Consider the following 72,089-nt stretch of genomic DNA (forward strand, 5'->3'; position numbering starts at 1 on the left):
AGTGGAAGGTGGAGAAGAATTTGAGATAAAAGAAATTTTGGATTCCCGTTTCAATAGAAGAAGACTCCAGTATCTTGTACGATGGAAGAACTATGGGCCCCAAGATGACACCTGGCTGGATACCTCCGATATACATGCCCCTAGACTGATTCGCAATTTCCACTCGAAATATCCAGAAAAAACAGTTCTAGAGGCCTTCCGGAGCCGGCCTTAAGGGGGGGGTACTGTAATGTTCTGGTACCTCTGGTACCCTTGTTCCATATTTCTCCTTTGCTAATTGCGTCCCATCTTGTGTAACAAGAGACGCATATACCTTTAAGACCGGATGACATCATTGCCGAGCGCCGCTATGAGCGGCTATTTCAATCGCCGGCTTTCTCTCACTCATCGCTCGTTCAAACCACATGTTCACCGCACCTTCTCCTGTGAAGTCGGAGCTGCTGACATTTCCTTTGCTGAACTGACGCCGGAACCTCGCCGCTTATCTGTATCTCGCTACGGGATCACCTCTCTATCTATGGACATTGTTACTACTAACCTATCTAAGTGATAAGTACCCCACAGGGGATTCCTTACTAACCAATCTCCTACTGTCATCTACTGCAATTACCAGGACTATCTATCTATCTATTCCATACCATCTGCATAGACTGTTAGCTCTTGGGACTACCTTCAACTATCCTTGCACTAGGCTACTCTGTCTAAGTATACTCCATCTGTGTCCTCTTACCATCTGCACTATACTAGACATCAGAACCTATCTGCTTTACCATCACCTGCAACTCTCCTAATATTACTCCTAGTAATCACCATACAACCTGTCTCTCATCTATACATTCTCATATGTCCTATCCCTCCACTAAAAACATCTGATTGAGTATATGTATATTGCATAACAGGCTGTACACCGTGATGAAGTCCTGAGAGTTGGATAGGTTTATTCAACAGTATCTCTACAAGGCTACTGAGTGTGATAATTCTGCAGCTGAAAATCCATCCATTAACAAAAACGCATGAACGTTACATACACTCACTACTTTACATTTTAGCAAAGTGTCATTTCTTCAGTGTTGTTACATGAAAAGATAAAATAAAATATTTACAATAGAATGTGAGGGGTGTACTCATTTTTGTGAGATACTGTAAATACCATAGTTTGCAGACTCTATAACTTTCACACAGATTAAATAATGTACACTGATTTGGGTTATTTTTACTAAAGAAAGTTAGCAGAATATATTTTAATCTAAATTTGTGAAGAAAAACTATTTAATTGCAGAAATTTATAACAGAAACTAAACTTTTTTCCCACATTTTCGCTATTATCAGGACAGTACAAAAAAACCCCATGACCCCTTTTTGAATAGTAGACAGTCCAAGGTATTTTATAACAGGCATGGTGAGTTTTTTTACACTGTAATTTTTTTGCCACAATTTTTTGGAAGAAATAATTAAATTTAAAAAATTCACAGAGTTGTCATTTTACCAAATCATTTTTTTCTTACACAGCACAGCACTTACAATAACACTCCAAAACACATTCTGCTACGCCTCACAAGTATGGCAATACCACATGTGTAAGACTTTTTTTTACAGTCTAACCGCATAGAGGCCAAAAATCTAAGGAGCAACTTCAGGCCTTATGGCCACATCTAATTTCCTGACTATCTATCACATTTTTGGAGGCCTTGGAGCACCAGGACAGTGGAAACACCCATAAAATGACCACATTTCAGAAAGCAAACACCCCAAGGTATTTTTTAGGAGGCATGGTGAGTTTTTTGAAGACTTCACTTTTTTGCTGCAAGTTTTTGGAAAGGCATACTTAGAATTACTCCCCAAAACACATTCTTCTACTCCTCTATAGTATGGCGATACCACATGTGTGAGACTTTTTTTTTACAGTCTAACCGCATAGAGACCAAAAATCTAAGGAGCAACTTCAGGCCTTATGGCCACATCTAATTTCCTGACTATCTATCACATTTTTGGAGGCCTTGGAGCACCAGAACAGTGGAAACAACCATAAAATGACCACATTTGGGAAAGCAAACACCCCAAGGTATTTTTTAGGAGGCATGGTGAGTTTTTTGAAGACTTCAATTTTTTGCTGCAAGTTTTTGGAAAGGCATACTTAGAATTACACCCCAAAACACATTCTTCTACTCCTCTCTAGTATGGCGATACCACATGTGTGAGACTTTTCAGTGTCTGGATTGATTATATAAAGGACATTGTGTATCACACAAATCAACCAATTGTATAAAAAACAATTTACTGTCTCTTTATGAGTGACCAGAGAATATAGCATCTATAGCAGGGGTCTTCAAACTATGGCCCTCCAGTTGTTCAGGAACTACAATTCCCATCATGCCTAGTCATGTCTGTGAATGTCAGTGTTTTACAATGCCTCATGGGATGTGTAGTTCCGCAACAGCTGGAGGGTCGTAGTTTGAGGATCCCTGATCTATAGCTATAGCAGTCTCTATTCCGATAAGCCAAGCCTAATAGTAGATAGCTGCCCTCAGGAATGCCATGTTCACTAGCCTGGAAGTACAGGAGGCTAAAGAAAGGAAGAACAAAAGAGTTCCTTTGGTTCCAGGAGTGCAGTTATCCACAAGGGATGGCTGGAACTGTTGTCTCTTAGAAAAGTAGTCAGCGGAATGTGCAGATGGGTCAGTTCAGGCTGCAGGCAGAGAGATGGTCAGTAAACAAAACAAAGGATTGGTCCAGGCAGCAGGCAGAAACGTGGTCAATATACATGTAGGCAGGTTGTAACATGGTGGTCTTAGTAAGTTAGTGGCTGGCCCAGGTCTGTGGAAAGGGTTAAGTCATGTGAGCTTAATTCCCAGACTTTTTGGTCGCAGCCAACCCACCTGTGCTAAAAGAAGGGGAAAGGCTGGGGTTGAGAGCTGTCCTTGGTTGGTTCTGTTTCCACTCATGGCTCATGGTATCAGGGCTGCTGCGTCTTGTAGTACGTTGAAAGCACCAGAATTTTCAGAGGACATCCAAGTCATGTAGAATACCAAGATGGACTATTACCTCACAGAGGTATGACTGGCCAGCCACATAACTATTGTTAGATTAGGGACGAGGACGTCGCTCGTATTGAACTGTTATGTTGCAACTTTCTCAGTAAAGTTACATTAACCATTCTGAGCCTGGTCTGAGCCTGGTCTGAGGTAACTGAGCAAGACAAGGAAGAGGAGTGTAGTTGCTAAAGGTAACCAAGCACAAGTTCAAGACACTAAGAAAACAGTTGTTTGGCTTGGTATCTGGTCAGGAGAGGACTGGGAAGGGGGGCAGGGTGGCAATCGCCCCCCGGGCCACTCTGATATCAGGCAAAAAGGCCGCACTCAGGGCTGGATTATTGTAGGGGCCAGACACTGTATACAGCTGCTGATCACCGCTACACAATATTATATTTGCAGGGCTGCGGTGTGAATGTGCAGAGTATGAGTTACCATATTGCATCATGTTTATCTTGCTTGTCTTTATAAAACCAGGTGGGCATGAATAGTGAGCTGATTCAATGATTGAATGGGCCACTTGACTGGACTTGCCCCCCAGGCCTAAGGCTGCCAGCCCTCCCCTGTATCTGGTAAGGTGACAGGCCCTCTGGTAGCGAGGGGATCTTTTTCTGGCTCCCTCTCTAGCGGTCGGTCTCCAATAGCAGCCGTAACCGAACACGCGTTATGGAGATCTATGGCCTGGTCAGGAGGTACAGGAAGGAAGGAGTTAAGAGCATGCATGAGGTCTGCGCTATGTGCTCGGCGAGACCCTATTCTGTTACTGGGAGTGAGGTAAGAGAAGTACACTAGACTGGTGGAGTGGACGCAGGCTCAGCACGTCCCTCCGAATGCAACATCTACCAAAATACAGTGTGGCAGTGATCAGGGACATTTTGAGTGGTGCAGAGGTGATAATGGACACTGTGAATGGGTGATGGTGATCAGGGACACTGACTGGTGTAGTGGGGGTTAGAGACACTGACTGATGTGGTGGTAATTAGGGAAACTGACTGGTAGCACTGGTCTGGTGACACTGTACTGCTGTGGCAGTGATCAGAGATAACGGCTGGCAGCACTGACATACAGTGATATCAGAGCAGCCAGCCATTGCTTATGCTCACCACCACAGCAGTATAATGTCACCATAGTGACAATGCAATTGCTCTGGCAACAATATGTAAAAAAAATATGATATATATATATATATATATATATATATATTTATATATATATATAGGGTTACTCCTGTAGGAGCTGCAGGATTACTGTCCAGGTCTTCACCACAAGCTTTTCCCCGCAGCCAGGCACACAGGCTCATTCGCTCATTCACACGTTTTTTCAGTGACCAGTCTAGGGGGGGGGGGGGGGGTTTATATTTAAAGAACTTGGATAGGGTTGAGGGAATTAGGTGGGATAATCCAAAAACAAAAACTATGTACAACTTGAGGACTTAGGTATTCTTCAGAACAAGCTATATTAAAGTTTGTGCTTGTTGCAAACACTAAACTTGAGCTTCAAGGTAGTAGTAATAATAGTTAACTTTGAATTCCTTCCTTGGAGCCACAAGAGCAGAGTACCTTTAAGTAGAAGTTTAGATGGACAAAGCTCTTCAGGACATCAGCCGGTTTCCCCTTTAACTAGACCCACAGCTGACTCTCTAGCACCAGAGGGGTGGCTAAAGTACAAAGGTCCTCAAGATCTCTCAAAGCGTCTGTACTCACACAAGGCCTAAGGAACAGCTGGTTGCCTCCTTCTAACCTCCAAGTGACACCTTACTCCAGTGATACCAGACCAGATCTTCAGCGGATAGCCCCCCTTAGTCAGCTCTTTTTAACTTCAGGATCTCAGCATCCATGCCCCCAGGTCGCCCACCTAAGGCCAAACGACAGCAGACATAGCAGCATTGCCTAGGAGGGTGGAGTGCCCTTCAGGCTGGACTAATCCTCTCCAGGAAAAGACCCTGATGTCAGTGTACTCACAGAATATATTCAGTCTTCCAATATGCCTTCAGAGCCTACCTCTCTGGGATAGCCCAGGGCTGTATCAAAAGTCATGCTGCCATCTGCATAGCTCCACACCTATCATCCAAAAACTTTTCAAGTTCCCTGGATACAGTCAGACAGACCACAATGTGACAACTCAATTTTCCTATCAAAACATAAACTAATTCTATTTACCAAGATCCTTGCACCTATCTAGGAGGGCGGTAGATAGATAGATAGATAGATAGATAGATAGATAGATAGATAGATAGATAGATAGATAGATAGATAGATAGATAGATAGATAGATAGATAGATAGATAGATAGATAGATAGATAGTTTTTTGTTCATATCTATCTATCTATCAGCGCAAACCTAATCCGTGATGTACATACACTGTAAACAAATAAATCACTGTGCGTGAAATAAATGTGCTAAATAGTGCATAAAATGTACAAAACCTATAAATCATCAATGTGCATAAAAGAATGACCGGCAGCATACACCCATCGTGTCCACTCTTCACAATAAAGTCAAAATAAATCAAAACGTGATGCCCCAGAAGTGCACAAAATTATTCATAAAGTGATGATATAATAAATGAATAAAGTCCACATATACAATCCAATATGATCGTGCTCAAATCCAATTATGAATGTGTATAAGTGTCCAAGTGTCCAAATTAAAAACTTCAATCCCGTGAAAAATAAACACCGGTATGTGAAATCCCTCCACCTGAAAGATTGGCCTCTCACCTCAATATGAGACCCAAACGGGCCAGCATAAGCCTATATGAGAGTAATGGACTCCTGGGATGACTCTCCAGTCTCTCACCTCCGGAGGTTGCGGGACATATAGTAAAAGATAAAGGCAAAATCTAGTGCTCTCTGCTTGTAAACGTGTAGGCTTTATTAAATGGATGAAAGCAACTCACATGATATGGGCACTCAGCCGTGCCTGCTAGTATGGCAATTGGTAGTGTAATCCACCCGAGAGACGATCGGCGTCAACCACGCAAGCTCCGCCCCCTAAACGCGTTACGTCAGAGCGTAGGGCTCCGTTGACTACCGTGGTTGACGCCGATCGTCTCTCGGGTGGATTACACTACCAATTGCCATACTAGCAGGCACGGCTGAGTGCCCATATCATGTGAGTTGCTTTCATCTATTTAATAAAGCCTACACGTTTACAAGCAGAGAGCACTAGATTTTGCCTTTATCTTTTACTATATGTCCCGCGACCTCCGGAGGTGAGAGACTGGAGAGTCATCCCAGGAGTCCATTACTCTCATATAGGCTTATGCTGGCCCGTTTGGGTCTCATATTGAAGTGAGAGGCCAATCTTTCAGGTGGAGGGATTTCACATACCGGTGTTTATTTTTCACAGGATTGAAGTTTTTAATTTGGACACTTGGACACTTATACACATTCACAATTGGATTTGAGCACGATCCTATTGGATTGTATATGTGGACTTTATTCATTTATTATATCATCACTTTATGAATAATTTTGTGCACTTCTGGGGCATCACATTTTGAGATAGATAGATAGATAGATAGATAGATAGATAGATAGATAGATAGATAGATAGATAGATAGATAGATAGATAGATAGATAGATAGATAGATAGATAGATAGATAGATAGATAGATACATACATACATACATACATACATCTACAGTTTCTCACAAAAGTGAGTACACCTGAGTAAATGGGAAGCAGCATTGAATATTTCTATCTCTGACCGACACTGGTCAAATGCTTGTACTTTAGTTCACAAATGCTCTATCAGCACACGTTTTCAGAAAAAAAGGCCTATAAGCTTCTTATCCATTGGTATTTCACTCCAGACAGACTTCACGGATGGTTTCCTCAAGCCTCTAACTCGTGCTGGAGATGTGGCCAGTCTCCAGGCACGTTGTTTCACATTTGGTGGCAGTGTCCCAGGATTTCTGGCTGTTGGACTCAGATCTGGGACCTGATCCGAGAGATTACCAACACCTCTTTATCACTTACTCCTGAGTGCTGCCTATCGCATATTACTGATCTTCAACCTCACTCCTACAAGAAATCATTAGTACGCTACTTACTCAATGCAGCTAAATCCCTAATACCCAAACATTGGAAATCCACTTCATCTCCGACTGTCAATGAGTGGTTGTTAGCCGTGAATGACATCTACAACAAGGAAGAGTCTATCGCGGTAGCGACTGATAGGCTGACGAACTTACACAGGCAACCAAAAAAGTCCTGGCGCTGGTCCTCCGTACAACCACCTATGGGAGTACTGGAGCCATAACCCACAACAGTGTAGTGATGGAGGCAATGACAGGAAAAATACTTTGAAATAAATGCCGCATGCAGTGCTGCCAAATCCCTTAGCACAGGATGAGTTGCATGAAATGGAAGAACTGGAAGGAGGGATGGCGCATAGCGATGTTACGTGGGACTAATACCTCTGGATAAGGAACAGTCAGTACATAATGACGATTGAAAAGTTTATTGGAAGTAATCAATAAAATCCACAAACCAACCACCGGTCAACTGGTCCTCGGCATCACATGAGGGTGCCGCTCGGTCTAATGGAATGCCACTTGGCCAAATCCTGGGAGGGACAGGGAGTGGATCCCGAAGGATAACATAGACAGAGAAGGAAGTCCGCCCGGCGTGTGTGTCGGCCGTTGCACACAAACGTCGGACATGAGAGGCCTGTTCTGAGTGGAACCTGTCCTGTTAAACCGCTGTATGGTCTTGGTCACCGTGCTGCAGCTCAGTTTCAGGGTCTTGGCAATCTACCTATAGCCTAGGCCATCTTTATGTAGAGCAACAATTTTTTTTTCAGATCCTCAGACAGTTCTTTGCCATGAGGTGCCATGTTGAACTTCCAGTGACCAGTATGAGAGAGTGAGAGCAATACCATCAAATTTAACACACCTACTCCCCATTCACACCTGAGACCTTGTAACACTAATGAGTCGCATGATAGTGGGGAGGAAAAATGGCTAACTGAGCCTGTGACGGGAGTCACTTTGGTTGGGGGGCCCGTGGAACACAGCTTACCTTAGAGAGGTTGGGAAATACCTCTCTCACCCCCTAGGCCCCTCTTATGTGTAAGTCACCCAGCCAGCAGTTTAGACATTAACCACTTTAAGACCGGAAGGATTTGCCGCCCTAATGACCAGGCCCTACCGTATTTTGCGATTTGGCACTGCTTTACTTTAACAGACAATTGCGCGGTCGTGCGACGCTGTACTCAAATAAAATTGATGTCCTTTTTTTCCCACAAATAGAGCTTTCTTTTGGTGGTATTTGATCACCTGTTCAAATTTTATTTTTTTTGCGCTACAAAAAAAAAGAGCGACAATTTTGAAAAAAAAACAATATTTTTCACATTCTGCTATATGACATTCTCAAAAAAAAAATTTAAAAATAAAACTTTTTTAACATTTTAGGCCAATTTGTTTTCTGCTACATATTTTTGGTAAAAAAAAAATAAAAATTGCAATAAGTGTATTTTGATTGGCTTGTGCAAAAGTTATCATGTCTACTAACTACGGGAAAGATATATGTAATTTTTATTGTTTTTTTTGTTTACTAGTAAAAAGTGATTTGCGATTTTTTGCGGGACTGTGATATTGTGGCGGACATATCGGACCCCTAACTGACATTTTTGACACTTTTGGGGGGACCAGTGACATTACTACAATAATCTGTGCTAATAATATGCACTGTTACTGTAATAATGACACTGGCAGGGAAGGGGTTAACATTATGGGTGATCATCATATTAAATGTGAGCCTTGGAGAGTGATTCTAACTGTGGGGGGCGTGGCTTGTGAAATGACCATAGAGACCTGTGATCCTATATAGAAGAATCACATGAGCTCTGTGATCATTTCAGGGAGAAGAATGGTCAGCTGTGTGTACAACAGCTGACCGTCCTTCTACCTCAGCGGGGAGTGATCGCGGGTGTCAGGTGGCAATCGCAGCTGCCTGACCCATGCATCGGCTTCCCCGCTGCTGATTGGGGGCGGGAGAGCCCTGCCGGCGGCGCGCGCTCGCCCCCTAGCTTCCCGCTGGCGACCGACGTAGGTCTATGTTGGTTTGCGTAGGAGAGCCACCCTGCTGCAGTAAAAAGGAGGCGGGTGGTCCGGAAGGAGTTAATGGCTGTGTGTTGAGTTATTTTGAGGGGACAGCAAATTTACAGTCTGTCACAGTAACTGTCACAGTCGGTTCACACTGATCCGTCTCGAAGTCGCCCCGACTTCGGGTGACTAATTAAGTCGTCTGTGCACCGCAACTTCGGTGCGGCTTGCAACGACTTCACATAATGGAAATCAATGCAAGTCGCTCCGCATAAAAAAGGTGCAGGAACCTTTTTCTAAGTTGGAGCGACTTGAGTCGCTCCTATTAGAACGGTTCCATTGCACAGCATGGGCCGCTACTTGTCAACCGGCACTTATACAAGGTGTACAATCACTACTTTACATTGTAGCAAAGTGTCATTTCTTCAGTGTTGTCACATGAAAAGATAGGATAAAATATTTACAAAACATGTGAGGGGTGTACTCACTTTTTTGAGATACTGTATACATATATATATATATATATATATATATATAGATATACAGTACACTATATTACCAAAAGTATTGGGACACCTGCCTTTACACGCACATGAACTTTAATGGCATCCCAGTCTTAGTCCGTTGACTAATATTGAGTTGGCCTAACCATTGCATCTATAACATCTTCAATTCTTCTGGGAAGGCTGTCCACAAGGTTTAGGAGTGTGTCTATGGGAATGTTTGACCATAGAAGGGCATTTATGGGGTCAGGCACTGATGTTGGATGGGAAGGCCTGGCTCCCAGTTTCTGCTCTTATTTATCCCAGAGGTGTTCTATCATGTTGTGCTCAGAACTCTGTGCAGGCCAGTCAAGTTCCTCCACCCCAAACTCGCTCATCCATGTCTTTAAGGGACCTTGTTTTGTGCACTGGTGCGCAGTCATGTTGGAACAGGAAGGGGCCATCCCTAAATTGTTCCCACAAAGTTGGGAGCATGAAATTGTTTAAAAATGTCTTGTTATGCTGACGCCTTAAGAGTTCCCTTCACTGGAACTAAAGGACCATGCCCAACCCCTGAAAAATAACTCCACACCACCTTGTGCACAGTCTTCCCAGAAGAGTTGAAGCTGTTATAGCTACAAAGGGTGGGCCAACTCAATATTGAACCCTACGGACTAAGACTGAGATGTCAGTAAAGTTCATGTGTCCCAATACTTTTGGTAATATAGTGTGTGTGTGTGTGTATATATATATATATACAGTATATATACTGAAGCACTTCACTATTCTCTCCTCTTTTAACTTGTTTGTTTAGTGTGGTGATTGCACTGTCAAGCGATAGCTGTTCTGTTTTTTTTTTCTTTTGTGTTTGTTCTTGTTAGTTGATATCCATATATATTGTATTTCAATAGCGCTCTCAATAGAGATCTATCTTTTATCTGCTTACCTTGTAGACTCTATAACAAAAAAAGCCCCTTTGCTACAGTTTGGGTAATTGTTTATATGCATCATACCGCCACATGGCAGATTTCTCTGTAACCTTACATATGTTGTGTAATGGAACCACCGACCCACACTGTGTTTGTGGACTTCCGTCAGTATACGGCTTCCTTGCAGTCATGAACATATATACCAGATTTTCCCAGCCGCCCTCATACAAAGCTAGCCAACAACTTTGTACTGGAATCACACTTTATTGAACAGTCACACAGAATTTATATACAGCATGGGCACATCCCCCTCCTGATCAAATTACCACACACAGGTCAGGGTTTGCCTGATTACATTATCATATGCAGATGAAACTGTATACAGAAAAAGAACTAACCCGAACTAATTATCTAGCCATCTGGACAGAACAATATGGGCTCATTAACATTTAACAATGGAACAGGCAGACTTAACACAATACACATCCCACCTCAAAACAGACAATAGGACAAGACTGCCAATGACAGTCTGTCCGTCTCCTACATTGAAGTCCATGGAATACACATCTACGTATTTCTATGATTATTTAGGAGTCACAGACTTCATGGCAACAGTCTATAGATCTCACAGTGTAAAGTGGGATTAAATCTTCATATTTCTCGAGAGATATTGCTGACAAATATTACTGTCCCACTTGAAGCAATCCAAACCATTAAGTATCTGTCTTTCACTCCCAGTGATGGTGAGTACCGTCACATGTTGCAATAATTATATGTTATCTTTAGAAAAAACTGAGCAAGTATAAGAACTCAAATGCCAATACCTACCCACTCAGCGCTTGTGGAGTCAACTAATGTTAGTGATATATATATATATACTGACAATACTCACTAACAAATCAATATGCAGCAGCTGCTATAATTGATACAAAATAAAACAGGGTGTGTATATAACACTGGAAGGTCCCACGTACACACTAGCAGCGCTTAAGGGTTACTCTCCATGAGCCATACGTTAGACCAAAGATATCACCAAATCAAAAATTGGCACTGCACATGTGCAATAATCCCAAATGGTTGTAATATCTTGGCCACTTCACATATATATATATATATATATACACATAATAGTCCCAAATAAGTGTGATGAAATCCTCTTCAGTGTTTCAAAACGTAAGCGCAGATGGTAAACATCTCCACCACACCTCTGTGAGCCTCTTAGGTAGTGAAAACGTACCCTTATGACATATGTCTGGAGCTTTCTGTAATCATATGAACCTGGCTCTCCACATCGGTCTGCTTGCACACACCCCGATCAAAAACCTCAGTTGACGTCCGTGATGACGAACTGCGTCAGAGCGTGAGCACACGGTCACCTAGGCAACCCGCAAGCGTCCGACGTCACGCCCAGGAAACCCGGAAGTCCTGTGTGCTGGTACCAAGCCTCGGGCTGCTCGAGTAAACTACAGTGGTGGTAGAACGTACGGCTGCAAGGGTGTCTAAGCTCTTTACATGCTATGATTACAAGTGGAGAAAATGTGACTTTGTTTTTTATTGATTTGATGTAATAAAGTTCCTTTTATAAAACGGATCTTACTATGAGTTCCCCTTTATGATTATATGTGGCCACGGGTACTGAGAGATATCTGGAGGAGTGCTGGCTTTCCCCATCGGTCTGCTTGCACACACCCCGATCAAGAACCTCCTCTGCAAAGTCGCCAGCACTCCTCCAGATATCTCTCAGTACCCGTGGCCACATATAATCATAAAGGGGAACTCATAGTGTGATCCGTCTTATAAAAGGAACTTTATTACATCAAATCAATAAAACAAACTCACATTTTCTCCACTTGTAATCATGGCATGTAAAGAGCTTAGACACACCCTTGCAGCCGTACGTTCTACCGCCACTGTAGTTTCCTCTAGCAGCCCGAGGCTTGGTACCAGCACACAGGAGTTCCAGGTTTCCTGGGCGTGACGTCGGACGCTTGCGGGTTGCCTAGGTGACCGCGTGCTCTGACGCGTTTTGTCATCACGGACTTCAACTGAGGTTCTTAATCGGGGTGTGTGCAAGCAGACCGATGGGGAGAGCCAAGTTCATATGATTACAGAAAGCAGCGCCAGACATATGTCATAAGGGTACGTTTTCACTACCTAAGGGGCTCATGGAGGTGTGGTGGAGGTGTTTACCATCTGCGCTTAAGTTTTGAAATACTGAAGAGGATTTCATGACACTTTTTTGGGACTATTATGTTTATATATATATATATATATATATATATAATATATATATATATATATATATATATATTGTGAGGGATTAGCTCGGTGGCGGGTGTGGATGACCCCTTGGGGGGTGCGTTTTCCCAGAGAGGTAGCCGACAAGTGCTTGCAAACAAACAGTGTGGTTTATTAAATGGTGTTTTCTTCACCAGGCTGTATGCAGCAAAACATCCAAAATAAAATAAAACAGAAAATAAATCCTTGCCTCTGTGGGCGGCTACCTTCTCACAACTGGAACCTGCCTAAGTGTCTGTCTCCAACCTACCGTCGGGCAGACTTCCTTGTCCTCCAGCGGACACTCAATAGTCCTTTTATAATAGCTTCACAGGGCAACACAGTCCTTTGTTTCTTTCACATCAACAGTTCGTCTTCTCACCTTTGAGACGTATTCACCCTTGGTTACCGTCCCGGGCACACATCACTCCGGGGGGTCTTCTCCCAGGCCCACACATCCTGTCGGGAGGCACACGCTGACTGTCCTCCTGCTCCCAGCCCACATGGCTTCAGGACACAGCTTCTGGAGGCAGCAAACAATAGGAATTTCTCTGAACAAATTATAGAGCCTTAACTCCCTCATTCTGAACAGGTGAAGGCCTTTCAACTTCCTGCTGGCTAGCTCTGTAGCCAACACCCTAAATTAATTAATGGACTTTCTAAATCAGGTGGAAATGTATCTCCTTCCTGTGACTACATTCCCAGATTTAGCTGACTTCCTGTTACATACCCCCCCCCTCTTGTTTCAACCCTAGGGTTGGGACACAGATTTCCAGGCACGCATGTGTCAAGCACTGCTGACTCACTGATAAGCCTCCTATTATCCTCAAGCTTCCGGATGAAACTGTTTTGTCATCTTCATTGACGGATTTCTCATAAATGCCACACAGTTTGTCTCTCATCTCATATACACATTCTTCAACTGCATTTTTGGCATCATTTCGCTCCTTCTCGTTTCTGTCATCTTCATTGACAGCTTTCTCATAAATGTCAGACAGCTTGTCCCTCATAACCGTCTGTCCAATCCACCACGGAGGACCGTGATCCATAGGCAACTCAATTGGGCTAGTCTTAATGTCTTCAACATTCTTAAGACGCCTCTCTCTGCAATCCATAAATGTTTTCCACAAAACTTTGAGAACCTTTGCTTCACTAAGCTTTGTTCCAAGTAGGGACTCTTGACATCCCTCTGTGACTTGAGTTGCCTCTCCATACAGCTGTACACAATCATTGACTTTTTGTTGTAAAAGGGAATGATCTTCCTTCTTGAGCTTTGCTTGCTCTAAGATGCTGTGCAGAGGATTTTCCAATTGAGACAACAGGCTGTCACACATTTCTTCAAAGTGACCCCTGTTCCTTTTCCCAGAGATATCAATATCATTCAAACATTTCATATTCATAGGCAGATCTGAAGCATTTGCACTCATCAACTTCTTAAACTTTTCGCCCTCCTGAGCGAGTCGCAGTAAAGGCCTACTATTTGATTTGATATTCAGTTTATATTTCTTGCCAAACTCTTCACAGAAGTAGCCAACCAGAACATCATCAACTTTCCTTCCACCAACATAGGGGTCAAAGGCAACAACACAGTTGAACCCAGCGATCTGGGTGGTATCCATTATAGACCTCCTCTCTGCATCAGTGAAGAAGCATGGAACTGCAACACATTCTTTTACAGGTTTCTTCAATGCACTTTCTGCTGAACTATTTGACCGCTCAAGGTCACCTAGTTCTTTTTCTCTATCTGAATTCCACATGGAATGCATCTCAAGATCACGATCAAACTTCTGCCACCCGTCTTTCACCAGTTCCATTTTGGAAACACTCCCTGAAAGGCACTTATTCATTTGCTTCACGTTTTCACCAACAGCCTTAGTTTTCTCCACTAGGTTTTCAGCCTGAACTGAGAAATCACCACATTTCTTACTCAGCTCCTTTGTTTGCTGAAGCTCTAATGATACATTTTCCAATGCTTGAAGTTTTTGAAGGAACGGTTTATTCCAAAGGGGTGATTCAAGCCACATGTCATCACATTTCTGAGGCTCACTCAGGACAGACCCCAAAACACTGATCCTTTTAAAAACTGCATCAGGCACACTATCCCCTCTTTGGGACAGATCCTCTGTTGCCTGGAATTCCTCTTCCAGTTCCTGCAACGGAATCTTCATCTCTTCTACTTGCTGTTCTAAGGCTCGCTTAGACTTTTCTAGCTCCTGAACGCTTTTCACAACATCATCCTTGGAGCTGACCAAATCTTCCATTTCTGTACACAGCTGTTGGTTAACTCTTTCTAGTTCAACCTTACACTCTAGAGCTTCCTCCAAAGAGCGAGCCAAGAACAGGGCTTTGCTCTCGTTATCACGCACCTCCGTTTATGCACGGGCGCGTTCTTCTGCATATTTTGCAGACACAGTCTTCTCTTCACCAAGCATGTGATCAAACTTCTTTTTCACATCTTCAACACACTGTAATGAACCAACGCTTTCTTCCATGCGTTTTTTCATATCCGGTATCTGAGCTTGCAATGTTGCGACTTGCTCTGATAGGTTTTTCTTTGCTTCCGCCTCCTCTTTTAATTGTTCCAGGAAGCCATTTTTCTCATCTTCCATTTGTTTGAGCTTTGTGCTAAAACTCAGCCTTTGACACCTCTCTTCCTGTAAGAGTTCCTGCGTGTCTTGCAGCTGCGATTCCAAGATAGAAAAATCTTCCGCAATTTCTCTAGATTTTCTGTCTGCTTGAGAAAGCTGATTTGTAACATTGTCCAACTCAACCTGCAGTCGGTTTGCCTTCTCTGACAGCTTAGCACACAATCGGTCACCTTCTGACACCTTGACTTGCGATTCCAGAAGCTGTGCCTCTACTTTTTCCCTCTTATGTTCACAATCTCCTTTTCCCTGCATAAGAGCCTTCACCTCATTGGCTAGCATCTGGGAATAAGAATGTAATTCTGCCACACAGGCTTCTTTCTCCTTTAACTGCTGCTGGACACGTTGGGCTTCCCCTTTCCAACTTTCACAGTCCGCACGCCATTCATTTACCACATTGCTCAAAGTAGTGAGCTCATACACAGTACTCAGTAATTTAGCCTCTCTTTCACTTTTCTCGTTGTCGCTGAGAGATAATGTCGTTTTCAGAGCGACATTCTGTTCCTGCGACTCCTGCAGGTCTATTTTTGTAGCTCCCAAAGACTGAAGACTTTTTTCCAGCTGATTACGCAACTCCAACATATCAGCCATACTTTGCTTCTGCAAAGTCTGAATTTCACTTTCCTTTTCCATGAGGATGGTATCTTTCTCCATTATAGTCTCTCTGCGTTTTTGCAACTCGACCAAAAGAAGAGCAGTGGATTCTTCCCACTGTAACACATGAGACTTGAGTAGTTCATTCATTTCCTGCAAGTTTCTATGCTCCATTTTAAGCAATTCCAAGGCTTGTTCCTTTTCTTCCATTTTCCGTTGCAAGGCATCCAACTCAGCCCTGCACACATACTCGGTTTCCTCCAAACCGATGGCCTCCATTGGCTGCTGGCGTCTCTGTTTCCAGCCTGCCATGCTCTCTTGATGAGCCTTTTGTTGAGCTGCAAAGCTCTGCTGAAAATCCGCATTTGCCTGCTGTTGAGCTGCATTTGCTTGCTGTTGAGCTGCATTTGATATAATCAGATGTTTCAACATCTCCTCCATTTTGAGTTTACTTTTCATCTGAGCACACTGCGTCTCCATAGCAGTTTCATCAGTGTTGCTAGGGACAACAACCTTCCTCTTTAGGCATGGATGGGGCTGGTTCAGACGGCAACATCCCCTCCATCCATAGAATCCGGTCTCTCATTTCATCTATCTTTGCATTTTTCAGGCGTTTGGACCGCCCCATCTTCAATAACTCCACAAACAAATTTTTCACAGTCCAGCAAACAATTTTCAGACCACTGTCTCTTCAACACATGTAGTTTTTCTCTCTCTTGCAGGATCTCTTTTCCTGCGCACACAGTTTGTGCAGTCACTTGCACCAGACACAACAAAGTTCATCAAATAATTTTGAGACCGCTGTCTCTTTAAAACACTTTTTTTTTTTCTGTCAGGATCTTCTCTCCTGCACACATAGATTGTGCAATCTCATGCACCATATAAAGTTCATCAAACATTTGCACTTCCTTGCAGGGATCTTCGCTTCTGCCCACTGCATACCTCCACCATATGTGAGGGATTAGCTCGGTGGCGGGTGTGGATGACCCCTTGGGGGGTGCGTTTTCCCAGAGAGGTAGCCGACAAGTGCTTGCAAACAAACAGTGTGGTTTATTAAATGGTGTTTTCTTCACCAGGCTGTATGCAGCAAAACATCCAAAATAAAATAAAACAGAAAATAAATCCTTGCCTCTGTGGGCGGCTACCTTCTCACAACTGGAACCTGCCTAAGTGTCTGTCTCCAACCTACCGTCGGGCAGACTTCCTTGTCCTCCAGCGGACACTCAATAGTCCTTTTATAATAGCTTCACAGGGCAACACAGTCCTTTGTTTCTTTCACATCAACAGTTCGTCTTCTCACCTTTGAGACGTATTCACCCTTGGTTACCGTCCCGGGCACACATCACTCCGGGGGGTCTTCTCCCAGGCCCACACATCCTGTCGGGAGGCACACGCTGACTGTCCTCCTGCTCCCAGCCCACATGGCTTCAGGACACAGCTTCTGGAGGCAGCAAACAATAGGAATTTCTCTGAACAAATTATAGAGCCTTAACTCCCTCATTCTGAACAGGTGAAGGCCTTTCAACTTCCTGCTGGCTAGCTCTGTAGCCAACACCCTAAATTAATTAATGGACTTTCTAAATCAGGTGGAAATGTATCTCCTTCCTGTGACTACATTCCCAGATTTAGCTGACTTCCTGTTACAATATATATACATATATATATGTGAAGTGGCCAAGATATTATAACCATTTGGCATTATTGCACATGTGCAGTGCCGATTTTTGATTTTGATATCTTTGGTCTAACGTAGGGCACATGGAGAGTAACCCTTAAGCGCTGCTAGTGTGTACGTGGGAGCTTCCAGTGTTATATACACACCCTGTTTAATTATATGTTATCTGACTTTACTTTAAAAAAAAAAAAAAAAACTGTTAATGGAAAAAAAAAAAAAGCCCAACAGGCAATTGAAGGGGCAGATACAGCAAGCTGACAAAGCTGCTGTTATGTTTGGGGCAAATAAATATGAAATTCAAGCCCTTTCAGGCCTATAGTTGGCTGCGGGGTGAGAGCTGAAGGGGTTAACGTTGGGCAGGCACAGAAAACAAAGCATGCTGGACATTCTGATTTTATTTTCTAATACAATTGCAGCCTCAAAAACATGAAAAATATCTGCAGGTTGTATTTAGAGGTACATAGAGCTCCGCCATTAGAGACAGCGTTTTTTTCCACCCAGAAATCTTTATTTATATTATTAACATGTTACAATTTCTCAGGGCTGCTAAAGAAACACGGAGCTCTGCTTCCATCTTGTGGTCATTTTTCAGCAGTGCACTGTGGAGCAAAGACATTTATTACAGTAATAAATCCAAAGGCAAGCATTTATTATATCGCAGCTTACCAATTCTTAGATGTGATGGCTTCACTAGTTATCTTCTTCTTAGGTTTTATTTCCTTTATTTTCACCTAGTGATCTGGCCAGTACGTCTGTTGTTTTTCAAAAGAACAAGCTTTCCTGCAAATGTATCAATTTACAGTGATGAGACAAAACCATTTGCCACTGACAGGGGGGGCTTACAATGATCGGCTTTTAATTATACATGTAAAACCTTTATCCCAAAAGGAAAAAAATGTTGCTGTAATCTATATTAACCACTTTCCAACCGGGCCATAGCCGAAAGACGGCTACAGCGTGGTTTTCTAGTTCTGGGAGGGCGTACATGAACGTCCTCCCAGAATCGCGCTCCCGCGCGCCCCCTGGGCTGGGGCGCGCACACGGGAGTGTCCGTGCTCGCCGGGTCCCGGGGACCCGACGCATCACAGGTCGCGGTAAAGGGCCAATGAGAGCGGTCATCCAATGACGGAGCGATCACTTCACAACAAACCGGCGCATGTCCGGTTCATTTCTCTCCTCTCCTCGCACGCTGTACACAGCAATCGGTACAGCGTGCGAGGAGAGGAGAGAAACTGCAGCTGCACGCCTCTTTGCCTCATCTGTGCCCTGGATCAGTGCCTCCTCTGCCTCATCTGTGCCCTGGATCAGTGCCTCCTCTGCCTCATCTGTGCCCTGGATCAGTGCCTCCTCTTCCTCATCTGTACCCTGGATCAGTGCCTCCTCTGCCTTATCTGTGCCCTGGATCAGTGCCTCCTCTGTGCCCCATCAGTGCCTCCTCTGCCTCATCTGTTCCCTATCAGTGCCTCCTCTGCCTCATCTGTGCCCTATCAGTGCCTCATCTGTGCCCTATTAGTGCCTCATCTGTGCCCTATCAGTGCCTCATCTGTGCCCTATCAGTGCCTCATCTGTGCCCCATAAGTGCCTCATCCGTGCCCCATCAGTGCCTCATCCATGCCACCTCAGTGCTCATCCATGCCACATCCGTGCTCATCCGTGCCTCATCTGTGCCACATCCATGCCACATCTGTGCCTGCCCATGCCACCTCAGTGCTCATCCATGCCACATCCATGCTCATCCATCCCACGTCAGTGCTCATCCATGCCATGTCCGTGCTCATCCATGCCACACCCATGCCACGTCAGTGCTCATCCATGCCACATCAATGCCACGTCAGTGCTCATCCGTGCCATGTCAGTGCTCATCCATGCCTCATCCATGCCACGTCAGTGCTCATCCGGGCCACATCCATGCCACGTCAGTGCTCATCCATGTCACGTCAGTGCCACATCAATGCCACATCCATGCCTTGTCAGTGTTAATCTGTGCCACATCCATGCCACGTCAGGGTGCTCATCTGTGCCTCATCCATGCCATGTCAGGGCTAATCCATGCCACATCAGTGCTCATCAGTGCCACATCCATCCCACGTCAGTGCTCATCAGTGCCTCATCCGTGCCACATCAGTGCTCATCCGTACCACATCCATGCCACGTCAGTGCTCATCCGTGCTACATCCATGCCACATCAATGCCATGTCAGTGCTCATCCATGCCACATCCATGCCACGTCAGTGCTCATCCGTGCCACATCCATGCCACGTCAGTGCTCATCCATGCCACATCCGTGCCATGTCAGTGCTCATCTGTGCCACATCTATGCCATGTCAGGGTGCTCATCTGTGCCTCATCCATGCCACGTCAGTGCTCATCCATGCCACATCCATGCCACGTCAGGGCTAATCCATGCCACATCAGTGCTCCTCAGTGCCACATCCATCCCACGTCAGTGCTCATCAGTGCCACATCCATCCCACGTCAGTGCTCATCAGTGCCACATCCATGCCACGTCAGTGCTCATCAGTGCCACATCCATGCCATGTCAGTGCTCATCCGGGCCACATCCATGCCACATCAGTGCTCATCCGGGCCACATCAATGCCACATCAGTGCCACTACAATGCTTATCAGTGCCCTACAGAGCCTCACAAAATTGTAATGGGAAGTCAGGAAATGACGGTGCTCCCTGCTTGTTGGGCCTCTGTATGTGGTCAGGCTGTGGAAAAGTGTCACACATGTGGTATCGTCATACTCAGGAGGAGTGGCAGAATGTATTTTGGGGTGTCATTTTTTGCTATGTACATTGTATGTGTTAGAAACGTCTTATAAATGGACAACTTTGTGTAAAAAAAGCGTTTTGGTTTTCTTTCCACATTTTCCAAAAATTTGTGGAAAAAAATGACATGTTCAAAAGACTCATTATTTTTTTTTTGGTTTTTTTTTTAGAAAAAAGACTCATTATGCCTCCTAGATCATGTGTTGGGGTGTTTTCTTTCCAAAATGGGGTCATTTTATGGGGGGTTTTATTGTCCAGGTGCTCCAGGGCCTTCAAAAGTGTGATAGGTCGTCAGAAAATTATATGTGTAATTTTTGCTTCTAGAACGCCTGACGGTGTTCCTTGCATGTTAGGCCTCTGTATGTGGTCAGGCTGTGGAAAAGTCTCACACATGTGGTATCGCCATACTCAGGAGGAGTAGCAGAATGTGTTTTGGGGTGTAGTTGCCAGTATGCCTATACTGTGTGTGAAAAAATAACTTCGTAATATGACCATTTTGTGAAAAATATTTTTTTTTAAAAAAAATCTTCATTTTGCAAAGAATTGTGGGAAAAAATGACAACTTCAAAAAACTCACCATGCCCCTTACTAAATACCCTGGAATGTCTACTTTCCAAAAAGGGGTCATTTGAGGGGTATTTTTACTGTCCTGAATTGTTAGGGTCTCAAGAAATGAGATAGGCCATCAGTACTTTAGGTGTGATCAATTTTCAATGATTGGTACCATAGCTTGTAGACTCTATAGCCTTCACAAAGACCAAAAAATGTATACTTATTTGGGTTATTTTTACTAAAGATATGTAGCAGTATAAATTTTGGCCAAAACCTTTTGAAGAAAAATGACTAAATTTGCAAAATTTAAAACCGAAACGAAGAAAAATGAATTTTTTTACAAAATTTTCGGTCTTTTTTCATTTATAGCGCAAAAAAATAAAAAACCCAATTATGATTAAATACCACCAAAAGAAAGCTCTGTTTGTGTGAAAAAAAGGACGGAAATTTCATATGGGGACAGTGTTGCATGACTTAGTAATTGTCATTCAAAATGTGAGATCAATGAAAGCTGAAAATTGGTCTGGCCCAGTGGGCAAGTGGTTAATAAAAGCCATGTGTCTCTGCGTCCGCTTTCCCTGTGTCCGTGGAAATGCGCTACTGCGCATGTGCCGCATGGACAGCCTTTGGGACGCAGAGCCTGGCGCTGGGTGGGCGTGTATATGAGCGGATCCCCGCCCACCTTTCAACATCCGCCTCAGTATTGGAAGGAAACGTACCTATGTGGTGGAGAAGGCCGCGGCTGTGGTATGGAGAAGGCCGCGGCTTCTGTCTGATGTCTGGGGATCTGGATAGAGCCGCTAGAGGCCATGACCGGCCACACACACAATCCGCACACCGACCGAACTCACTGACAGCTCCGAGTCCGGGCAAAGAGCAGCAAGACTACAACTACGGAGAGCGGCCGGAGAGAAATCATTCCGCCTGAGGAAACCACCACCATCTACTGGCCAACTGTGAGTATTATAACTGGGAATTCACCTCACAGGGCTGAGGACAGAAATCACCTCATCATATATTGTGATATCCTACATACTATACACCCCAATATAATCACCTCATCATATACTATACACCCCAGTATCATCAGGTGATGATACTGGGGTGTATAGTATATGATGAGGTGATTATATTGGGGTGTATAGTATATGATGAGGTGATAATACTGGGGTGTATGTAGGATATCACAAGATGGCGGTGGTTTCCTCAGGCGGAGATGATTTGTCTCCGGCCGCTCTCCGTAGTTGTAGTCTTGCTGCTCTTTGCCCGGACTCGGAGCTGTCAGTGAGTTTGGTCGGTCGGTGTGCGGATTGTGTGTGTGGCCGGTCATGGCCTCTAGTGGCTCTATCCAGATCCCCTGGCGCCTTCTCCTTCTCCTGACCCATGACGGGGTGCTCCTGCCCGGCTACAGCATTCGGGTGAGTGTAGACTCTCCGGGGAATATGGATCTGGTCCGGAGCCGCCTGCTCAGAGGAACTTCCCTGAAGAGCACCATTATCGGGGGGTGACCCCCAACACCCGGGACCCGGCCTCCGACACAGAGGAGCTCCCCATCCTACACAGGTCAGTGTGACTTACTTCTGGGGCCCCTGACATGTTGCCCGCCCCCAGTCCCAACGGCTGTCCGTGGGGCACATGCGCAGTAGCGCAATCCCAATGTCACAGGTAAAGCGGACGCAGAGACACTTGCATATTATTAATATAGATTGATATCCTACATACACCCCAGTCGGGCAGCCGGCCAAAACTCTTGAAGTGGCAGGTGTGCGCGGGCACGCAGCGGGTACGCGCTCGCACGCGAGAGCCGCTCAGTCAGCTCTGCGCGTGTCTCGTTGCTAGGGCAACAGGGACGCTATGCGCAGAGCTGGCTACGTCATGCGGCTCTCGCGTTGTTAGAAAAAAAAAGAGATAAGCGAGAGCCGCTCAGTTAGCCATATGTTCTAGCGCCCGTTAATTTAACGGGCTTAATGTCTAGTTGCTTATAAATTGTTAGCTAGAGCGTGGCCTAAATTTGTTATTGCATCTAAATCTGCTAGTCCACCTAACACTCACCCCCCCCCCCCCCAGTCTGACAATGCTGCTATCCAAAGGGGCCCCCTGTGGTCCTTCATCCAGAGTGGGGGCGCGCTAATACAGGAGGTGTACATGGTGATCATATCCCCCTTATGTATTTATACATGGTGCAGAGGCGTAACTAGAAAATTCAGGGCCCCGGTGCAAGAAACCATGAAGGGCCCCCCAGACCCCTGGCCGGGGCTCTTCCCTTCAAGCCTGGGGCTCTTCCCACTGATCCTGGGGCCCTTTACTCTCATTGCGGGGCCCTTTATTACGGCCCCACTGTGGGATCCTTTCACAAGTTCTGCAGTGGGCCCCCTTCCTGCCATCTTGGGGCCTCCCCACGGTGGTGGAATGCCAGGGCCGGTGGCAAGTGTGACCTTTGTGATCCTGGAGGTTCACCCACTGGTGTCAGTAGTTTTTATTTTTTGGTATTTTAATTGTATTATTTTTTTATCATTTTATTTCATTTTTTTACAATGTGACTGACTATGACTCTGTCCATTCAAAAAAGGAAGGAGCTGGTAAATTACATATTTACCGACCCCTTCCTGGTTCTCTATTGTGACACATCCCCTGCAGCAGCCGGCAGGAGAGGGGAGGGAGCACAGTGGGGGGGGGGAGACTAGGGGAGACCACAGGGGCCCAGAGACAGCAGAACACAAGTGAACTGGATAGGAGGAGGGGCGGGGGCAGCATAAGAGGAACCAATCTCCTCCATTTTCCTCCTGCAGCTACAGGAGGATAAAGGAGCACAGTGATTTCTCTACATGCTGCCCCCGCCGCCCCTCCTATCCAGGTGTACAGGGGAGCCGCACAGGCCCCCTGGAGCATAGGGCCCGGTTGCAATTGCAACCCCTGAAACCCCTGTAGTTACACCCTGACATGGTGATAATATCCCCCCTTATGTATTTATACATGGTGATCATATTCCCCCTTACTGTATGTATTCCTAGATGGAGATCATATCCCCCCTTATGTATTTATACATGGTGATCATATCAGCCCTTACGTATTTATACATGGGGATCATATCCCCCCCTTATGTATTTATACATGGTGATCATATCCCCCCCTTATGTATTCATACATGGTAATTATATCCCCCCTTATGTATTTATACATGGTGATTATATCCCCCCTTATGTATTTATACATGGTGATCATATCCCCCCTTATGTATTTTTACATGTTGATCATATCCCCCTTATGTATTATACATGGTGATCTATCCCCCCTTATGTATTTTTACATGTTCATCATATCCCCCTTTATGTCTTTATACGTGGTGATCATATCCCCTCTTATGTATTTATACATGGAGATTATATCCCCCTGTATGTATTTATACCTGGTGATCATATCCCCTTTATGTATTTATACCTGTTCATCATATCCCCCTTTATGTCTTTATACATGGGGATCATATCCCCCCTTATTTATTTATACATGTTGATTATATCCCCTTCTCTTCTCCAGAGGGAATAAATTCAGTTCCTCTAATCTTTCCTCATAGCTGAGCTCCTCCATGCCTCTTATCAGTTTGCTTGTACTTCTCTGCACTTTCTTTGGTTCTCCAGGGTTGACCTCAGAGCCTAGAGGTCAATATTTGCTTGAGTATTGTTCAACCCCTATATAGAATTAAGGAATGGACCTCTGACAAAAATGTACAATAAATGAAAAAGAAAAACGCCATCTACATGTACTATAGTGATGAAATGCATAAGCAGAGCTTCCAGACGTTTTATCACATGCTGCAAGTAGTGTGGGTGGGTTTTATTTTTTCAATTTAATATACTAAAACCATTTATGATGAATTTTAATGACCCAATCTTGGATGATCTGCTCTATTTTTAGTTTTTTTTGTTTCTACGTTGTGGATACTAGTGGACTGATGCAATACTGAGTGGTACATTATCCGCCTTCGAATCCTGGTGTGTACGGCCCTTAGACTCGAAACATTTGCTATCGCACATGTACAAGTTAGTGCTTGGGGCGCATTTATTACAGATGACTCCATACTTTATTAAAGAATAGGAGAAGGTGATGGGGACTGAATTTTATCCTCCACAGATTCAGAAAATTATGCATGCAGCCAACGTTTCCTCCATCAGTATTCGCATTCAAGAATCCGAGTTTCTGACTAGGTGGTATAGCACACCCTCTCCTCTCGCGCAGATGTTTCCAGGGTCTGACCTCAATTGTTGGTGGGGATGCACACAACGTGGTACATTCCTCTATCTTTGGTGGGATTGTCCAAAGATTAGGGCTTTTCGGGACTCAATATTTCCTTGGATTCAGAAAACATCTATATGACCAGTTAAGCATGCACCACTTCAGTTCCTCTTCCATGATGTTAGGTCTTTCCTCAGGCGGTACAAAACAAAGTGTAACTCCCTATTTGTTGAACGCTGACAAATACCTGATCCCAAGATATTGGAAACAGGTCACTTGTCCAACACTAACTGAATGGAAGAGAGAAGTGAATTACATCATGGAGGCTGAATGTTGGGTGTTTACATGCCTCTTCCAGCTAAGAAACATGCCCCCTCCAGCAAAGAGACATGCCCCCTCCAGCAAAGAGACATGCCCCCTCCTGCAAAGAGACATGCCCCCTCCAGCAAAGAGCCATGCCCATTCCAGAAAAGAGACATGCCCCCTCCAGCAAATAGACATGCCCCCTCCAAGAAAGAGACATGCCCAATCCAGAAAAGAGAAATGCCCAATCCAGAAAAGAGACATGCCCAATCCAGCAAAGAGACACGCCCCCTCCAGAAAAGAGACATGCCCAATGCAGCAAAGAGACATGACCTCTCCAGCAAAGAGACATGCCCAATCCAGCAAAGAGACATGTCCCCTCCAGCAAAGAAACATGCCCAATCCAGGAAAGAGACATGCCCCCTCCAGAAAAGAGACATGCCCAATGCAGCAAAGAGACATGTCCCCTCCAGCAAAGAAACATGCCCAATCCAGGAAAGAGACATGCCCCCTCCAGAAAAGAGACATGCCCAATGCAGCAAAGAGACATGTCCCCTCCAGCAAAGAAACATGCCCAATCCAGGAAAGAGACATGCCCCTTCCAGCAAAGAGACAAGCCCCCTCCAGCAAAAAGACATGTGCCCTCCAGCAAAGAGACATGCCTAAAAACATCAGCTCAGCTCACAGGTATAAGAATTGTACAGCACCAAGAAAGCTCCCCTTTTTCTGCTCATCACCACCGACCAATGACACTCATATCCAGCCTCAGTGAAGCAACATGTGGTGACAGCAGCACTGCAGTGTCGGCGGGTCCTCCTGCTATTAAAGCCTGTGCTGTTCTGGGATTCAGGAGAGCTGCTCCATCCCCCGCCCGCCCCGCTTCGCTCCCCAACAATACAACTTATACTGCTGGGAAGCAGAGCGGGGCAGGGCTGGGGGGTGGAACAGAGCATTATGCAAGGATGACACTGCACGCTAAAGGGAGAGGGAGCCTCGGGTCCTTGGGTTGTGCACCCCCGTTTCTGCCCCTCTTAAAGTGCCGCCTGGATCCCATGGACCCACCGGGACCCATGGTAGGGCCGGCCCTGGAGCAGCATTTATTAGGTGCATAGCTAAGGATTTGTAAAATCTGGGACCCATAACCACGGAATGCTGGAACAGAAACTGAACTAATGTGAACTCCAGGGTGAATGCAGAGACCTTGGTCACAACTCTATGAACAGTCTGCCAATAGAATTGTATATAGGGGCAACTCCACCAAATGTGGAGAAAAATACCCTACTTCGCTTTGCACCACCAGCAACAATTAGGCACATGGAGGAGGACAGGTACTCAAAGAAAATTGGGGTGGCCAATGCCTCCTTGCACTTTAGAGCACACGAGTTGTTGTAAACTAACCCTATGGTGTCTTTTATCCCACAAATAGTTACAAGTTAGTTTTCTGTAGGGTGCAAAAGAATGGCGCTAGGAACTTCAATGGGTACAGCCTGTAAAATATATACAATTCTGGGTAACACTGTCATGTTTACTATTGCGGCTCTGCCAAACCATGAAAAGGAAGGTTTGTTCCATGTAACTGTATCTCTCTGAAAGGCAGTCAAGAGAGGGATGTATGTAAGGGCCAGTAACTGGATGCCCAGATAGGTAATTGCATCAGTCTTCTAGGAGAATGGGAAAAGGGATTTACACTGAGGTACTAAGGTTGGGGAGAAGAGACATTAAGCACGTGGATTTGGAGTTATTTTTAGGTTGGAGACAGCACCAAACAATTTGAGGTTGCGAAGGAAGTAGGAATGGTTTGTGAGGGTTTTGTGGAGGAATAAGAGAAAATCATCTGCGTAAGCTACCATTTTATATTCTTTGCCAGTAATCTCAATGGCTCGTAAACTAACATCTGCTCTAAGGCAGGGTTCCATGCTAAGGACAAATAGGGTTGAAGAGAGGGGGCAGCCCTGTCTAGTGCCCCTACTGATGGAAAAGATGTTCTATAGGTTGCCAGAATTCTGGAATGCATCCTCTCACTGAGGATCAGCAAGGGGAGAACTGCTGCCAAGTAATCCCAGGCCACACTATCGACATCTTTGTCATATCTAAAGAGAGAAAGAATCCCCGTCTGACCCTGCTGGGGAACCAGTGATGGACTTTAAGGGTATTTATGGTGTTGTCTTGTGCCTCTCTACCGGGGGTAAATCCCATTTAGTCCAAAGAGATCAAATGAAGTAGTAAAGGGAGGAGTCTGTTCATGAGAATTTTGGCATATTTCTTCAAGTTGATGTTAAGCAATAATATCAGTCTGTAATTGGTGACTTGGGTAGGGTCTTTGTCCTTCTTGGGAATCATGATTATGTGGGCTTCTAGAAGTTGGGTTGAAATGACACTGCCTGCAGCGACCAACTTAAAAGCTGCCAGGAAATGTGGGGCTAGGATCTCTAGAAAGCCTTTATATAATTGGGTGGTAAGGCCATCTGGTCCGGGGCTCTTGCCAAGTTTCATTTGTTTGAGTGCCTAGCCAAGTTTCTCAGGGGTAAGAGGATCCTTCATGGCAGAAATGAAAGTGCTGCGATAATATGGGCATGCTGTTGTTGGAGAGATATACATGGAAATCAGATATTGGCGATTGGCCTTGCTCTGTTCCAAGGGATTGGTAGGGCTGATCTTATAAAGCAACCTATAATAGACAGTGATTTGCTTTGTGGTATCAACCGCCATGTGATAAGCTTTACCAGTGTATCATGGATAGAATGTATATCTAACTCAGCTCATTTAACTTGAGCCATTTTTGCAAGAAGCCTGCCAATTTTTTTGCATGCTCATAAAAGAACTTGTGACTCAAAGCATACCTACATAAGGTCCCAGAAGTGAGTTCCAAGATCAGTGGAGTGAAAGGAAATTCCAGTATGGCTATTCACCACGGTGCTGCACACAAGTGACATGCATGTCTCCTTACCAGATAAAAAATGTAAATGAGCGTCTAATAGTTGATTCCTCGCATGGCGCCACTCAGAAAGGATCACAACAGCAACAAGCCTCCAGGACACAGCCAATAAGATGGTGATACCGATACTGACCACAGGATGGAGCTCAGTGCGCCATAGAGAAAAGAAGGGGACTGGATAATGTAATACCGTACAGCCTTTATTAATTAAATATTAAAATAACACTCACATGGTAGATGAGAAAGAATCGCATATAGAAAGCCGGTTGGCTCTCAAGTAGCCTGTTCCTCGAGGCTGCTCTCTTCCACATGGGATTTTGGAGGAAGGACTGCTGCATCACGTATTCCTACTAGAGCACCTGGCCCCTCGTGGGTCGCCGTTCTGGGATTCTCCTTGAAACTAGGACTTGACTTTAGCTAAATGGACTTTCTTTGGAGAAGCCTTACCCATTAGAAGTCTTTGCAGACGAGCGCGTAGGGTACGGCGTGCTGACGTCACTACGCTGCCCCGAGGAACAGGCTACTTGAGAGCCGGCCGGCTTTTTATATGAGATTCTTTCTCATCTACCATGTGAGTGTTATTTTAATATTTACTTAATAAAGGCTGTACGGTATTACACTATCCAGTCCCCTTCTTTTCTCTTTGGCGCACTGAGCTCCATCCTATGGTCAGTATCGGTATCACCATCTTATTGGCTGTGTTCTGGAGGCTTGTTGCTGTTGTGATCCTTTCTGAGTGGTGCTGTGAGGAATCAACTATAGACGCTCATTTACATTTTTTATCTGGTAAGGAGACATGCATGTCACTTGTGTGCAGCACCGTGGTGAATAGCCATACTGGAATTTCCTTTCACTCCACTGATCTTGTAACTCACTTCTGGGACTTTATGAAGACTCTATATGAACTCTGTGTGTTTTTGATTCTTGGCCAGAATTAATTCACTGTGTATTGTGTAATATTCAATTATGTATAGGTTCATCCTCCAATGCATATGACCTAGCAGACGTTTGTTTTATTTATTTATTGCCTTGGGTGCTCACCGGGCACCTGATGCTATCATTGTCTTCTCCAACAGATTTTTATTATCAAATATTGTGATTGGCGTATCATACACCCATCAGGTCTCATTAGCGCAGCTTTTTTCTATTTATTACCTGTGTTTGGTGCTGTCTCACCTGAAGCTGCAGCTTTTTATTACATTGTTAGCGCGGTTATCCCCTTTATACTTTTTATACCTACATAAGGTTTGTATACCCAGCACCTCCTGGAGAGCTTTTCAGGGCTATGTTAAAGCTGTCAGAGTGTGTGCCGCTGGGGAGCGTTTATGCACTGCTTCTGGATTCATGTAAGCAGAGTAGTAGCGTGGGCTTGGTGGGCCTTATTCATTTTGGTCGCATTTGTGGGCCTCTCACCTAATCAGCAAAGAGATGTCAGAGGCAGTGTTATGCCAAAAGTAGTCAATGAGGGCTTGAAACAAGGATTGACGTGCAACAGGGTCATTCAGGAGCGACAGATTGAAACGGCATGTTTTAGAACAATAGATGACGTCAGAAAGGTGAGGCATGAGAGTAATTGGGTGATGGTCAGATAAAAACAATGACTCAATACTCACTTTCCGAACACAAGATAGGTAAGTCTGTGAGATGAAGAAGTACAGTGAGAGAGAGAAAAGTAAATTAAATCTTTTGTTGTTTGATATAGGAAGCACCATGTGTCATAAAGCATAAGTGACTGAAGCTGTCCTTTTATAACCCGTAGGCCTTGTAGGGAATGGAGGTGGCCCCATTGGACGTGTCCAACAGGGGGTTGAGCGGGACATTCAGGTCGCCCTCAAGAATCACCATGCTTGACGCGAAAAAGGCCAGCAGTCTTTCAACTCAGTGATAGAATGCGATGTGTTTGGTATTAGGACTGTAAATACTTGCCAGTGTAACAGGTTTGTTATCCAAGGTGCCTTTCGAGAACATGCGGTCAGGTAACTGCATCTGGATTTGGGCTTTGGGCCACTGCACCTTCTGGATACAAAAGAGCTGTGAGGATTGTTTCCTGAAATTTTAGGAAGGATCCAGTTCTTCCAGTCGGTTTGCAAATAACAAAAGCATTATATAGAGCCAACTGAAATAAATATATAGATACTTTCTTGTACCGGTGTCTAGCTCTGCAGAACGCTAAATACGGCTCCATCATTTGGTTGTTAAAGTCTACTACTCCCATATAAGGACTATATTTGTGGGCAGAGAGAGGCTTTTCAGCAACAGCAGATGCTGTGCTAGTTGGGCCGTTGTTTCTTGATGAATGCAAGACGGGATGAATACATCCTGTTTGTTCTTCCACTTCACTGTGAGTAGTTCATCATTCCGCAAGCAGGCTTTCTCCCCCTTTCTAAGTTGGGTATTTACAAGCCGCTGGGGGAAGCCCCTGTGACTGGGTCATATAGGGCCACAGCAGTGAATTGCTTTAATGAACAAATGTCAAAAAAGTGGCAAGCTTGCATAAAAGTTGTCCACGTACAAATGATACCGCTTTAGGAACAAGGGTGACACCGAGTCCCATACTTTCTTGCCACTGCTCCTCATGTAGTCTGGGCATCCAGGGGGCTCCAGCTGATTCTTTTCCCTTGAATATTCTAAAATAATATGTATAGCCTGGGTATCTTTCACAGAGCTTATACAGTTTGACCCCATATCTGGCACGCTTACTGGGGAGATATTGCTTAACCACTTGACCTCTGGAAGATTTCATTCTCTTCCTAACCACAGCATTTTTTGCAATTTGGCATTATGTTACTTTAACTGGTAATTGCGCAGTCATGCAAAGCTATACCCAAGCAAACGTTATATTCTTTTTTCCCCACAAATAGAGCTTTCTTTTGTTGCTATTTAATAACCACTGGGATTTTTGTTTTTTGCCATATAAACAAAAAAAATTTTGAAAAAAATGATATTTTGTACTTTTTGTTCTAAAAAAAACATCCAAAAAATTCAATTTTAGTCATACATTTAGGCTAAAATGTATTTAGCTACATGTCTTTAGTAAAATAAATCCCAAAAGGCGTATATTTATTAGTTTGTGCAAAAGTTATAGCGACTACAAACTATGGTGTATATACAGTACTGGAACTTACGCAGCTTTTACTTTCTGACTGCCTATCTCATTTCTTGAGGCGCTAAAATGGCAGGGCAGTATAAAACCCCCTTAAATGACCCCTTTTTTTGGAAAGTAGAGGAATGTTGAACCCATTAAATATTTTATTTTTTTTTCCACGTTTTTAAAAAAGGACAAAAAAAAGAATTTGTCACTGAAATTATATATTGCTCACATATGCCATGGGTATATGTGGAATTACACCCCAAAATACATTCTGCTGCTTCTCCTGAGTATGGGGATACCCCATGTGTGAGACTTTTTAGGAGCCTAGCTGCTTACAAGTAGTGATGTCGCGAACCTAAAATTCGCCGTTCGCGAACGGCGAACGCGAACATCTGCAAATGTTCGCGAACCGGGCGAACCGCCATAGACTTCAATAGGCAGGCGAATTTTAAAACACACAGGGACTCTTTCTGGCCACAATAGTGATGGAAAAGTTGTTTCAAGGGGACTAACACCTGGACTGTGGCATGCCTGAGAGGGATCACGCAAAAAAAAGTTCTTAAAAATTATAATTTTTTGATAGAGAGCCAATTATTGGAAAAATTAAAAAAAAATAAAAATAAAAAATTTCTTTGGATTTAGCATCTGGGGGGTCTAAAAAGTGTACCTGTGAAGTTTCAGCTCTGTAGCATGTCCAGAACCCCTAAAAAACAGCATTTGTCTTATATTTCCAGGAATATGGCTTCTCTGCGGCTGGCTTTTTCTCTTGCAGGCATTTATCGAGCATTTTTTTAGGCAGGCATGTCATTTTTTGTATTTAGTGTCTGGGGGGTCTAAAAAGTGTACCTGTCAAGTTTCAGCTCTGTAGCATGTCCAGAACCCCTAAAAAACAGCATTTGTCTTATATTTCCAGGAATATGGCTTCTCTGCGGCTGGCTTTTTCTCTTGCAGGCATTTATCGGGCATTTTTTTAGGCAGGCATGTCATTTTTTGTATTTAGTGTCTGGGGGGTCTAAAAAGTGTACCTGTCAAGTTTCAGCTCTGTAGCATGTCCAGAACCCCTAAAAAACAGCATTTTTCTTATATTTTCAGGAATACGGCTTCTCTGCGGCTGGCTTTTTCTCTTGCAGGCATTTAGCGGGCATTTTTTTAGACAGGCATGTCATTTTTTTGTATTTAGTGTCTGGGGGGTCTAAAAAGTGTACCTGTGAAGTTTCAGCTCTGTAGCATGTCCAGAACCCCTAAAAAACAGCATTTGTCTTATATTTCCAGGAATATGGCTTCTCTGCGGCTGGCTTTTTCTCTTGCAGGCATTTATCGGGCATTTTTTTAGGCAGGCATGTCATTTTTTGTATTTAGTGTCTGGGGGGTCTAAAAAGTGTACCTGTCAAGTTTCAGCTCTGTAGCATGTCCAGAACCCCTAAAAAACAGCATTTGTCTTATATTTCCAGGAATATGGCGTCTCTGCGGCTGGCTTTTTCTCTTGCAGGCATTTATCGGGCATTTTTTTAGGCAGGCATGTCATTTTTTGTATTTAGTGTCTGGGGGGTCTAAAAAGTGTACCTGTCAAGTTTCAGCTCTGTAGCATGTCCAGAACCCCTAAAAAACAGCATTTGTCTTATATTTCCAGGAATATGGCTTCTCTGCGGCTGGCTTTTTCTCTTGCAGGCATTTATCGGGCATTTTTTTAGGCAGGCATGTCATTTTTTGTATTTAGTGTCTGGGGGGTCTAAAAAGTGTACCTGTCAAGTTTCAGCTCTGTAGCATGTCCAGAACCCCTAAAAAACAGCATTTTTCTTATATTTTCAGGAATACGGCTTCTCTGCGGCTGGCTTTTTCTCTTGCAGGCATTTAGCGGGCATTTTTTTAGGCAGGCATGTCATTTTTTGTATTTAGTGTCTGGGGGGTCTAAAAAGTGTACCTGTCAAGTTTCAGCTCTGTAGCATGTCCAGAACCCCTAAAAAACAGCATTTTTCTTATATTTTCAGGAATACGGCTTCTCTGCGGCTGGCTTTTTCTCTTGCAGGCATTTAGCGGGCATTTTTTTAGGCAGGCATGTCATTTTTTGTATTTAGTGTCTGGGGGGTCTAAAAAGTGTACCTGTCAAGTTTCAGCTCTGTAGCATGTCCAGAACCCCTAAAAAACAGCATTTTTCTTATATTTTCAGGAATACGGCTTCTCTGCGGCTGGCTTTTTCTCTTGCAGGCATTTAGCGGGCATTTTTTTAGGCAGGCATGTCATTTTTTGTATTTAGTGTCTGGGGGGTCTAAAAAGTGTACCTGTCAAGTTTCAGCTCTGTAGCATGTCCAGAACCCCTAAAAAACAGCATTTTTCTTATATTTTCAGGAATACGGCTTCTCTGCGGCTGGCTTTTTCTCTTGCAGGCATTTAGCGGGCATTTTTTTAGGCAGGCATGTCATTTTTTGTATTTAGTGTCTGGGGGGTCTAAAAAGTGTACCTGTCAAGTTTCAGCTCTGTAGCATGTCCAGAACCCCTAAAAAACAGCATTTTTCTTATATTTTCAGGAATACGTCTTCTCTGCGGCTGGCTTTTTCTCTTGCAGGCATTTAGCGGGCATTTTTTTAGGCAGGCATGTCATTTTTTGTATTTAGTGTCTGGGGGGTCTAAAAAGTGTACCTGTCAAGTTTCAGCTCTGTAGCATGTCCAGAACCCCTAAAAAACAGCATTTTTCTTATATTTTCAGGAATACGGCTTCTCTGCGGCTGGCTTTTTCTCTTGCAGGCATTTAGCGGGCATTTTTTTAGGCAGGCATGTCATTTTTTGTATTTAGTGTCTGGGGGGTCTAAAAAGTGTACCTGTCAAGTTTCAGCTCTGTAGCATGTCCAGAACCCCTAAAAAACAGCATTTTTCTTATATTTTCAGGAATACGGCTTCTCTGCGGCTGGCTTTTTTTCTTGCAGGCATTTAGCGGGCATTTTTTTAGGCAGGCATGTCATTTTTTGTATTCAGTGTCTGGGGGGTCTAAAAAGTGTACCTGTCAAGTTTCAGCTCTGTAGCATGTCCAGAACCCCTAAAAAACAGCATTTTTCTTATATTTTCAGGAATACGGCTTCTCTGCGGCTGTTTTTTTTTCTTGCAGGCATTTAGCGGGCATTTTTTTAGGCAGGCATGTCATTTTTTGTATTCAGTGTCTGGGGGGTCTAAAAAGTGTACCTGTCAAGTTTCAGCTCTGTAGCATGTCCAGAACCCCTAAAAAACAGCATTTTTCTTATATTTTCAGGAATACGGCTTCTCTGCGGCTGGCTTTTTCTCTTGCAGGCATATATATCAGTGGTGGGTGGGCAGTGGCACAGTACACTCTCTGTGGACCTGACAGCAGTCACTGGCACCCAGGCAACTGCAATTTAAAAAATATATATATATTTTTTTACTTTGCAAGCTGCTGTGCCACTTTATATATCAGTGGTGGGTGGGCAGTGGCACAGTAAACTCTCTGTGGACCTGACAGCAGTCACTGGCACCCAGGCAACTGCAATTTAAAAAATATATATATATATTTTTTTACTTTGCAAGCTGCTGTGCCACTTTATATATCAGTGGTTGGTGGGCAGTGGCACAGTACACTCTCTGTGGACCTGACAGCAGTCACTGGCACCCAGGCAACTGCAATTTAAAAAAATATATATTTTTTTTTACTTTGCAAGCTGCTGTGCCACCTTATATATCAGTGGTGGGTGGGCAGTGGCACAGTACACTCTCTGTGGACCTGACAGCAGTCACTGGCACCCAGGCAACTGCAATTTAAAAAAAATATATATATTTTTTTACTTTGCAAGCTGCTGTGCCACTTTATATATCAGTGGTGGGTGGGCAGTGGCACAGTACACTCTCTGTGGACCTGATAGCAGTCACTGGCACCCAGGCAACTGCAATTTAAAAATATATATATTTTTTTTTACTTTGCAAGCTGCTGTGCCACCTTATATATCAGTGGTGGGTGGGCAGTGGCACAGTACACTCTCTGTGGACCTGACAGCAGTCACTGGCACCCAGGCAACTGCAATTTTAAAAAATATATATTTTATTTTACTTTGCAAGCTGCTGTGCCACCTTATATATCAGTGGTGGGTGGGCAGTGGCACAGTACACTCTCTGTGGACCTGACAGCAGTCACTGGCACCCAGGCAACTGCAATTAAAAAATATATATATATTTTTTTACTTTGCAAGCTGCTGTGCCACCTGATATATCAGTGGTGGGTGGGCACACAGTGGCACTGCAGTGGGCACAGTACACTCTGTGGACCTGACAGTAACTGGCAGCCCAGGCAACTGCAATAATAAAACATATTTTTTTTCAATTTATTGCAACAAGATGCTGTGCCACCGTATATATATCAGTGGTGGGCAGTGCACTGCAGTGGGTACAGTGCACTCTGTGGACCTGACACAGCACTCACTGCAATTATGACAGAGGAAAAAAAAAATATTTTTTAAAATGCAAGGTACTGTGTCTGTGCCACCCGAAATGAGTGTGGTGTGCACACATTACAGTCTGTGGTAGGTCTGTGGCCTCTCACACACAGCGGGCAGGCAACTGCAGTGTACAATAGATATATATAGATATATATATAAAGAAAAAACTCTATTACCTTACCAGCCCTTAAAAGGGCTTTTGGGGACACTATATATATATATATATATATATATATGTATATATATAAATAAAAAAAATCCTCAATTACCAGCCCTTAAAAGGGCTTTTGGGGACACTAGATAGATATAGATATATATATATATATATAAGAAGAAACAACTCAATTACCAGCCCTTAAAAGGGCTTTTGGGGACGCTAGGTATATATATATATATATATATAAAAAAAAAAAAAAACCCAAATACCAGCCCTTAGAAGGGCTTTTTGGGGTGCTGATATTACAGCAGTAGTGGACCAAGAACACTGCAAGACCAGGAACACTGACTAACTGTCCCTAGCTTAACAGCAGCAGCAGCAGCTCTCTCCCTACTCTCACTACACACACTGCTTCAGAATGATCTAAGATGGATGCTGCCCTTGCTTATTTATAGGAGGTGGGAGGGTGTGGGAGGGAGGTATGCTGATTGGCTGGAAATGTGTCTGCTGACTGTAAAGTTCAGGGTCAAAGTTTGCCTCAATGATGTCTTATGGGGGGCGGACCGAACATCGCATATGTTCGCCGGCAGCGGCGAACGCGAACATGCTAAGTTTGCCGGGAACTGTTCGCCGGCGAACAGTTCTATACATCTCTACTTACAAGTGCCGAAAACGAATCACCGTCTTCAGGACTTTGCTCATTTTACTTCCTCTCTACCTATCAGAGATTCGGAGGCCCTGAAATGCCAAGAAATCACATCCCCCCACCCCCCAAATGACCCCTTTTTGGAAAGTAGACACCCAATCTATTTGCTGAGAAGCATGTGGAGTCTATGGAATATTTTCTGCTGCTTCTCCTGAGTATGGGAATACCCAATGTGTGAGACTTTTTGGCAGTCTAGCCAGGTACAGAACCCGGAAAACCAAGGGCGTAAATTACTAATTTCACTTCCTCACTACCTATTACAGTTTCAGAGGCAATGAAATGCCAAGATCGCACAATACGCCCCAAATTACCCCTTTTCAGAAAGTAGACACCCCAAACTATTTGCTGAGAGGCATGTTGAGTATTTTGTAGATCTCGCTTTTTGTCACAAGGTTTTGCAAATTGAAAAAAGAAATAAAAAAATACATTTTCCTTTTCTTTCTTTATTTTCCAAAAAGTTGTGGCAAAAAATGAGACCTGAAAAATACTGACTATGCCTCTCAGAAAATAGCGCTGGGTGTCTACTTTCCTCAAAAGGGGTCATTTGGGGGGTTTTGTGCTATCTTGGCATTTTAGGGCCTCCAAAACTTATAGGTAGCGAGGAAGTGAAATTAGCAATTTACACTCTTAGAAAGCTGATGTTTTGGTTTTTGGGGTCCAGTATGCAGCTAGACTGCCAAAAAGTCTCTCACATGTGGTATTCTCATACTCAGGAGAGGTAGCAGAATGTATTTTGGGGTGTAATTCCCCATATACCCATGGCATGTGTGAGCAATATATCAGTGACAACTTTGTGTAATAAAAAAAAAATGTAATTTTCCAGAAATTTGTGGCAAAACATAAAATATTCCATGGACTCAACATGCCTCTCAGCAAATAGCTTTGGGTGTCTCCTTTCCAAAAATGGGTCATTTGGGGGTGTTCCAACTGTCCTGGAATTTTATGTCCAACATTAGAAGCTTATGCCACACATCACCCACTCTTCTAACCACTTAAAGACCAAGCCTTTTCTGACACATTTTGTTTACTTGAAAAATAGATTTTTTTTTTTTTGCTTGAAAGTTACTTTGAACCACCAAACATTATATATTTTTTAAAGCAGAGGGCCTACAGAATAAAATGGTGGGCGTTGCAGTTTTTTTTGTCACAGTATTTGTGCAGCGATTTTCCAAACAATTTTTTTTAATTTAATGCACGAAAAACACAATATATTGTCCAATTGTTTGTTAAAATATAAAAGATAATCTTATGCAGAGTACATAGATACCAAACACAACATGCTTTAACATTGTGCACGCCCGTGCAGCGGTGACAAACTTCATACATTTTTAACCAGTTCTGGATCAGAAGGATTTGCCCCCTTAATGACCAAGCCATTTTTTGCGATTCGGCACTGTGTTACTTTAACGGAAAATTGCGCGGTCGTGCAAAATTTATGTCCTTTTTTTCCACAAATACAGCTTTCTTTTGGTTGTATTTGATCACCTCTGAGATTTTTATTTTTTGCGCTATAACAAAAAAAGTGCGATAATTCTGAAAACAAAACAGTATTTTTCACATTCTGCTATATAACATTCCCCCCCCCCCCCCCCAAAATGCAAAAATCAAACTTTTTCATCCTTTTCGGCCAATTTATTTTCTGCAATAAGTTTATTTTGATTAGTCTGCGCAAAAATTATCGCGTCTACAAATTAGGGGAAAGATTTATGTCCTTTTTATTTATGTAATTTTTTTTTACTAGTAATGGCCGCAATCTGCGATTTTTAACAGGACTGCAACATTGCGGCTGACAGATCAGACCCTAAACTGACATTTTTGACACTTTTGGGGGGACCAGTGACATTACTACAGTAATCAGTGCTAAAAATATGCACTGTTACTGTAATAATGACACTGACAGGGAAAGGGTTAACCTAGGGGTGATCATACTGTTAAGTGTGAGCCTAGGGGAGTGTTTTCTAACTGTATGGGGGAGAGACTTGTGAAATGATCATAGTGACCTGTGATCCTATATAGCAGGATCACAGGCCCTCTGTGATCATTTCAGAGAGAAGAACGGTCAGCTGTGTTTAAAACAGCTGACCGTCCTTCTCTCTCACCAGGGAGCGATTGCGGGTGCCCAGCGGCAATCGCGGCCACTGGTCCATTGGATCAGCATTCCCGCTGCCTAGAGGGGGCGGAAGCACGACACCGGCAGCGCGCGCTCGCCCCCCCCCCAGCACCGCCCGTGTCCAACGTAGGGCTACGTTCACACAGACGAGCCAGCCTGCCACAGTAAATCTGAGGCAGGCAGTCGGCAAGTGGTTAAAATCATTTAAAAGCCTTTACAGGTTACCACTTTAGATTTACAGAAGAGGTCTACTTCTAGAATTATTGCCCTCGATTTGACATTTGCGGTGATACCTCACATGCATGGTGCAATTGCTGTTTACATACGACATGAGACCGATGCTTGCATTTACCTTTGTGGCAAGCACGGGGGACAGGGGTGCTTTAATTCTTTTTATTATTATTTTTATTATTTTTTTGCTTTTTTTATTTTATTTTTACACCATCACTTAAATGTTTTTTTTCTTTTATCACTTTTATTGTTATCACAGGGAATGTAAATATCCCTTATGATAGCAATAGGTAGTGACAGGTACTCTTTTTTAAAAAATATGGGGTCTATTAGACTGTAGATCTTTCCTCTGCCCTTAAAGCATCAGACCACACCAAGATCGGTGTGATAAGATGTTTTCCCAACTAAAAAACGGCGCTGTTTATATCTGGCGAAACCAAAGTGATGAAATATTCGTAGCCATAGAGATGATTGGAGCAGTTCTGATCTCTGATCAACTCTATGGTCAGTTGGAACCACCTGCTGCATTCTTGGGTTCCCGGGGGGGTCAGAAAAGCCAGAGAAAACCGTGAAAGGTGGCGGGAGGGGGGGGGGGCGTCCCCTTTCACTGCTTGAATTGCATTGCTTTTACATAAAAGTTGACCACCTACTGAAAAAAGAACAATACCAAGATGATTTCTAAACTTGCAGACATCATTTCAGTACAACCACTCAAAGTCCAGCAACGTACTAGTACATTGCTGGTCCTTGTTGGGCATATATTGAAATGTTCTTTTTTTATGCAGCCTGTAGGTTAAATTAAAAAAGAGAACCTAACAGATAACTCCATTCACAGCGATTGATGTGGATGAAGAAAAATATGCAGAAGCATAGGGATGATCCGCCCTCTGTCCACCCCAACCCCTATGCTTCGGCATATATGCTCTTTTTTTTAACTGCGGTGGTGAAATCACCTCCTACAGTGCTTTAGTCACTGATTTACGTATACTGAAAGCAAACCCTGTTGCTGTCAGAATAAACAGATCAGTGCTGCTAACAAAAAAACACAGGAACAATAAAACATTACAGTATAGCAGTATAGTATGAGGTACAGTAAAACAGTAGGAACAGAACATAAACTCAATAAAACAACAAATATTTTTGACTTTTTATTTTTTACTTTTTACAGTTTTATGTTTTAACTGAAAAGAAAATGTAAACATATCTATATATATATATAAAGAGGGCGGCTGCAGTGTCCTTAACAACCAATAAGGTCTAGCTGACAGCTGAATGTAAAAAAAAAATGCCGGCAATAAAACTAAAATAAATTGGTGTGGCCCCCCCCCAATCCATACCAGGCTTTCTGGATCTGGTATGGATTTTGAGAGGAACCCCACGCCAAATTCTTTTTTAAAAATGGAATGGGTTCCTCCTCAAAATCCATACCAGACCCTTATACGAGCATGCAACCTGGCAGGTCAGGAAAGGGAGGGGATGAAAGAACGTCCCCCCATACCATTCCAGGCCACATGCCTTTAAAGCACCCCCCAATGCTGAGGGCATGTGTCCAGGTATGGTTCAGGAAGGGGGGGGGGCGCTCATTTGTCCCCTCCCTTTCCTGACCTACCTGGCTGCATGCTCAGATAAGGGTCTTGCATGGACTTTGGGGGAGACCCCGCGCCATTTTGAAAAAAAAAATTTGGTTTGGGGTTCCCCTCAAAATCCATATCAGACCCAAAGGGCCTGGTATGGATTTGGGGGAGGGGCACACTATTTTTTTTCTTAATTTTTATTGCAGGCATTTTTTCTATTTACATTCAGCTGTCAAGAATTGCCCGTATCTAGTCCTGGCCATGGCAGCAGAAAACACGGGCATATGGTGAATTGGGTCAGTGGACCAATATGACCACAACTCACTCTTTTTAGTAATGCCCATGAGGAGGGAAAACCCAACCATACAATCCCATATACACAATCCCCCCCACCCCCCCACAGTTGATCCAGAGGAAGGCGAAAAACCCCAGCAAAGCATGATCCAATTTGCTACAGCAGGGGGAAAAATTCCTTCCTGATCCCCCGAGAGGCAATCGGATAGTCCCTGGATCAACTTTACCCATAAATATTAGTACCCAGTTATATTATGTGCACCTAGAAACTGGAGACTAAATCTCATTTCCCAGTGCCCTCTTGTCCTCTGTGTTGACCTTAAAGTGAATAACTCAACACCAAGTTCACTATATGGACCCCTTATATGTATTTATACATGTTGATCATATCCCCCCCTTAATCTCCTCTTCTCAAGAGAGAATAAATTCAGTTCCTCTAATCTTTCCTCATAGCTGAGCTCCTCCATGCCGCTTATCAGTTTGGTTGCCCTTCTATGCACTTTCTCCAGTTCCCCGATATCCTTTTGGAGAACTGGTGCCCTAAACTGAACTGCATATTCCAGATGAGGTCTTACTAATGATTTGTACAGGGGAAACATGATATCTCTCTCTCTCTCTCTGGAGTCCAGGCCTTTGTTAATACAAGAAAATACTTTGCTTGCTTTGGAAACCACAGCTTAGCATTGCATGCTTTTATTAAGCTTAGGATCTACCAGAACATCCAGCTCCTTCTCCACTATGGATTCCCCTAGTTCTACTCCCCCTAATATGTATGATGCATGCATATTCTTAGCCCCCAAGTGCATAACTTTACATTTATCAACATTAAACCTCATTTGCCACATAGTTGCCAAATGAAACAGTGCATTGAGGTCAGCTTGTAAGTTGGAAACATCCTGTAAGGAAGGTATTCCACTGCATAGCTTGGAATTGTTAAGGATGCTGCCGGCTGCCAGTTCCTTAAGTATCGCATGCTGGGACCACTACTTTTTTACCACATGTATATACAGTATACACCTCCTACCTCCCTTGTTTTGCTGTGCTCTGCTGGTCCCCCTATACTTTATTCTCCTGTCTCCCTGTACTGTTCCCTTCTAGCCCCCTGTACTTTTCCCAACTGCCTTCCATACTGTGCTCCCCTGCCCCCCCCCTATACTGCTTCTTCCTGACCCCCTGTACTGTTCCCTTCTAACCCCCTGTACTGTTCTGTCCTAACCCCTTCCCCCTGTACCGTGCTGTATTCTCCTGAACCCCTATACTGTTTTCTCCTGCCCCCCCCCATACTGTTCCCTTCTTGCCCCCCTGTAATTTTCCCTTCTGCCCCCCCTTACTAGGCTCTGCTGGCCCCCTATACGGTTTTCCCCTATATCTCCCCTCCCCCCCTGTAATGTGGTCTATTCTCCGGGCTCCCCTACACTGTAGACAAGATACAGCTGGAACTATAGCTCCAGTCGATCCAGGCCAAAAATCTTATAAAGCATGCTTTCCCGAAGGGAAAGAATTCCTTCCCAACTGCTGAAGCCGATCGTAGACTCCATGGGTCTCCTATAATGACTGGGTGCCGATTTAGACAGGCAAGCATTCGGGTCTGCCTTAGGTCTTGTACACTCCATGACGTGGATCTGATCTGATGACCCGCTGCTGCCCTCATCGGCAGTAAAATAGTCTGAAGAGTCGGATGAGGTGCTGAGTGATGCGGGTGAGACTGGTGGTGGTGACTCGGATGTTTGAGGTGATGTTTCCATCTTCAATGTTTCACTGGCAAATGAAAAATGGCTGTAGTGCTGTTGGTCTTCCAATAATACGGGACTATCCAGGTCTTCTGAGGACAAAAGATCAGCCATATCGAGTCTAATACTGAGTACTGGAGTCCACAATTCCTGAAAAGAAAGAAATGTAAACATTAAAATCACTAGTTAATACAATTGATCGCAAACTTTAGTGCACTTCATATACCCGCTTGCGTTTCCTGTGCGATTCCTGTGCACTTTGAGTGCAGTGCACAGTCAGCCTATTTATTTGAATCGGCTGGAATCACACTGGACTGCACCAAAAGTAGTGCATGCACTAATATAAAAAAAAACAAAAAAAAAAACGCAATGCAACCAGATCACATGGTACTTTTGTACAATGCAATCTGGTACTGGAATATGTGACCTGCGCTTTGGGTGTCGTTAGCATTGCATTGACACCCGCTGCAGATCGCAAGTGCAGTGTGTTTTGAAGGCAGTGTAGGAAACCTGTGGGTTTTCCATGCCGTGCTCTAGTGTGAACGAGCCCTAAATCCTCCACGCCCCTTAAATGTGCCCAAACTTCTCTCTTAAATTTATACTTACAGGTCGTACATGAAATAATGCAGGTGACTTCCCCGCCTCCACCTCAATCCAGTTGATCTCCTTGAAAAATGGATGCTCTCTGATATCTTTCAGGAGCTTTCGCCTGCACAGCGGGTCTTTGTGAAGAAGCTGTAACGAGAGAAACATAATTATAAACATGAACTAGCAATAACTGGACAATATAATCCCTTTTTTAACATGGTCTCTAATACTTATTATTAACCCCCCCCCCCCCGTCCATGCCTATCAGCCTACTTTTATATTATGACAGTATTGTACAGTATGGAAGACTTTCTATTAGGCCTCGGTTGGGGGGCTATGGTACCTCACTGGTGGTTGTACCAGGGTGATGCCATTATATATACTGTGTATATATATATATATATATATATATATATATATATATATATATAGAATGTTTAGGGGTTCTAAGTATTTTTCTAGCAAAAAAAGCTGATTGTTAAATGTAAAATAAGTGCCAGAAAAAGCCTGGACCTTAAGTGGTTAAGCAAAACTTATCTCCACTGTCGTACTCGGCAGGCAGTACAGTTCTTCCATTAGGTCAGTGCTGTATTTTGGCCTAGGCTGACAAGGCCCAGGCCCAGGCCTAGGGCGGCACTTTGCGGGGGGGCAGCAAAATAGCCACCCCCGCCTCCATCTAAGACTCTATTAGCCACTGGTTGCTAGAGCAACCAGTAATGTCACACCTTCTCCCACCCCCTCTCCCTCTCTCTCCCACCCCCCTCTTCCTCTCTCTCTCCCACCCCCTCTTCCTGTCTCTCCCATCCTCTCTCTCTCTCACCACCCCCTCTCTCTCTCTCCCACCACCCCCTCTCTCTCTCTCTCTCTCTCTCTCTATTCTCCTTCTCTCTCTCTCTCATCCCCTCCTCTCTCTCTCTCATCCCCCCTCTCTGTCTCACCCCCCCCTTTCTCTCATCCCCCCTCTCTCTCTCTCCCACCACCCCCTCTCTCTCTCTCTCTCTCTCTCTATTCTCCTTCTCTCTCTCTCTCATCCCCTCCTCTCTCTCTCTCATCCCCCCTCTCTGTCTCACCCCCCCCTTTCTCTCATCCCCCCTCTCTCTCTCTCATTCCCTTCTCTCTCTCTTATCCCCCTCTCTATCTCACCCCCCCTCTCTCTCATCCCCCCTCTCTCTCTCTCTCTCTCTCTCTCATCCCACTCTCTCTATCTCTCTCAACACCCCCCCTCTCTCTCCCAACACTCTCCCTATCTCCCAACACCCTCTCTTTCTCTCCCTCTCTCTCTCTCCCAACACCCTCTCTCTCTCCCAACACCCTCTCTCTCTCCCATCACCCTCTCTCTCTCTCCCCCACCACCTTCTCCCTCTCTCATCCTCCCTCACCCTCCCTTACCCAACCCCCTCTCTCTCTCTCCCACCCCCCCTCACCCCCCCCCCCCTCGTAAGATCTTAGGGGTTCTTGCTGGGACTTGTAGTCTTTCAATTTTGGAGGGAGTCACATCCGTTAAACAGGAAGGGGTGGGGAAAATTTACGTAGGAGGGGGAGGGGGGCGTCCAATTTTAGTCTTGCCTAGGGCAGCTCAAAACCAAAATACATCACTGCATTAGGTATGGGGTGCCACATATGCTATTGTTAGCTGGCCCTGCGAAAAATTCCCACAATGCTTCTTTTTCCATCTGTGTTTCCTTGGTATAAAGATCATAATTTCCTGTACTTACCTTGCTAATAAGGTTCCTAAGCTCGAATTCCATCGTTCGGGGATATATAGGATTAACTTCAGTAAGCGCAAACTTCAGACTTTTTCTGTTGATGCAAAATGGAACGTATGGGTATACGCTAACCGCCATTTCATATATTATAAGTCCCAGTGCGAAATAGTCGATCATGGCACCATACGGCAGACGTAACCAAAGCTGTAGAAAGAAAAGAGAAGAACGATGAGAAAGCTGTCATGCCAGGCATGGGACAGAGATGGTACTATGCTGGCATAGGTGATGTATTTAGCCTCCCAAGTGTCCTGATCTCCCCGGGTTTTTTTGTTTTTTTTCTTATGGTTTTAAAGCCAAATTAGGTGCAATTTTTGAGGATAGGCTTGGAGCTTAAAGTGTATGTAGATCCAAAACTAGAAAAGTGACTAAAACCCCGTTTTTTAAAAAATCTTTCTGAGAAATTTCCCTTTACTTCCTGTCCCAAAGACACAACAGGAAGTATGAGAATATCTCTCCAAGGGGAGTGCCTATCCCATCCTAGATGACTGTCACCAGAACAGATTTACCCATTGGAAGACTTTCCTTCACCTCCTGTGTCACCAGGACAAATAGAGAGGATAAATCTCCCCAGTGGGGGATATGAACAGCAATAAAAACCTAAAAGGGGTTCTAATCTTTTCCCACTCAATCCACTCCAACCTCAATCAATCCATTTTGGCTTTACGCACACTTTAATTGTCCCTTTGCAGAGGGAAGACGAGGTATACTGAGTCCAATGGCTCAACTTTCTTACCATGTTATAATAAGTAAGGACTGCAGTGAAAAGCCTCCACCTTATTTGTATCTCTAGCTTGGATCATTATCTGGCAAAGTAGATAACAATGGAGCTGATGTTGGGATACAAAAAAAAAGGTCTAAATGTACATGTAACCTCAATTTCCCCTGCAGAGGAACTCCAACGCTTCTTTAGGATTCAACACTTCCCACTTTTTGTTGGTTATTTAGTCCTAGCCCAGAAACCCAATGATATGGGACACCCAGGAAACGAAAGGAGACATTTTTCACTAAAAGCCCCTTTAACTCTTCTATACCCAATAACAAAGAGCTGTGTATCTAAATAAACAGTAAAATGAAGTCAGCAGACTGTTTCTTACCTCTGGTGCCCAATATAATCGGGTGCCCTTATACTGTCCTGTAATACTCATTGGTTCAAAGACGCCCGTCATTGCCAGTCCAAAATCGCCGATCTTTGCATGGCCTATGCTGGTCATGAATATGTTTTCTGGCTTAATGTCCCTGTAAGGAGAAGAAACAGTTAGTACATATCACACAATATCGCAATTATCAAAAGTCTATGATCCTAAGGCAGGGGTCTACAAACTTTCCAAAGAAAGGGCCAGTTTACTGTTCTTTAGACTTGGGGGGTGAGAGGGGAGCAGACTTGGTCCAGTCTTAGTGGTCAGTGAGAATAAAAAAAATGACATTGCGGCTGTACTCAGTAGGGGGAAGAATAGTGCCCAATCATTGGAATATTTTCTCAATATTGGTGTCAGTGGGAGGAATAGTGCCCCATCATTGGTGTCAGTGGGAGGAATAGTTTCCCAATATTGGTGTCAGCGAGAGGAATAGTGCCCCATTATTGGTGTCAGTGGGAGGAATAGTTTCCCAATATTGGTGTCAGCGAGAGGAATAGTGCCCCATTATTGGTGTCAGTGGGAGGAATAGTTTCCCAATATTGGTGTCAGCAAGAGGAATAGTGCCCCATTATTGGTGTCAGTGGGAGGAATAGTGCCCCATTATTGGTGTCAGTGGGAGGAATAGTGCCCCATTATTGGTGTCAGTGGGAGGAACAGTGCCCCATTATTGGTGTCAGTGGGAGGAATAGTGCCCCATTATTGGTGTCAGTGGGAGGAATAGTGCCCCATTATTGGTGTCAGAGGGAGGAATAGTGCCCCATTATTGGTGTCAGTGGGAGGAACAGTGCCCCATTATTGGTGTCAGTGGGAGGAATAGTGCCCCATTATTGGTGTCAGTGGGAGGAATAGTGCCCAATTATTGGTGTCAGTGGGAGCAATAGTATCCCCTTGGTGGAGTCAGTAAGAGAAATAGTATCCTATGGTTGGTGTCAGTGGGAAGAACAGTGCCCCATCACTGGTGTCAGTGGGAGGAATAGTGTCCCATTCTTGATGTCAGAATATCTAACTCTTTAATGATGGGGGGGGCGCCGATACAGCTTCTCACCAAGGGCGTTGGAGACCCTAGGTACGCCTCTGACCCCTCATTGGTATCAGTGGAAGGAATAGTGTCCCATCATTGGTGTCAGTGGGATGAATAGTGTCCCATCATTGGTGTCAGTGGGATGAATAGTGTCCCATCATTGGTGTCAGTAGGAGGAATGGCGCTTCCTTGTTGGGATGCTTTGCATCAGTGCCCCAAGGGTCAAATGAAGGTTAGCAAAGGACCACATTTGTCCTGTGGTCCACAGTTTGGAGACCACTGTCTGAGGGTAAAAGATAATATATATATATATATATATATATATATATATATATCTACAGTATCTCACAAAAGTGAGTACACCCTTCAAATGTTTGTAAATATTTTATTATATCTTTTAGGCTGCATTCACACTTGAGCGTAGCGTTTTTTACCGCGATTTTTACCGCGATTTTACCGCGATTTTTTCAGGCGTTTTTCATTGACATCTATCAAAAACGCTGGTAATCAGCCCAAAAAGAAGCTCATGTACTTTTTTCAGCTACAGGCGTTTTGCAAAACGCTCAGATGTGAACAGGGGCCATTTAAATGAATGGGGTTTTACTTGTTGGGCGTTTTGGAAGCGTTTCTTTTGAGCGTTTTTGGAGCTGAAAACGCCCAGGTGTGAATGGAGCCTTAGTGAGACAACAGTTAAGAAATTACACTTTGGGACATTGTAGCAAAGTGTCATCTCTTAAGTGATGTCACATGAAAAGATACAATTAAATATTTATAATTAAGAAAAAAAAAAAAAAATATATATATATATATATATATTAAAATAGTAAAAAAATATATATATACTGTATATGTATGTATATATATATATATATATATATTTAAAAAAAATAATATATATATATATATACAGTATAGATACGGAAATTTAGTAATGGGTGGATCACAGCTTCTTCTATGCCACTGTGGTTATGGGGAAGTCTGACTTGCCCAGTTGGGATTTCATTCATCATTCATTGAAAATGAAACAGGAGCACTAAGACTTCTGTAGATTTTATAAGGGACAGGAATAGGAAATGCTGTCATTATGTTATCTATGAATCAGAAGAAGCCAGGGGGTGATTTTACTATTTTACCCATAACTAAAGATAGCAATTTTGGTGACGTCACCCTTCATTTACTCCATAGTTAATCATATGTTTCCAATCCTTACCTGTGTATGATGCCCTCACTGTGGAGGAATTGCAGTCCACATAATATTTCTGATGTAAGGATTTGGATGGCTCTTGCAGGAAATGGTGCTACAGCTTCTATGACCATCTTTAGGTCTCCTCCGCTCAGATACTCCATCACAAATACGAGATAGTCCTGTGTGAAAATAAGGGATAAAGATAAGGGTTAAATTATGGACATTCATGATTTGGTGGGGTAATTTATGAAGGCAGACCATGCAGTGTGGTCAAGCCCATATAACATTCTCCTAATATGGTGAGAATGGGAAAGACGACTTACATTTGTCTGAAAGGCACCAAATAGATGGGTGAAAAAGACGTTGTGTCTGGTCTTCTCCAGCAATTGACGCTCCATCAGGACTTCATTTTCTTTTTTTCCAGCCAGATGTCTCTTTTGCACCAACTTGACAGCAAGCGGATGGTCATAGGCAGCATGAGACGCTAATACAACCTGTAGAAGAAAGAGGAACATAATAAGTATGGTGCAATAATAGTGCAGGATGGTGATTGCTTTTTGTCAAGTACCACATATCCAGCATGTGCTCCCCAAGTTGTCTAGGGGTAGCTAACCATGATCATAAGATATTAAGTCTATTATCTGCAGGGTTCACAGATATTTAGGGCTTAAGCTGTCCTTACATGGTTCAGCTTGTTTTTGTTCAGTCCCCCCAAAAAAACAGAACCAATTCCCCCATTCACGCATTAGAGGTGGATGAGGGAATCCTCCCTGCTTGGCTATTGTTTTCTAACAGCGGGGTGACTCCTCCATTGTCAGAATACACAGATCAGTACTTCAGACTATTGCCCGCTTTTATGTGGTGGGGCAAGTGAACAGAAGCCGATCGGTAAAGCAACTTCTGTTAAACCGCAGAGGCCACACATGGATTGACATTCGGCCAGTCCATGCTCAACCAGCCGAATGTTGATTCATACATGGCCAGCTTAATACACACTAGATTCATGTATAGTGCATGCATGTTAAAAAGAAATAAGCTGCAAGGATCATTTCTAGCATGCTTTGGATCTAGGATCAAGTGTGAACAAGGAACATGCAGGAATGGGTACATTTTGCCATGAACATAAATCCACAATCCACATGGTGGACAAATGCATGACCAAACTATAGGAAAATCAGCCTAATAACTTACCTTTCCAAAACCTCCCTGTCCCAGTAAATGATGAAATATAAAGCTGTCCATGGTTAAAGGACCTGACCCAATGCTGATGAATGGGGCTGGTAGGGATGGTTTGCTGGTTCTGATAGGTTCATCAATTTTGTCTTTCTTGCTATCACTGGTGCCTGAAGCCAATGTCCTCTTGTCAATGATAGCTGGATCCAATGTCTGTGGAATTGGTATCTTGCCACTGATAGCTGGATCCGATGGCTTCTTGATGCTAGTGGATGAGGCATCCTTTTTTTCTAGGGAGAGAATGAAAAATTCACATTGTTAGCATTTAACTTAACTTTGCATCATATAAATCATCTAATTCATGTGTGTTACTGTATATGACCTGTTTCTGGTATGCAACATTCCATATACATGGGTAAAATGGTGGTTTTTGGACCTGGGAGCCAGATCTTGGAGTGTGGAATTTAAGCTAGCAGTGATCCTCGTATGTGTATATAGTAGGGATCCGTGTGTGTGTGTGTGTGTGTCTGTGTGGCAATGGTTCTGGTGTGTGTATATAGCAGGGATCCCAGTGTGTATATATTATTGATGCCAGTATGTGTATATAGCAGGGATCCCAATATGTGTATATAACTGTGATCCCGGTATGTGTATATAGCAGGGATCCCAATATGTGTAGATAACAGTGATCCCGGTATGTGTATATAGCAGTGGTTATGGTATGTGTATATAGCAGGGATCCCAGTATGTGTAGATAACAGTGATCCCGGTATGTTTATTTTGCAGTGGTTATGGTATGTGTATATAGCAGGGATCCCAGTGTGTGTATGTAGCAATTGTTCCAGTATGTGTATATAGCAGTGATCCCGGTATATGTATATAGCAGTGATCCCAGTATGTGCAAATAGCAGTGATCCTGGTATGTGTATATAGCAGTGGTGCTGGTATGTGTATAGCAGGGATCCCAGTATGTGTATAAAGCAGTGATCCCAGTATGTGCATATAGCAGAGATCTGGGTATGTGTATATTGCAGGGATTCTGATATGTGTATATAGCAAGGGTCCCGGTATGTGTATAAAGCAGTGATCCTGGTATGTGTATATAGCAGGTATCTGGGTAAGTGTATATAGCAGTGATCCTGGTATGTGTATATAGCAGGTATCTGGGTAAGTGTATATAGCAGTGATCCTGGTATGTGTATATAGCAGGGATCCCGATATGTGTATATAGCAGTGATCCTAATAAGTGTATATAGCAGAGATCCCGATATGTGTGTATAGCAGGGATCCCGGTATGTGTATATAGCAATGGTCTCAGTATGTGTATATAGCAGTGATCCTGGTATGTGCATATAGCAATGATCCCGGTATGTGTATATAGCAATGATTCCGGTATGTGTTTATAGCAGTGATCCCGGTATGTGTTTATAGCAGTGATCCCGGTATGTGTATATAGTAGTGGTCCTGGTATATTTATCTAGCAGTGATCCCGGAATATGTATAAGGCAGTGACCCCGATATGTGTATATAGCAGTGATCTCAGTATGTGTATATAGCAATGATCCCGGTATGTGTATATAGTAATGGTCCCAGTACATGTATATAGCAGGGATCCTGGTATATATATATTGTAATTGCAGTGATTCCGGTATGTGTATATAGCAGTGATCCTGGTATATAGGAATGATCCTAGTATATTTATATATAGCAATGTCCATGTTATGTATACAGGAGTGACCCCAATACATTGCAGAGTCTCCGATTATAAAGATAACACTGCAGGATGGGGGATGGTAATTTTAGAAAAATGTCAGTTATTTTCAGTTGAGTCCAGTGAGATTTGAAAATGAGACTCCCATAGCTTTGTGAATGTTGCCTAAAATAGTAATATGTTCCTATAATGTGTGTGTTCTCCATTGGGACACATAAATGACATGTTTGGTGACATCATATATAAATGATGTCCATTTCTGGTTTATTTTGTGTACAGATATTGTAATGGTAATGGTGGGGCTCAGTCAGTGGATGTCGGAGTTATTATTACATTTCACTCACCATCCTCGCCTGTTGTAATTTCCTCCTTCTCTTGTTTCCCAAAACACGGGAAAACACATTTAAAAATTCTCCTTGCTCCGCGCTTAAACGCCCGCCACTTCCCCTTTTTTGGGGGGGTCGTAGCGTTTGGCATTTCAGCGGGCTGGTGATCCTCTAACAAGGAATCAATTCTATCTGCAGGTTTCTCTTTGGTGATGTTCAGAGAAACCTTTTCTTCCTTCTCTATTCTGCGATAAAATGTCATTCTCCAATTCTGAGCGATATCAGATAATAGAAAACACGACACACAGCGATCGCTTCCTCTCTGATCACAAGACACAGAGTGAATGACCACCAACTGCTGCACAGCTCCTTATATAGACCCACAGTGCCAGTGGGCGGGGCTTAGTCACATGACCATGCAGTGGGCAGGGCTGTGCAGTGGGCGGGGCTTAAAGTCACCTGACCATGCCGTTGTCTTGAGTGTGTAAGCAAGTCTAACAGACACAATTCAAAATAAGCATAACATTGTTTTTTTTTTTTTTTTTTTTTCTAAACAATGTCAGTTATTTTGAGCTGGGGATTAAATCTGAAAATAACACATGGCTGAAAATTCAAATCTTTATATTTGTATAACAGCTCTATGAGGGTCTGCACATTGTATCTATATTTAAAGTCATTTTACATTACTTTAATTTTAAAGTAAATTGTATTTTTTTTTTTTCCTTTAATGATGACACCTCAATGCCATTTTTGGCAGAATACATAGATTGGTGAAATGATGTATAATCGATATAAACAGATTTATTTATTCTTTTTGCCTATGGATATTTTAATGGTAATGATAATGGTGATTGGATGAGGAGGACTGGACTAATACACATACAGGGATCAGTGCTATGTATATATACCGGGTCACTCATTAAAGGCTCTTTTACATCACAATTCTGCATTTACTGTACCTTTCTGCATGCAGGTTTGCAGTGCTTTTTATGGAATAATTGATTAGTTTATTTCAATTTATCTTTAAAATAATCAATTATCTTCTAAGTTACGTTTACATGTGTTTGTTCCTGTGCACCATGTCTGCAGTCTCTGACCATCTCATATACCATTCAGGTATATTTTATGTGTGTACCCAGCGCTGTCTAACCATAAAGTGCTTAATTTGTATCTCTATTCATTATTTGTGCAGAAACATAACATTTAAATCACAATACATAATATTTATAAAAAAGTGCAATCAGAATACAAAATGTGCATGAATGATAAGTCCTTTAACCACTTTAGCCCCGGAAGATTTGGCTGCTCAATGACCAGGCCACTTTTTTCAACTTGGCACTGCGCTAATTTACCTGACAATTGTGCGGTCATGCGATGCTGTACCCAAACTATATTTACGTCCTTTTTTTCCCACAAATAGAGCTTTCTTTAGGTGGTATTTGATCACTTCTGCGATTTTTATTTTTTGCGATATTAATAAAAAAAAGCGACAATTTTGCGAAAAATTGACATTTTCTACTTTGACTGTTAAAAATATCCAATATATTCAATTTTTGTCATATATTTAGGCCAAAATATATTTAGCTACATGTCTTTGACAAAAACAATTCTCAATGAGCGTATTTTTATCCACATTAAGACCGGAAGATTTTACCCCATTCCTGACCAGGCTATATTTTGTGATTCTGCACTGCGTTACTTTAACGGACAATTGCGCGGTCGTGTGACGCTGTACCCAAATTAAATTTACGTCCTTTTTTCCCACAAATCGAGCTTTCTTTTGGTAGTATTTGATCACCTCTGCGATTTTTAATTTTTGAAAAAAAAGAGCGACAATTTTGAAAAAAAAAAAAACAATATTTTTCACCTTCTGATATATAACATTCCCCAAAAAAGAATTTCAAAATCAAAATTTTTTAACATTTTAGGGCAATTTGTTTTCTGCTACATATTTCTTGTAAAAAATATCGCAATAAGCGTATTTTGATTGGTTTGTGCAAATGTTATCGCATTTACTAACTACAGGAAAGATTTGTCATTTTTATTGTTTTTTTTTTTTTTTTTTACTAGTAATGGCGGGGATCTGCGATTTTTTTTTTTTTTGCGGAACTGTGACAGATTGGACCCCTAACTCACATTTTTGACACTTTTGGGGGTACCAGTGACATTACTACAGTAATCAATGCTAAAAATATGCACTGTTACTGTTATAATGACACTGGCAGGGAAGGGGTTAATACCGTTGGTGATCAAGGGGTTAAATGTATGCCTCATGCTTACTGACATGTGTGGGGGGAGGGGGTTCTGTGTACAGGAGTGACCCCAGTACATTGCAGAGTCTCCGATTATAAAGATAACACTGCAGGATGGGGGATGGTAATTTTAGAAAAATGTCAGTTATTTTCAGTTGAGTCCAGTGAGATTTGAAAATGAGACTCCCATAGCTTTGTGAATGTTGCCTAAAATAGTAATATGTTTCTATATTGTGTGTGTTCTCCATTGGGACACATAAATGACATGTTTGGTGACATTATATATAAATGATGTCAATTTCTGGTTTATTTTGTGTACAGATATTGTAATGGTAATGGTGGGGCTCAGTCAGTGGATGTCGGAGTTATTATTACATTTCACTCACCATCCTCGCCTGTTGTAATTTCCTCCTTCTCTTTTTTCCCAAAACACGGGAAAACACATTTAAAAATTCTCCTTGCTCCGCGTTTAAACGCCCGCCACTTCCCCTTTTTTGGGGGGGTTGTAGCGTTTGGCATTTCAGCGGGCTGGTGATCCTCTAACAAGGAATCAATTCTATCTGCAGGTTTCTCTTTGGTGATGTTCAGAGAAACCTTTTCTTCCTTCTCTATTCTGCGATAAAATGTCATTCTCCAATTCTGAGCGATATCAGATAATAGAAAACACGACACACAGCGATCGCTTCCTCTCTGATCACAAGACACAGAGTGAATGACCACCAACTGACGCACAGCTCCTTATATAGACCCACAGTGCCAGTGGGCGGGGCTTAGTCACATGACCATGCAGTGGACGGGGATGTGCAGTGGGAGGGGCTTAAAGTCACATGACCATGCAGGTACCTTGAGTGTGTAAACAAGTCTGTCAACAGACTCAATTCAAAATAGGCATAACATTGTTTTTTTTTTTTTTTTAAACAATGTCAGTTATTTTGAGCTGGGGATTACATTTGAAAATGACACATGGCTGAAAATTCAAATCTTTATATTTGTATAACAGCTCTATGAGTGTCTGCACATTGTATCTATATTTAAAGTAATTTTAAATTACTTTAACTTTAAAGTAAATTGTATTTTTTTTTTTTAAATGATGACACCTCAATGCCATTTTTGGTACAATACATAGATTGGTGAAATGATGTACAATTGATATAAACAGATTGATTTATTCTTTTTGCCTATGGATATTTTAAAGCGGTTGTACACCCTTAAAAAAAAAAAAACCTGCAAGACAAAGGCATAATGAGCTAGTATGCATCGCATACTAGCCCATTATGTGTAACTTACCTTAGAACGAAGCCCCGACACGGACCCCCGGACATCGCTGCGGGCGCTGCCATGATCCCTCGCCGTCTCTTCCGGGTTCGGCGGCTCTGGCGCGGTGATTGGCCAGAAGAGACGGCTCCGGCGTGACGATTGGCCGGAGCCGGGATGACGTCACTCCCGCGCATGCGCGCGGGAGCGATTTTCCGGCAAGCTCCCGGCAAGCTCCCGGCAAACTAAATTGAAGGTCCCCCCGGACCTTCAGAGCGCATGCGCCGCTCACGCGAGCGGCTGCATGCATTGTAAATATCTCCTAAACCATGCCGGTTTAGGAGATATTATTTGTACCTACAGGTAAGCCTTATTATAGGCTTACCTGTAGGTAAAAGTGTCAAAAAGCGGGATACTACCGCTTTAATGGTAATGATAATGGTGATTGGATGAGGAGGACTGGACTAATACACATACAGGGATCAGTGCTATGTATATATACCGGGTCACTCATTAAAGGCTCATTTACATCACAATTTCTGCATTTACTGTACCTTTCTGTATGCAGGTTTGCAGTGCTTTATAAGGAATAATTGATTAGTTTATTTCGATTTACCTTTTTTTTTTCTAAGTTACGTTTACATGTGTTTGTTCATGTGCACCATGTCTGCAGTTTCTGACCATCTCATATACCATTCAGGTATATTTTATATTATGTGGCTGGATTTTGGTTACCAAAAATATTTAGCAAAATGCAAATTGGCCAAAGAATTGGCCATACAAAGAAGAATGGCCTGGTCATTAAGGGGAAAATCCTTTCCGGGCCAGAAGTGGTTAAAATGCTGGTTATCTTATTATGCCAGTGCCAGTATGTTCCAACAAGTGCCGTTGTGCTCCCCCCCTTATGTGCCCTTACTCACCGACTAGTGATGGGTTAAACACCTGTGTTTAAAAAATAATCCTCCAGTGGCAAAAAACATTTTTTTCCTTTCTTTTGTGACTCCAGGCAGGTTTACAGAACCTCATATTAGTGTAAGGAGATAGAATCGAGGAATCCGTAGTGTAATTCTGTTTTCTCTTACGTCCTCCGACAGTCGCCGCCACCTCCAAGTCATCACTGTTGGGTATTGACTTCCCATCCGCAGGAATAGCTAGGCATATAGACTTAGTCCAAAGACAAAAGGCATTAGCATATACACACCCATGGGGGCTGTCCCATCTGGTCAATACCCCCCCCTGCATCACCACTCCCAACTTTTAATCTGCCTAGCGTCAGGAATAGTCAGGCTTCCCTTGTGCTGGGGCTTCAGTCTCAGCCTTCCTAATCTTTTATTTGATTTTCTTTGAAAATGTCAGTTTTTTTTCTTGCTTTACTAGCTGGTTATTTTGTCAGCTCTAGTGTTAGTCTTCTCTTCGGATGAAGATGGATCATGCGGTGCTGGGATTCGGACTGACCGCCCTGGTTTTCCAGGTCACAGAGGGTCAGATGGACCCCCAGCCAGCCATCGAGCGTTCAGCTATGGTTCGCTCTGGCATTACGAACGACCCATCCCTGTTCGCTACAGGGATGCAGCCGTGAGGTGGCTACCTCACAGGACTCGTCTGCAGTGCTGCAGCGTCATGTCCCTGGCTCGCGGCACTCCCTGTCAGATGAGGACAGAGGTTTTCCGTGCATAGAGGCTCCCCCACGCCATCTGGTACAGGTAAGTACTTTTCTGTGTGGGGTGTAGCTCCTCTGGGGCGCTCCTGCATGTCGTTTTGGTGCCATCCGCCGCCATTTTGTGGGCGGTGGAACGATCGGTCCGGCCGCATGTCGTCGGCCATTTTGGCGTGGCCTCCAATGCATCCCTATGGGGCAGCCATTTTCCCGGGGTCTGGCTTATAGTCCAGCCCTCTCCAGCAGCATTTCCATCAGCAGCAAGGACACTGGTAGCAACGCTCTGCGGGCTCTGCAGTTTATCACTCTCATATTTCCCTCTGTATATCGCTTCTGGCTCAGTTTTCTCTTCTCCTTTGGGGGTCTTTCATCACTGTTGCAGTAGCGTTCTTAAAGGGGACAGTACACTGTTTTTTGCACTGTAGTTTGTCTGATAACTTGAGCCATGGATTCTCAGGAAAGCAGTTTCGTCCAGCTTTAGTGGGGGGCCCCAGTTCCCCTGTGGCCCCGCTGCGCCCCGACCTGGCTGCTGTGGCGAATATGGAACTGCTGATGTCTGAACGGGCTGCGAGAAAGAGTCCCAGGTTGTCTCTCTCTTCTGATTCAGATGGGGATATGGCTGCTGCTGCTGCGAGCGTGCCCTTTTCAGGGTCCCGCTCATCTTTGGACCCCCTGGGGTCTGAGGGGGAGGCTGAGATGGAAGGGGTTGATGCCCCCTCCCCGGGGTCACCTGAAGAACGGGCGACCATAGATGGGTTGATGGGTTACATTTGGAGGATGAGCCCTGTCCTCCGGGCGTTGTGTCCCTGTTTGGGACGCACAGGACCCGCAAGTCTGTGTAGGTTTTTCCCTGCCCAGAAGAATTCCATGACACTGTTAATGAACAGTGGCGCATGTTAAAACGTCCGTTCCTGGTACCTAGTCGGTTTAGGTTGCTTTATCCTTTTGATCCGGCTACGGAATCACGATGGTGTGTGCCTCCACAGGTAGATCACACTGTGGCCGTGCTGAACAAGGCTACCTTGGTTCCTACTGAGGATGCCCCAGTTTTCCGGGGTCCCACAGACCGGCGGTTGGAGTCCCTATCTCGCCATTCCTATACGGTGGAGGGTTTGTTGCTCAAACCCGTTTTCACGTCCGTCCTGGTGGCTCAGGCGGCTGCTGATTGGACTAAGATGCTTAGGCGCAATCTTGTGTCTGCTGGTGTTACACCTGCCCGGCTGAAGTTGGTGGATCAGAGTCATGTACTTGTGTGAGGCAGCCTTGAACGAGGCCCCCTTAGTGGCTCGCCTCTCTAGTGTCGCGGTGCTTCAACGGCGACTGATATGGCTGAAGAGCTGGTCGGCCGACCAGTCCTCAAGGGACACTGTTGCTGATTCTCCCTATGCTGGCTCTCGCCTTTTTGGCGAGGCATTGGACACCCTGGTAACAGGCGTCACGGGGGGCATGAGCACTATGCTGCCCCAGAACCGAAGACCAAGTCTTTTCGAGGCAGGCGGGGTTCTGCGTCTAGTTCCAATCGGGGGTCTTTTCGTGCCTTTCGGACCCATCCCAAGGGTAAGCCCTTCCAGGCCCAGGGCACCCAGAAGAAGCCCTGGGCGGGTAAGCAAAAGTCCGGCAATGCCGGCTTGGCGGGGCAATCCGCCTCTACCTGAAGGGGCGCCCTCACCCATTTCAGGGGTGGGGGGACGTTTGCGCGGTTTCCTCCAACCTTGGCTGCTCCAGCTATCGGACAGGTGGGTTCAGGAAATCATTCGATCGGGTTACAAGATCGAATTCCTTCCCCGGCCGGCGGACAGATTCTTTCCCTCCATTCTTCATCTGCTTCCAGGGCGCCTGCGGGATTTGCATCAAGCGGTGCTGGACCTGCTTTCTCAGGGGGTGTTTGTCCCGGTGTCTCATCAGGACAGGTTTCGGAGGCTTTCTTCGAATCTGTTCACTGTGCCCAGGAAGGAGGGCAAAGTGCGTCCTGTCTGGACCTGACAGTTCTGAACCGCTTTGTGCGTGTTTGGAAGTTTCGAATGGAGTCTCTCCGTTCGGTTGTGGTCTCCTTGAGTCCGGGAGATTTCCTGGCCTAGTTAGATCTGAAGGACGCGTACCTGCACGTCCTCATTTTTGAGGGTCGTCGGCGGTACCTGCGGTTTGCTATCGCAGAGGACCTTTCCGGTTTTGTGGCGTTACCTTTTTGGTCTCGCTTCGGCACCAAGGGTGTTTACCAAGGTATTGGCGCCGGTTCTGGGCCTGTTGAGGGTCCAGGGCATTGCGGTCTTGGTTTGCCTGGACGATCTGCTTCTAAGATCACGTGCCAGCCAGGACCTTGTGCGCGTTCTGTCTATCACGGTACAGACGCTCCGGGCAAAGGTGTTCTTGCCGGAGGGCAAGCTCCGGACTTTGCGTGACGAGCTCAGGTCCCTCAGGAACAGCCAGTCCTCATCACTCAGGACCTGTATGCAGGGCCTGGGGTTGATGGTTTCAGCCTTCGAGGCGATACCCTTTGCTCAGTTCCACATGCGGGCTCTCCAGGCGGAGATCCTGGCAGGTTGGGACAGACTGTCTCAGTCCTTGGATCTGGATGTCTCATTGAGTCGTCAGACCAGATTGGCCCTTCTGTGGGGGCTCCAGTCTACGTCGGTGGCGGAAGGCAGATCCTTCCGTCCGTTGGTGTGGACGGTGGTTACCACGAATGCCAGCCTGCGTGCCAGCCAGGACCTTGTGCGCGTTCTGTCCATCACGGTACAGACGCTCCGGGCAAAGGTGTTCTTGCCGGAGGGCAAGCTCCGGACTTTGCGTTACGAGCTCAGGTCCCTCAAGAACAGCCCGTCCTCGTCACTCAGGACCTGTATGCGGGGCCTGGGGTTGATGGTTTCAGCCTTCGAGGCAATACCCTTTACTCAGTTCCACATGCGGGCTCTCCAGGCGGAGATCCTGGCAGGTTGGGACGGACTGTCTCAGTCCTTGGATCTGGATGTCTCATTGAGTCGTCAGACCAGATTGGCCCTTCTGTGGGGGCTCCAGTCTCCGTCGGTGGCGGAAGGCAGATCCTTCCGTCCGTTGGTGTGGACGGTGGTTACCACGAATGCCAGCCTGCCGGGCTGGGGTGGAGTCCTGGGCAACCTGTCTGCCCAGGGCACTTGGTCGGGGGAGGAGTCCTCCTTCCCGATTGATGTGCTGGAATTGCGATCTAACTCTGCCTCTTCCAGTGGTCGGACCGTCTCCGGGGCCTGCCTGTCCGCGTACAGATGGATAATGCTACTGCGGTGGCTTACGTGAACCACCAGGGGGGCACCAGGGGTTCTCGAGCGGCCCGAGAGGTGACCGACATTCTGTCTTGGGCCGAGACTCATGTCCTGGCGATCCCAGCAGTTCACATTCCGGGTGTGAAAAATTGGCGGGCCGCCTATTTGAGCCGCCAGACCCTGGACCAGGGGGAATGGTCCCTACACCCGGAGGTCTTCCTAATGCTGTGTGCGAAGTGGGGATCCCTGGACGTGGATCTGTTCGCATCCCGGCTACACCAAAAGGTGGAAAGGTTCGTGGCAAGACCGCGCGATCCGTTGGCGGACGCCTCGGATGCATTGGTAGCCCCTTGGAATCAGTATCATCTGATATATGCCTTTCCCCCGTTTCGTTTCCTATCCCGGTTCCTCCGCCGATTATTTCGGAACCGCACGTGGGGATTCTGGTGGCTCTGGACTGGCCGCGCCAGTCCTGGTACGCCGCCGTTGTTCACCTGGCAGTGGCGCCTCCGTGGCGTCTGCCTCTGCGGGAAGATCTCCTGTCTCAGGGTCCGATCTTCCATCCTGCTTACAGTCGTTGGCTTTAACAGCCTGGCTGTTGAGACCCTGGTCTTGAAGGACTAGGGTCTCTCCCCGGGGGTCATCCCTGCCCTGATCAGGGCCAGGATCTCCTCCTCTGGTATACTTTGTTACCATACCTGGAAGGCTTATTTTGCCTGGTATGAGTCCAGGGGGTTCTCCCCTCGCTCGTACTCGGTGTCCAGAGTGTTGACCTTCCTCCTGTTGGGGGTGTACCGGCGCCTGGCGCTGGCCACATTTGTAGGCCAGGTGTCCGCACTGGCCATTCCACGTTTGTAGGCCAGGTGGCTGCACTGGCCATTCTCACTCCTTGGTTCGCACCTTCATTTAAGGTGTGCGACGTTTGGCTCCTCCCTGGAAGGAGCCTTTACCTCCATGGGACTTGAACTTGGTTCTGTCCGCCTTACAGCGTGTTCCCTTTGTAAACATTAGGGAAATATTTTTGCCTCTGCTGTCTGAGAAGGTTGCCTTTTTGGTGGCGATCACTTTGGCTCGCAGGGGGTCTGAACTGGCAGCGTTATCTTGCCGTTCTCCGTACTTGGTGATTCACCGGGATAAGGGGTTTTGCGTCCGCATCCCTCCTTTCTTCCTGAGGTGGTCTCTGAGTTCCACGTTAATGAGGACATTGTCCTGCCTTCTCTTTGTACAAAGCCTAAGCATCCTAAGGAGGTTGCTTTGCATTCCTTGGATGTTGTCAGGGCGATCAGGGTTTACCTGTCGTCTACGGAGTCCTTTTGGAAGACGGATTCCCTCTTTGTCCTTCCCGAGGGACCTCGGAAGGGCATGGCTGCATCTGCAGCCACTATCGCCAAATGGATCAGACAGACCATTGCACAGGCTTACGCCTTGAAGGAACGGGTTCCGCCGTTCCCTGTTACGGGGCACTCCACCAGCTCTGTGAGTGCGTCCTGGGCCTATTGGCATCGGGCCTCGGTGGCCCTGGTGTGCAAGGCTGCGACTTGGTCGTCGGTGCACACGTTTTTCCACATTCTACCAAGTAGACGTTCAGGCATCGGCTGATGCTTCCTTTGGCCGCAAAGTTCTCAGTGCGGCAGTGCCATGATGGACCCTTGTTTGTTTCTGGGTCCCTGGCTGTTGGCATTTGCTTTCCTGGGCTGTTGCTCCTGTTGAGCGTATTTTTTATGTTGCCCAGTTGGCTCTCTTACAGTGTCTGTAAGGTTCCTTTCTCTGATGTGGGTACTGCGTTGCCTTTTCTATGGTTGCGTCTCCCACCCCTCATGTCTATACTGCTTTGGGACATCCCAACAGTGATGACTTAGAGGTAACGGCGACTGTCGGAGGACGTAAAAGAAAACGTAATTTTTGTAAAATTCCTTTCTCTGAGTCCTCCGACAGTCGCCGCCCCCGCCCCTCTTTTGGGGTTCTTATTACCTACTGCTATGATACCAAACTGAGTTGGGAGTGGTGATGCAGGGGGGGTATTGACCAGATGGGACAGCCCCCATGGGTGTGTATATGCTAATGGCTTTTGTCTTTGGACTAAGTCTATATGCCTAGCTATTCCTGCGGATGGGAAGTCAATACCAAACAGTGATGACTTTGAGGTGGCGGCGACTGTCGGAGGACTCAGAGAAAGGAATTTTACAGGTAAGATTTTACAAAAATTCAGTTTTTATTATTAAAAAAACATATAAAAGCCGATTGCGCACTTAGAAACCTCTCCTCTTGCATGTGAGCATGTAATGACGCCGCTCTGGAATTCAAAAGTCGCGGTTTGCGTTCCAAAGAGCAGGCGTGACTTAACTGGAAGTATCCACCCGCTTTCTTCTGGTTACATCACGTCCGCTCTTTGGAACGCCTGGAGGAGGATAAAAGGGACGACTCACTGTTTATTATATTTTTGTATGTGATATATATATCTGTCATATCTTTGTTTATTGATGGAAAATAATAAAAATATAAAGAATTAGACCCCGTTCACACTGGGGCGATCCGACTTGCCGGGGTGACCTCATAGGTCGCGGCACGCAGCTCGCACCGCGACCTCGGAGCGGCCGGCACGGACTTCATAACATTGAAGTCAATGCAGGTCGCTCCAGGTCGCCCCAAAGAAGCTCCGGACCCTTTTTCTAAGTCGGAGCGACTTGTGTCGCTCCTATTAGAACGGGTCCACAGCTTCTCTATGGCAGGCGACCTACGGCGACCTGTCAGGCGACCAGGTCGCCTGACAGGTCGCCTCAGTGTGAACGGGGTCTTAAAAAAAAAAAAAACATTTTTTGCCATTGGAGGATTATTTTTGAAGCACAGGCGTTTAACCCATCACTAGTAGTCGGTGACTTGTTGGAACATACTGGCACTGGAAGAATAAGATAACCAGCACTTGAAAGGACTTATCGTTCATGCACATTTTTTGCACTGATTGCACTTTAATTTTTAATATTATGTATTGTGATTTAAATATTATGTTTCTGCACAAATAATGATTAGAGATACAAATTAACCACTTTACCACTAGAGCATTTTGCTGTCTTACGTCTGAGCCACTTTTTGCGATTCGGCGCTGTGCGACTTTAACTGACAATTGCGCGGTCGTGCGACGCCATACCCAAACGAAATTTACGTCCTTCTTTTCCCACAAACAGAGCTTTCTTTTGGTGGTATTTGATCATCTGTGCGATTTTTACTTTTTGCGCTATAAACAAAAAAAGAGCGTAAATTTTGAAAAAACAACAATATTTTTCACATTTTTTTATATGAAATTCCCCCCAAAAAATGTAAAAATCAAAATTTTTTTTAATTTTTGGCCAATTTGTTTTCTGCTACATATGTTTGGTAAAAAAAATTCACAATAAGCTTATTTTGATTGGTTTGCGCAAAAGTTATTGCGTTTACTAACAAAGGGAAAGATTTCTGTCATTTTTGGTGTTTTTTTTTAACGCGTAATGGCGGCGATCTGCGATTTTTTTTGCGGGACTGCGACATTGCGGCGGACAGATCGGACCCTTGACTGACATTTTTGACACTTTTGGGGGTACCAGTGACATTACTGCAGTAATCAGTGCTATATATATGCACTGTTACTGTAAAAATGACACTGGCAGGGAAGGGGTTAATTTTATTGGAGAGGGAGGGGTTAATGTATGCCTGGTGCTTACTGACATGTGTGGGGGGAGGTGACTGTGTGAGCCAGGGACAGATCGGAGTGTTCAGCTATGCTGAACACTCAGATCTGTCACTCCCTGTCACTTGGGAGATCCGCCCGCTTGTGTTTACACAAGCGGGCGGATCTCCACACTAGATCCCCGACGATCGGGGCAGAGCAGCGGCGATCGCCGCTGCTCCTCCCCTGGCCCGACTCCCGCTGTGACTGAATACAGCGGGAGCGAGCCTCCGGCGGCGCGCGAGCGCCGCCCACAAGGGGGAGTGTCTGACGACGTAGGTCTACGTCCTCAGACGATAACGAGCCACTTTGCCGCAGTAGTACTACGGTACTCAGTGGCAAAGTGGTTAAGCACTTTATGGTTAGACAGCGCCGGGTACACACATAAAATATACCTGAGAGGAATATACACCTTAAATCCCAGCAGCAGTCTAGTAAACGCACTCCACACACTACATAGCACGGGGATCACAATATTTTAATATCTCATATACCATGTCCGTAGTCTCTGACCATCTAATAAACCATCCCAAAGTCTATGGCCACCTCTTGTATCATGTCCACAGTCCCTGACCATCTTATATATTAGATCCACAGTCTCTGACTATCTCGTATACCATGCTTATGCCATGCTTACAGTTTCTGATCAACTCTTGTATCATAAACAAGCAAAAAATTGGGGGAGCAAACCCTGAACATGTATATCTAAAGCCGGTGCAGCTATGGACCAAGCAACATGTATATTAAAAAAGAATAGCGCACACATGCAAAAGAAATGACTATCAAATATGGAGACAATCCATAAATAAAAATGGGGATTTAGTCCCACCATATGGCCATATCGTGCTCAAGCCCACCACTGCGTCAAAGTACCCCATTATCAGTGGGGTTAAATGCTCCATCAAGTCTCCCTTGCAATACTTGTTTTTATAATTTTTTTGCTCTTCTCCATTTGGATACAGGGCTAGGGTATTCCAGGGGGCACCCGGATTTGAACCAGGGACCTCTCGATCTGCAGTCGAATGCTCTACCACTGAGCTATACCCCCTCTGCCCTTGAACAGAAATCGCACTACGGAAGGTTGACCACACATTTGACAATAATGGGGTACTTTGACGCAGTGGTGGGCTTGAGCACTATATGGCCATATGGTGGGACCAAATCCCCATTTTTATTTATGGATTATCTTCAAATTTGGTAGTTTCTTTTGCATGTGTGCGCTATTCTTTTTTAATATACATGTCTCTTGGTTCATAGCTGCACCAGCTTTAGAAATACATGGGTATGCTCCCCCAAATTTTTTGCTTGTTTATTATGAACTCTTGTATCATGCCTGCAGTCTCTGACCATCTAAAATACCATGTCTACAGTCCTTGACCATCTCAAATATCATGCCCACAGTCTCTGGCAAACTCTTGTATCATGTCTTCAGTCTTTTACCATCTCCTATATCACATCTGCAGTCTCTAGCTACCTCCTGTACCATGTCCACAGTCTCTGACCATCTCATATACCACGTCTGCATACTCTGACCATCCCATATAACATGTCCGCAGTCTCTGATATACCAGCCCAAAGTCTCTGGCCTCCTCTTGTATCATGTCTACAGTCCCTGACCATCTCATATATCAGGTCCGCAGTCTCTGACCATCTCATATACCATGCTGATACTATGCTCACAGTTTCTGACCAACTCTTGTATTATGCCTGCAGTCTCTGACCATCCATTATACCATGTCCACAGTATCTGACCATCTGATATACCATGTCTACAGTCTTTGATAATCTCTTGTATCATGTCTGCAGTCTCTGACCATCTTATATGCTATGTCCGCAGTTTCTGACCATCTAAAGCAAGGATGTTAAACTCAAATTCATTGGGGGACGCATCAGCAATATAGTTGCCCTCAAAGAGTGTGGGGTTCAGGAGTGCGCTGGGTACGGAGTGCGGAGTTCAGGAGTACGCTGGGTACGGAGTGTGGAGTTCAGGAGTGGACTGGGTATGGAGTGCGGAGTTCAGGAGTGCGCTGGGTACAGAGTGTGGAGTTCAAGAGTGTGCTGGGTACAGAGTGCGGAGTTCAGGAGTGCGCTGGGTACAGAGTGCGGGGTTGCGTATGGAGTGCGGAGTTCAGGAGTGCGGGGTTGCATACGGAGTGCAGAGTTCAGGAGTGCGGGATTGCATACGCAGTGCGGAGTTCTGGAGTGCGGGGTTGCGTGCGGAGTGTAGGGTTGCGTGCGGAGTTCTCGTGTGCGCTGGGTACGGAGTGCGGGGCTCAGGAGTGCGCTCTGCTCCCATCCTCCCACCTACCTCCACAGCCCTCACCACCCCACCCCGGCCCCCCCCGAAAAAAAAAAACTCTCTCACATCTTTGCTTTCTCCTGCCTTCCTATCTGTCCCAGCTCTGGTACAACCCCTGCCTGTGTATTGGGCAAAAAGCCCGCTCTCAGGGTGCAGCTCACTGACAGGAAAAAATAAACACTGACACTAACACTAGGGACACTAGGGACTGGGGAGAGAGTGCAGGAGACTGGCCAGCCGACCGGCATGCGCTCAGCTCAATCAGCCGGTGCCCCTAGTATTGGTGCCAGTTTATGCAGTAATACCCCTAGTATTGATGTCAGTTTATGCAGTAATAACCCCTAGTATTAGTGCCAGTTTATGCAGTAATAACCCCTAGTATTGATGCCAGTTTACACAGTAATAACCCCTAGTATTAGTGCCAGTTTATGCAGTAATAGCCCCTAGTATTGGTGCTAGTTTATTTAGTAATAGCCCCTGGTACTGGTGCCAGTTTACGCATTAATAGCCCCTATTATTGGTTCCAGTTTATGCAGTATATAGCCCCTAGTATTGGTGCCAGTTTACGCAGTGATAACCCTTAGGAATGGTGCCAGTTTATGCAGTAATAACCCCTAGTATTGGTGCCAGCTTACGCTGTAATAGCCCCTAGTGTTGGTGCCAGTTTACGCAGTAATAACTCCTAGTATTGGTGCCAATTTATACAATAATTACCCCTAGTATTGGTGCTGGTATGCACAGTAATAACCCCTAATATTGATGGCAGTTTACACAGTAATAAAGCCTAGTATTGGCGCCAGCTTGCACAGTAATAAAGCCTAGTATTGATGCCAGTTTATGCAGTATAGCCCCTTGTATTGGTGCAAGTTTATGCAGTAATAGCCCCTAGTATTGGTGCCAGTTTACGTAGTAATAACCCCTAGTATTGGTGCCAGTTTACACAGTAATAGCCCGTAGTATTGGTGCCAGTTTAGACAGTAATAGCCCGTAGTATTGGTGCCAGTTAATACAGTAATAACCCTTGCCTGTGTATTGGGCAAAAAGCCCGCTCTCAGGGTGCAGCTCACTGACAGGAAAAAAAAAACACTGACACTAACAATAGGGACACTAGGGACTGGGGAGAGAGTGCAGGAGACTGGCCGGCCGGGAATGCGCTCAGCTCAATCAGCCGGCGCCGCTAGAAGGACAGAGGGAACGAGAGATATCACCTTGGAGACCGGCCGGCCGCGCATGCGCACAAGCACAGGCGGCGCCGGAGGATGTATTTGTGTGCGAGAAAGTGATAAAGAGGTGGTAGTCAGCGGCCGCTACGCGGACCCCATGAAAAGGCCTGGCGGCCGGATTCGGCCCGCGGGCCTTGTGTTTGCCACCCGCGATCTATAGTATCACGTCTGCAGTCTCTGACTATCTCATATGGCATGTCAACAGTCTCTAAACATTTGTTGTATCATGCTTGCAGTCTCTGACCATTATACATACAATGTTTGCAGTCTCTGACTATCTCATATAATATTTCTGCAGTCTCTGGCCATCTCATTTACCATTTCTGCAGTCTCTGGCCATCTCATGTATCATGTCTGCAGTGTCTGACCATCTCATATACCATGTCTTCAGTCTCTGACCATCTCTTATATCATGTTTGCGATCTCTGACCATCTCACTTACCATGTCTGCAGTCTCTGACCATCTCTTATGTCATGTTTGCAGTCTCTGACCATCTCATTTACCATGTCTGCAGTCTCTGACCATCTTCTTTATTATGTCCACAGTTTCTGACCATCTCTTGTGTGCAGTCTCTGAGCATTTCATATACTATGTCTGCAGTCTCTGACCATCTCATGTGTCATGTCTGCAGTGTCTGACCATCTCCTGTACCATGTCCACAGTCTCTGACCATCTCTTATATCATGTCTGTAGTCTCTGACCATCTCTTATATCATGTCTGTAGTCTCTGACCATCTCATGTGTCATGTCTGTAGTGTCTGACCATCTCATGTACCATATCCACATTCTTTGACCATCTCTTAAGTCTCATGTTTGCAGTCACTATCCATCTCATATACCATGTCTGCAGTCTCTGACCATCTCATATACCATGTCCACAGTCTCTGACCATCTCTTAAATCCTGTTTGCATTCTCTGACCATCTCATTTACCATGTCCGCAGTCTCTGACCATCTCCTTTATTATGTCCACAGTTTCTGACCATCTCTTGTGTCATGTCTGCAGTCTCTGAGCATCTCCTATACTATGCCCGCAGTCTCTGACCATCTCTTATATCATGTGGCTGGATGGTGCACTAAGTGCTGCTAACATTAAGGGCAGTATGTGCCCAGGGAAGAATGCTCAGAATGCAGACAGTAAAGGTGGTGCCAAGGTAAAGAAAACCCACTGCTCCAGGTGGAATAAATGAGCCTGATGGAACCTTCGTATGAGTGCTAGCCTCAACTCGCCTCGTTGGATAGTATCAGGGTAAGAAGAAACAACTGCACATCACATTAGTTACAAATGCCTTTTTGTTTATATACCCAAGGTGGCACCGCAGATCACCAACAAATAGTCTAGGTAGATGCATTTCACATAATAAAGTTGTGATTAATCATTACACCTGTGCAGTGGCTACTCTAGGAACAATATATAGGGGGAGCACATAAGATACCTCAGGCAAAACTCAGGTGGGGGGGGGGGGGGCACTCAGAATTTTCACCACTATATCATACCCCTGAAAAAAACGAAATAAGTATATATAAAGAGGTTCAAAAATACAGTAATGCAGTATGTACTGATACCTTTTTATTGTACTAACCTAACACTGACAAGTTTTCAAGAGTTTTCTCCTTTCTTCCTCTTTCCGCCTTCCCCCTATCTTCATTAATAACCCCTAGTATTGGTGCCAGTTTATGCAGTAACAGCCCCTAGTGTTGCTGCCAGATTATGCAGTAATAGCCCCTAGTATTGGTGCCAGTTTATGCAGTAATACCCCTAGTATTGATGTCAGTTTATGCAGTAATAACCCCTAGTATTAGTGCCAGTTTATGCAATAATAACCCCTAGTATTGATGCCAGTGTACACAGTAATAATCCCTAGTATTAGTGCCAGTTTATGCAGTAATAGCCCCTAGTATTGGTGCTAGTTTATTTAGTAATAGCCCCTGGTACTGGTGCCAGTTTATGCATTAATAGCCCCTATTATTGGTTCCAGTTTATGCAGTATATAGCCCCTAGTATTGGTGCCAGTTTATGCAGTGATAACCCTTAGGAATGGTGCCAGTTTATGCAGTAATAACCCCCAGTATTGGTGCCAGCTTACGCTGTAATAGCCCCTAGTGTTGGTGCCAGTTTACGCAGTAATAACTCCTAGTATTGGTGCCAATTTATACAATAATAACCCCTAGTATTGGTGCTGGTAAGCACAGTAATAACCCCTAATATTGATGGCAGTTTACACAGTAATAAAGCCTAGTATTGGCGCCAGCTTGCACAGTAATAAAGCCTAGTATTTATGCCAGTTTATGCAGTATAGCCCCTTGTATTGGTGCAAGTTTATGCAGTAATAGCCCCTAGTATTGGTGCCAGTTTATGTAGCAATAACCCCTAGTATTGGTGCCAGTTTACACAGTAATAGCCCGTAGTATTGGTGCCAGTTTAGACAGTAATAGCCCGTAGTATTGGTGCCAGTTAATACAGTAATAACCCCTAGTATTGGAGCCAGTTTATACAGTAATAGCCCCTAGTATTGGTGCTAGTTTACACAGTGATAGCCGCTAGTATTGGTGCCAGTCTATGCAGTAATAGCCCCCAGTATCTGTGTCAGTTTATGCAGTAATAACACCTAGTAATGGTTCCAGTTTATGCAGTCAAATGTGTGCAGAAGTCTCCAAAATATCATCCACAATAACCATATTCCAAAATGTTATCAAACTTTTTTTTTTTATCTTCAATCTGTCCTTATTTTTCTTTATCATTTTTTTTTTCCACCTTCTTATGTTATCCATCACCATTTAGAGAAAAGGTTTCCCCAGTTTGGAAATAGGACTTTAAAGGCTCAAAGAGTAAACATTACATTATATTAAAAGGTGCACTGCTCAACAAAAATTAAAGGACCACTTTTTAATCAGAGTATAGCATCAAGTCAATTAAACTCCTGGGATATTGATCTGGTCAGTTAGGTAGCAGAGGGGGTTGTTAATCAGTTTCAGCTACTTTGGTGTTAATGAAATTAACACCAGGTGCACTAGATGGGCTACAATGAGACAACCTCCAAAACAGGAATAGTTTTAAAAATGGAGGCCACTTAAATTCTGTTTCCCTACTCATCTTTTCTGACTGTTTTTCACCAGTTTTGCATTTGGCTAGGGTCATTGTCACTGCTGGTAGCATGAGGCGATACCTGGACCCTATAGAAGTTGCACAGGCACTCCAGCTCCTCTAGGATGGCACATCAATACATGCCCTTGCAAGAAGGTTTGATGTGTCTCAAGAGCATTGAAAAGATTCCAGGAGACAGGCAGTTACTCTAGGGGAGATGGACAGGGTCGTAGAAGGTCATTTACCCATCAGCCGGACTGTCATCTGCTCCTTTGTAAATTAAGTTGCGCTAAGTGTGATAAATGGAGATGTAAAGTCCATAAAGTCCCAATAGTAAATGATGATGACAAAATCCTAGATGTAATCCTGGACCAGACTCCCTTAAGGGTATAGGCTTACCAGATTCAGGTAAGAGAAAAGCAGATGCTCAATGAATCTTGTCACCTTGATAGAAGATCCAGGCCCACGTGAGCGGTAGACTCAATGGTCATTGGATCATGAAAAAAATGTAAAATACGCAATAGCGTAAAACCCAACAAATAGGTAAATATCACCAATGTGACTTGAGAATAACGTGTGTAAAAATTAGACCACCACCAAAGATTCTTATTATCAGTGGGCAAGTGTATATTAAAGAAAATGGTGTGTGTTAAATACCCCTTACCAAATATAAATATGGGTAGGTGTATATAAACCAATAAATAATTCCAGCTGAAGTTGCCTCTTACCAGACGACTATAATGGATGTGCCAAAGTGAAAAAAACAATGATGAAAGATAGGTGTAGAACCATCACCAGCTAGATGAGCCTCTTACCATGTGAACGAAATCAAATGTGTAAAATCAGATTCCAATAAGACACCAAGATTCAGTACCGAAAAGGAACCAGTAGGGGTCACCTCTTACCAGATCTTTAGATCAACCACGCTTGTATGATATTAATTGGTTGGGGGTCCGGCAACAGACTCGAGCAACTGTTCTTAGGGGTGGTAGTTGACTTTGTTTTTATTTTCATCAAATACAGATAATACTTGTTGATCTCACCAGCAATGCAATGTCCTTAACACTTCCTGTGAGCCCGGGCACTGCTCTCTTCCTCCTCTCCCCTCGCACAGGACAGTCGCTGCAGTTGCTTCTCTCTACCACCCCTAAGAACAGTTGCTCGAGTCTGTTGCCGGACCCCCAACCAATTAATATCATACAAGCGTGGTTGATCTAAAGATCTGGTAAGAGGTGACCCCTACTGGTTCCTTTTCGGTACTGAATCTTGGTGTCTTATTGGAATCTGATTTTACACATTTGATTTCGTTCACATGGTAAGAGGCTCATCTAGCTGGTGATGGTTCTACACCTATCTTTCATCATTGTTTTTTTCACTTTGGCACATCCATTATAGTCGTCTGGTAAGAGGCAACTTCAGCTGGAATTATTTATTGGTTTATATACACCTACCCATATTTATATTTGGTAAGGGGTATTTAACACACACCATTTTCTTTAATATACACTTGCCCACTGATAATAAGAATCTTTGGTGGTGGTCTAATTTTTACACACGTTATTCTCAAGTCACATTGGTGATATTTACCTATTTGTTGGGTTTTACGCTATTGCGTATTTTACATTTTTTTCATGATCCAATGACCATTGAGTCTACCGCTCACGTGGGC

This window comes from Pelophylax lessonae (assembly GCF_965119305.1).
Source record: "Pelophylax lessonae genome assembly, chromosome: 3".
NCBI classification, from domain to species: domain Eukaryota; kingdom Metazoa; phylum Chordata; class Amphibia; order Anura; family Ranidae; genus Pelophylax; species Pelophylax lessonae.